Source organism: Anopheles ziemanni, chromosome 3 (assembly GCF_943734765.1).
Source record: "Anopheles ziemanni chromosome 3, idAnoZiCoDA_A2_x.2, whole genome shotgun sequence".
NCBI lineage: Eukaryota > Metazoa > Arthropoda > Insecta > Diptera > Culicidae > Anopheles > Anopheles ziemanni.
In genome coordinates this window covers 17,486,724-17,557,790 of record NC_080706.1, presented here as the reverse complement: position 1 = coordinate 17,557,790, position 71,067 = coordinate 17,486,724, and the positions used below count along the sequence as shown (strand labels likewise).

The following is a 71,067-nucleotide window of genomic DNA, read 5'->3' as shown; positions in this document are numbered from 1 at the left end:
TCTTATAGTTTATTTTTCAGAATGTTTTGTGGAATGAAGAATGAGGAATGTTTAAAAACTTAAGGACTTCACTTTTTTACATTTTCTTACATTTTTATTTTCTTGTGAAAAAGATAAGATGAGAAATGGTTGATTGAAAATGGAAAAGGTTTAGTATAAGTATGAGAAACAAACTATTGTATCGCGCTTTTCTCTTTCAAGCGCGTTACAAAATGCGATGTTCCAAAGTAGCAATTACTAGAGTAGTGCATGCCAGACAGGTTAAATAAATGACTTTACTCCATCCTTAAAGCAACATAAAATGGCTCAGCGTAAGCGAGCGATAACTCTTCAGACGATTTGTTTCCTCCTCTTCGGTGGGCTAATTTTCATTGCGAATTTCAGCGTGAAACTTGATTCGCCGTATTTCTTTACCAGGTTCCTTCCACCGAAGGTGATGCGTCATTTTGCCGTTCCATTTTGGACACGGGGTGGAAAGGGAAGGGCTACGCAGATGGCAATCTCACCGTGGCGTCGTAGATCAAGCCGAACGGCACATCTTACTAGCCTTTACGTCGCCCGTTGGCCACGGTTCAGAACCAGGTGGAAGCATTCTTCACCGGGACGCTCATTCCCGGCGCAACGGAGGTGAAATAAATCACAACCGTGCCGTACATAGTGTGGATGATGTGCCCGCTGGACAGGTAAATTACATCCTTCACCGATGGGAGTCGGAGCGTTCAGTAGAATCGATTGTGTTGAAATTATTGCTGGCGGGCCGCCACGGTAAAGCTCGAACGAACTTAAACGTTGGAAATGAATGGTAGCCTGCTTGCAAGTAGTTAGATTTCCTTCGTACCGAAAACGATTTCCTTGTCTTGGAGGGAAACATTCAAATTTCCCGCCACCTGCCGTAGCGTTTTACCTGTTGAAGCATAAGCAACCGAGCGCCTCCATCGACCAACGTGTTTCCAACACGCCAGGAGCTCAGACACGACTAAAAAACCGGGAGCAAAATCGCCTATAGTAACTCACTGGCGACACTCAGCCGACCAAACGACATCGCGAAGGGGAGCACACGATGGCGTTCGGGCATGAGATAAACACCGGTTCCAGTGTGGAGCGTGCGATTAGTTATCATTCGCTACGGCAACCGAACGGTTCGCTGACGGTTCAGTTCTACGTGCAGCTGGCGACTAATCTAAAGCGTTACGGTGCGTTACGTCTCGGGGCGATCGTTCTGATTAGAAATTAAACAATGTAGTGAAGAATAAAGTTGATTTTTGGTATACTTTGTGGGAAAAGTGATAGTTAACGGTAGGAGCTGCTTCGATGAGTTGTTGAAAACAAAATGATAGAATAAGCAGTGTAGCAAACGCTCCAGCATACAGTTTAAGATATTATATTGTTCGGTGCTGAAAAGTGGTAGAAGTGATGCATTAATTAAATCAACCACGATCCATAGAGATCCGCCAAACCGGTGATGTCTCTAACGTCACGGGTGTGTCCAAAGACGGGCGTGCTGGCGTGGGAAGCTGCACTTGTTGAATTCATCAGGCCAATTGAAGCAAGTGTGGCCATCGTCGTTTCCTTCGCGCGGGTGCGATATTTTTACTTTGATCCGAGTAACACGCAGAAGTGCCTGCTTTAGTGCCTTTAAATTTAATTTGTGATTGGAAAATTAAAATATTTGCGCCACGTGACACCCAACCTTGCAGTGAACCCTTTAAACGGAGAAACGTATCGTACATCGCAGACGTGTTTAAAGTTGTATCTGTTTGGGATCGTTCTGGCAAGTCGGCCGAGGTCGGGCGTACGAGCAGTCGATTCGATCAAGTGAAGTGCTGCGTAAAATTCGCAATCAAATGTCGGTTCAAAAATGCGATTATTGCTTTCGTCATCATCCAGATACGATGGACGCGGGAGGATGCTAAGAGCTTGCAAAGCATAATGCAAAGTGAACCACCAAAACGGAAAATAAATACACGTTCGATCGGAACTGCTCGCGATAGGGTGAAGTTGGTGACAGTATGACACGCCCGTACACTATCGGGTGCCCTGTGCTTGAAGTTTATCGACCATGAATTGGTGAGGGGAAAAAGGGTTTAAGAATCTCTAATTGAATCTTGCTGATGGATACATTCGGTCCTGGTCGGTGCATTGCGCTGATGGAATGTCACCATAAGTGAAGTTTTCATGATGTTCCATCAGCTAGTATTTGTGTACGTAGTGCCGAATGTCCCTCATATTTACCAGCCACATTTCCTTACCCCAAACGCATGATCAATTCAATTATGCCAAAATTTACCCGATTTACATTTGGGTCAATGATCGTGACATGGGCTGAACAAGCGTTAACCATTCAAACAAGATTAATGTAATGCCTGTAGTTGTTATTCAATATTTTATTATGACGATTAAGTTTGTTGTACACGATGTTTGGTTTTATTTGGGTGAAATAAGAAACATATATTTTTATTTTTTCACTCTTACATCCCCTAGGGTGTGCTAATTTTGCTGAGCATAATGCACAAATGATGAGATAAATAAGACACCGATTAATTAAACTACACACATCCCTGAATTTTAACACATAGTTAAAAAACGATATATTTCAATCTTAAAATAAATTGAATTTCATTGAATGCTGTTTTCGATAGAAGAAATTAAACCCAGTATGAACATATTACACTTTTTTCGGAATTACATTAATCCCTTGCCCGGGCCGTAGGTTTCGGCTAACAGACACTTTCTGGAACAGTTATTTGTATAAAAAAGCAGATGAAAAAGAATGTTTTACACACCTCCCAGGAGGGAATGATACGATCGCATCATTTGTGTTTTTATTTTTGTTTTCTCATCGGTAATTAAATAAATAAACGATGGAGGCGCCTGGTGCGAGCATCCGACTGGTGAAACGACAAACGGCACGTAAAATGGTATTCCGTATCGCCGGGAGTACATGCGACAGTAATAAAGATGGGTTCGTTCAACCCACTTGGGGCGGTGAGTAACACAAGTGGGGTCTGTACTTGCCGAGCGGGAATACCTTTGAGCAGGTGGAAAGCGCAACCCAACGGTATTGAGAAACTGAATAGGAAAGTGTGTTTAATTGATATTGGTGTAATAAATAATGGGCACTAATTAGGGTGTATCCAATTTACACGTCCGTTGCACACAATGCACAATCCGATGGTGGGTGGTTGGCTGTTTACTGATACTCGTTTAATTTGTTTATTGATGGCTTACCTATGGTACTTCAGAAGCTTACAAAGGGTCCATCAAAAAACTTTAAGGTGGCTCAATGGTTTTAGGGTAGGATGATCTACTTAAGTGGTATATTATCAAATTAAATTCTTCCTCTACCATTGGAAACAACAAAACGACCTGTGACTTGATTTTTTGCCAGCTACCGTCGTAAATATTCTATGCAGGTGCTCGATACCTTACGTTGTGTTCTCATCTCAGTTTCACTTAGGTTGAATCATGCCCGGAATTTCACACCATTTGTAAAAATGGCTGCGGAAAATAAAACATAAGCACCCAAACGCAACCCTTCCCCAAGCAGCGCTGCCACCTGCATCATGCATTCCGCTTATTTATGTAATAAACAAATCCCATTCGCACCGGTCACGGTCGGCTGGCGTGACGGAATGGAAGCAAAACACCACAAATTGGAAGTGAAAACAAAATCAAATCTTTAGCATGCTCTAGAAAAAAATATAAAAATCTTAAGCAAATATCGATAAAGCGTATAGCGTGGAAAAAATCTGATTTTAGTGTGAACATTACATACACAATATACGTGCGGAGTTATTTTTTCGTTTTTGATTATTTATGTTTTAATGTGTGAGATTTTATTTTGTTTGCTGAAATCTAAAACGTTGCTAGTTATTTGTTATAATCATTGTTTTATACATAACCAAAGAAAGTGCGACAGGGAAACTTTTCAATTATCATTTTCTTTCACCGAAATAACATGTTACAAACAAAGCTCTTTAAATTGTCATGTTGTGACCCCCTTACACAATGAAATGAATGTCAAAAACTTTTTCGCTCTTCTTCTTTGTTTTTGCCTACAGCGGGTCGAGGGTATAACCTCATCTCTCGAGTTTTGTTCGAAAACCACTGAGTGGAGTTTTCCATCGCTCGACGTGACTTTTGCAACTGGATTAGATTTTTTTTTCTCAACACATAGACCTCCCAACAGAGGTGTGCCAGAGAGAAACGCTGGGGAATTCCATTTTATTTGTCCCTACATTTTCGCTTCCAAAGTTTTCAGCCCCAAGATTTGTACCCTTAATCGGTGCTTTGGTGGATACTTTTCCGCTTCAACTACGGGTGTGTGTCCATTCCTGTCAAGTGGAAACAGTCATTGCGGTAAAGTTTCTCTATTGATCCCTCGGATCGCAAACTTCATGATCCAGCACGGGAAAGATGTGCCGTCTTAAGTGCGAACGGACTCACTGCATTGGTCGAGAGGTGGAAAACTAATGCCTTACCCTCCGGGGAACCACTAAGGAAAAGGGCAGGTTTTAGCAACAAAAACCCCAAACAGCGAACACTTAAATTGACTGTGAAATGAAACGTGCTGTTTTGGCGCTCGGTCGGATATGGAAAATATGCCTCTCAATATCTTTCCATCGGCTGGCTTTCCCTTCCCCACTGGTAACCCACCTGGCTGCACGGCGCCATAAAGAATTCGTAGGAGCGGGCAGACCGTTTTGAAATAAAACGAAAGTCACAGATCCTGCTCGGTTGCCTGAAAACATGCTTATCTGTAAGCGGATATAATTGCTTTTTTCACCTTATGATGACTCTTAACACCATCAAACCTCTCACCAAATAGGGGAGCTGGGAGTAAACTGAATCGTATGAAATTGAGACAAATTCAACCCTCTAAAAAAATAATTTAAAAAAATCGAATCAAATTAAAATTATTACTAAAGTCATCAAAACTATGTTCTGTAGATGGTGTTCAAGTTGTACTTTATCGAAGGTGCACATTTCCCCGGTGTCTCCTACTAGAGCTCCCAGCTTTAACCCCGAAAACTTGGCCTACATAGGAATACACAAACTTGCTTCTTGTTTTGTTTTTGAGCACCAGTGGAACCGCATTAAATCAGTTCATGTTGATGAATTTATCCAGAGCAGCTCGTGCGGAGCAGATTGTAAAGTATGAGGAATTTTAACGCTGATAACGATCTTCACACTAACCGTTTTCCGGTGCGTTTGTGAGTACAGCTCTTTTAAAATTGTTTGTTTGTTCATACAGTTGTTTATCTGTTTGCTTCCATACCCTGTTCTCAGTTTGTCGTTCTGTTTGCATTTCTTACTTCAGTTTTTGTCTCGTTGTCTATGAGGCAAACTGAATAGAGGCAACCTTCCATCTGTATATGAGCGTGCAGACAGAAAAGTTGTGTTTTTATAAACAGTAAACATCTTTCAAAAGCCAGGGAGACAGACTGAATGCTCATTAGACCAGAAAGCATTTGAGATAAGCAAGTAGAAGAAGGGCAATGAAAAGAAATAAAAGTAATGACTGACAGGCCAAAAAAGAAATTCCGCGGGGAATTTTGCCATTTTCGCAGCAATTGACAGTTCTAGCGAATTCCCTTGTATAAGTTGTTTTCAGATGGTGACCACAGTTCGGTAACAAATTGCTTAAAAGGAGGTTGAGACATTTCTGGCTTCTTTTGATTAATTTCAAGGCTAATTAAGCTCGATCGCTTTTCTATACACACCTTGACAGCCGAAATTGGCACCCGGCTGTATTGGGTGCCAATGTGACGGTCTTGTCCGCGGGAGGGACGTTCATTGAGGTAACTTTTGCTATTGCTTGTTGGATGATGCTAACAACCACAAGCCACCGGAGGGCGAGTGCCCAAAAGTTTTCCTATCGCCTGCCGGCAGCAAACTGACGCGTACAGTAGCAGCGAGTGCAAGAAGTCACCCTGCCAAATAAGCACCGACCAGAAAATGGGGGGAGGGGGGTGGGGGCAACATTGGATGGCCCGGAGGTGCGTTGATGATAAAGTTCTCCGTCATCTCGACTTCTCTGCTGTGTCCCAGCAAAAGCACTTTCATCGTCTACCGTCACGTTGAGACGTGCCGGCTAGAGAGCAAAGGAGGAAATCGTAAACTTGCCCCCCAAGTGACATCGATTATGGGTTAGGGTAAATTAATTATGCTTACCAGAGCTTGTGTTACGTTTAAATAACGTGTCATTCAGAACCATGCTGTCCGCTTGCTTCCACCAATAGATCAGGATCCCATGAAACGTTCCAAAGCGAAACGGTGAAACCAGAAAATGTCGGAATCCTGATTTATGTACGCCATGTTTACGTCATCGTTATGTTGATGTTGGAGTTGGAGTCTACTTTATTGCTTCGCCATCAAATCATCTACTCTTTGCGGTGCTTTTGCTCACAAATTGATTTTCACTTTCTCTCGGCGAATGTCTCATTTTCGAAGGGTTCGATAATGTTAGCATTATCGAGTTCAGAAAGATTGATAGCTTTAACACAAACTTGGGAATATTCCCTTTCGTCATTTTCCGACAGGAAAAGAACGTGTGGTATTTCTGGTTGAATAAGCCCTGAGCTTTCACGCGTTGGTGCTTCCAGAAAGCCGCTTACTAGCCATTCGATTCACATTCTTTCGCGGTAGTAAATTATTTTGATGCTTGCTGCATGCAGGCGAAAGAAGAGCGGTGGGTTAAGTACATATCAGATTAAGTTCTTCTTCTATGGGTTTTCCCAAGGTAGCGTCAAGAAATAGGCTTAAGAAGCTGTGTGGTACGTAGTAGATGTGCTAGGCAAGAAAATTGGCACAAAGGTAAATATTTCTACCCCAACACAGAACAATGCTATCACGAACAAAACATCTTCTCATTAGGAAGAGCAACTTTTCGGCATTCATTATTTCGTTCACGGAATAACTCACTCGACAACAACGTTTTTCTTGTACTCCAACAACTTTTCACCTGCCGAACATCTTTGTACAAGTTATAACAAATTCGTATGTTCTTAGTAAACGGTTCATAGAAAGGCGAGGATTATATTTCAAGAGGTTTTTTTTCCGACGTTGGTGGAGATCCCTACGCTTTAGGAAAACCTTTCATCCCTGGTCGAGCGCACCCGCTTTCATCGATTTGAATTGTTGATGAATCAGGGTATGCTACAAAAAGCGGCCGAGGGTCTAGTTTACTGTTTCTGCTGTCAGTTGCTGTCTCGAGCCCAACGTTTGGCTCTTTTATGCGCACCTCGACACCTTGTTTTTCTACGATACTGCTTTCGAGGGGATGCAAAATTTTGTAAAAAGGATCCATTTTTATGACACTCCTTTCACCCGACCCAGTTGTCATTTCTGGAGTTGTACTGTTTTAAAACGATGGTCTTTTTGGGGATTTTAACTCGGCAATGAATTATATCAACCGTTGCTAGTTTGCCGACAGCCAGTAGAAAGGGTTTTACTTTCGGTCATCATTTGACTGCCATTTTATGGTAATAAGTGAGCAAAGTTTCATCCAAGAAAGTGACCTAGCAGAGGGAAATAAAATTTCTGACAAAAGTTAAGATGTGTAAGAACGAGAAAAAAACTCTCCGATATTCGGTTTCGGAAGGAAAGGGCAACGGTCATACGAGTCTTTAAAGGGGCAAATGTGTTGGATATAAGTTCAGTTTTACTTTAATTGAACGTAGCATTAAGGCCCGTCTCTATTCTTTTCTTTTATTATTTTAAACATCACCGAGACCTTACATATCTAGAAAAAAAAGAACAAATAGGGACAATTTTGCTATGTTTGCGATACAAAAAAGGGTAGAAGGAAAAACAACTCCTACAAGTTGCCACATGCCACTTTTTTATCCTGAAATATGTGCTGTCGTTGGTGTGACATAAACATTTCATTTCAAAAGCACCAACCGGGCATACATTTTATGCCCGTCGCAGAAACGCGTAATGGATGCTGAAAACTTTGGAAATTGATACAAAAAAAAAAAGAAAAAAACGAGAGAAGCACCGTGACATTTTCCTCGTAGAAAAAGAAGCGAAGGAAATGTGTGATAAATGGATTTTATGTGACGCAACGTGACGTAAAGTCGTTTTCCCATTTTAATTGCACACATTTGTTTTAATTTCATTTAATGTCATGCTCAGTTTTGCTGCTTTGGGAAAAATGATTTATTAAATATTGCCTTGAGGAGAAATGGTGACACTTTGTGGAGGGATGGGAGATAAAATCGAGCGTATAATAAATCCAACCGTTTGTAGTCATTTTTCTTCATACATCTCAGTTGAAAAATTAGGTTTTTTCTTTTTGTCAAATGGATAGAATTATTTCGATTTCTATCACTTTATTTTCAACCATTCCATACTTGTTCATTGCAAGAAAGTCATTAATCACCTTTATCCATTTCAAATTGAATGATGCGTTTTGAATGCTAAAACATTTAGTTAGGGCGTTAACACGGTAAGCACGCGCAATTTGTTCGCCTGCACTTGAATCAGATAGAAATGGTGAAGTGGGTGTATACACCATGATAATGAAATGTTGCTTTTATCCTTCAAGCAACCCCACCTCAACATACTTCAGCGGCTTCGTTGTTTAACGGTCGATTCGGTCGCTGCAGCCCTAAGCCGCGAACAAGTTCTTGACCCGTTCCGGCAAACATTGGAACACCGGTTGCGCTTGGTGCAAGGTTGCGGTGCACTGCCCAGCCGACATACCGGTTGTGATCACGATTTGATGATGCTGACCCTGCCTGCTGACGCAGATCGGTAGCCCTTGGAATGTGGTCGGTTCTTGCGGAACTGAACGGCGTTTGACAACCGATAGACCACAAACCGTATACCATTGGTGGCGGTGAATGGGTGGAGTAATTCTTTGCCGCCCCAAGGACCGGTTCGGGATGGAGTTATCTGCACTAGTCAGCGCGTGATACGCTTGCGACAAGAATAAATTAGCCGGGAGGAATGCAAGTGACGCGTGGTCAATTTATGCATTTGTCTACGAAAATTACTGCAGCTTATCTCTTAATGATTTTTAACACTTTTGCTTTAATGGTTTAATTAGCATGAGCAGGTTCTCCCACCTTTTTAAATCGACAGCAATAAACGCTTATTTTCTAACATACTTGAACTTACTTGTTTACTTCTTATTTAATTGTATACTTGATCTAAGTTTTGAAATGTAGAAAAATAAAATCCAATTTTTATAATGAAATAAAGAACTCTACGTCACAATTACTAAACATTCCTAAGAAAACAAAAATCATTAGGAAAGATTTCTCAATAATGTAATGTTTTATTTAATGCAATTTTCATTATTTCTCCCCCGAATGTGATGGTTTGTCTCAAAAGAACAAAAAAATCAGTGCCTACCACAACTGAATACCTTCCGCGGAATGTTCCATGCCTCCCAATGTATGTTGCCGTACCAAAGAAAATGGCACAACGTTTCATTACTGGTGGCGAAGAAAGTTGCGTGTTTAGATTCACTTCGTTACGGTGAATTTAAAATTTATTGCTTTGAAGACACAATCTTTCAGCAGCTAATTGAATTAACAAGCCATTGTTGATGGGAACTTTTCCGTGGCAGTTAATCGTGTTTGGCTGCATTACATTCGCTTGCACTGATACCGTTAAAATTTACCAGACCATGCTAACACCATGGAAAGCATCCTTTCTGGCGGTTGAACGTGACTGAAGCAAAGCCTTGTTTTAACTCCTGCCCTATCGATGGATGAACGGCAAAGCGAAAGACAAACCTACAAAGCCAATCAGTCAACCCCAAAGCCGATGGTAGCTGGTAAAGCCACAGTCAACGTGAAGCATTCGAGATGAAAACCCCTGTCAGCACGTGGCAAAGTTGCGGTGCAAGAAAGGAAAATAAATGCTAAAACGATCTGTTAAAAGCTTCGCCGGCAGGTGTCCTGAAATCCTTTTTTGTTTGCAGTTGCTCCCTTGAATGATGGTTAATTTAATACAATGGTGGATGGAATTACGCTGGATTCGCAGTGGTAGGATCCGGATAGAACAAGGACTGTGAAGGCAAGGATGCGAATCGAACGGCAATTAATATGCAACGAGCGTGGTATGCACGTTCCGCTGCGCACTTTTCCTCTTTCGTTTCGGGTATTCGTCACGAGCTCGCGGGAAAAAATGAATGCTACAAATCACAGACACGTTCAGGTACCAGGTGGCCATACTAGCGATAGTTGGAAGAACATAAGCGAAGCATGAAAATAAAAAAAATAAAAATCCACCACCATAACGTTGTCGTTTGCGGACGGTGAAACTTTGTAGAAGTTGCACGATATCTCCCTTTGGCATGCCGTTTGTTCCTCCACTGGGTGGCTATAGTAGTGTGTAAACCGTACGTCCGATGCATCGACCGTGCGCTGGAATGTAAACGAAAGCACGAGGTGCAATACCGGAAATGCAACAGATGCTTCTGTATATTCGTCTGCGCTGATTGGATGATTGGTTCACACGAAACGCCCTTGAGAAGCATCGGGAAACTACAGCGCCTTTTTTGTGCCTGGACCCTTTACTTTTTCTCTTTTCGATCACTGTTGATGGACAAATTTTCCGCTTAAAAAAATGTTGAACTGCAGAGCTTGAGTGTAGAAGAGTTTTTCTATCGAGCAGAGTTTTTTTTTTTTAATAATTTTAGAGACTTTGACCTATTCGGTCATTCGTCTCTCTATTGAGCAGAGTTGTCAGTATGTTGTATTTAAATGCTATAAAAGCAACGTTGTTGAATTGGCGATCAATATACTGAATTCACACCGCACATAACACAAGAATTAGAGTGTTTAACCAATTACTTGCTGGTGCCAAGCTGAGCTTGTTAAAATATAGTTAAAAATATGGGAGTTTTCTATAATTGTCCCAAAATTAGGTTTGTTACTTTGAATTTCCGGTGGTTTTCTTTTTGACAAACTAGTAGAATGTTAAAAATTTGAGTGTAGTCGTTACAATACTACACATGCCAAACGGATCAATTATTTTATTAAAGTTTAGGAACACACTGAATCATATAAGTGAAAAACATAAACATAATGCTGAGCCTAGAAAATTTAACATAAAATATACGATTGTCTTGGTTATGTTTCTTAACGTTTAATCGCTGTGAAAGTCAACTCTTTTAAAAATATTTCATTGCATTCGTCTTCTCCTTTCTCAACATAAAACAACGGACGCACGAAGAATATTTATAGACTACTTATCAAAATTTACAATTACCAAGCGATGTCGTAAATCTCGTCCACGCTGAGGCGGATTATGACTGATTTGATTTTCACGATTGGCAAGCCACTTGCTGCCAGATGTTACACAACCCGGTACGGTCACCCGTACAGGGGAACCGAAAATTTTTATAGCCCCTCCACCATTTACCAAAGATTATTTGCACTTCCGATGCGGTCCACACTGCTCCGCGGAAAAGGTCCCGGCCCGTCCGATTCCCGTTCTTTTGCTCCTAGAGAAAATGTGTCCATAAATAGCTCGACCTCTATTACCGTTCCGGTGTGGAGCGAGGAGTCGGGAATCTTTTATTTTCCTCCGCAGGGCTCATTAACTTCCGGCGCTCTGCCCTTCCGGTACACCGACCGGTGGTATGAGTGGTTCCAGCAATAAACGCAAACGGCATCTCATGGCGCCAGGTTGGAGAGGAGGCGAAAGGAATGGAAGGATGGTGATATGCCCCCTGCCGCACAAAGTGCACGGTATCTTTTGGCAGCTTTATGGGCGTCATCGAGACCCGATTGATTGGATTGGGCTATCGGGGAAATTGGGTTTTCGCTGGTATCACCACTGAACGGACCGCGTTTTTCCGACTGACGCAAACACTGCTGACAGCCTCATCGAATTCCGTTCAGCTCCCGCTGGACGATGGGAAGTGGTGATCGCCGCTAGGGCAGGCAAAGATATAGGATTTGCTGCTCAAATGGGAAATCACAGAAGGGAAATGAATAACATTAGGTTGCTCACTGGCTTTCAGACATTCGCATGCGATTGTTCTACATTTTGGATAAAAGGCATGTGCAAATTAATCGGATGTACTCCGATGACATAAAGGCGGCAAGAAATTACGTCAGAAAACTACACAAAAACTGGTGGGAAAATCGCGCATGAAACCATTTTATTTTATTACCAGCGAAAAACAATGAAATTTTGGCTGTACAAAAAGTAATTAAATACATAGGATAGTATTATGAATGGATGGTAGCCTAGCCTAATGAATGGATGGTAAAAATGTTGTAGTAAAGACGGTGAGTTAGACAGCAACACTAATTATCTTAAAGCGATTCAATCATAATTCCATTAACTCTTAACGCTCCTAAGTACTCCCGTTCCGAGCAAGTGGCGATGGACTTTTCAAACATTTTTTAATTGCTTGCTCCACCATGGCCTGACCTTCCTAGAAAGCCGCCACCGCTAAGTAGCTGCAGGCCCTAATAAGCCCTCCGAGAATCGCCACCACACTTTACAGCGGCGTCCAGCCGGCGTAAGGATCGGGCTGGCCCTTGTGGCGACTACATGCAAATAGGACAAAAAATAATCCGACCGTTAAACAAACCTTCAATCCACTCATCTCGGTGGGTCGCGGGCCACAAGCTCGCCAACTGTGGACTACGCTGTCAGGCGAAGCTCGGCCAGCGCTATTTATCACACTGCGGTTGGATTAAATCATCAGACAAGGAAAGCAAGCCGGCACTGCTGTAATGCTCCGTATCACTGGCACGGTTCCATATTCACAGTGGACCATGTGCAGTGTTGGGTTCAGCGGATGTTTTGTGTGTTCATGCAGCATCAGCAAAGAAATTCATTTTCCAACGCATTCAAAATTCTTTAGAAGAATTTAGAATCAACAGGAAGCGATAGAAAATTACAAAATATAAAGTTTTTTCAAAGCTTCATTGTTAAATATTAAGGGTTTGTATTGGAACCGTTTATTTGCTCTTACGGAAGATGGAAGAAAAATGTTTCTATATCTATTTGTCGTTTCTTGTATTTGATTAATGTTTCTATTTCACCCAACTGTGCTCGTTTTTCGTTTTGCATTAGGCTATTCCTACTGTGAAAATAGACAAAAGATGCTTGTGAACAAATTCGATTTACATGAAAATGGAAAATGACTCTTAATTATAAGGTTATTCTGCAATTCAATACAAAAAGTATGCAAATATCATGAAAAAAGGTTGAATTTGTACAAATCGAGACAAGTTTCTGTACAACACTTTGTAAATTGATTCACTATAAGCATTTTCGAAATGAAATCTCTTAAATCTGAGCAATAAGTATATGCAGTAGATACATTTTAAGCAGGGAAAGCCTGAAGTAAATTTATTCCACTTGCATCCGCCACGACGTCCTACTGTGCGTTAATGCGGCGCTAGTGGTGATAGCAGGAAAAACAACCCCGGCGGAAACTAGCCGCACCCAGACCCGCCACCTTTCCGGAATCCCTTGTCAAATAGCCCCCGGGGAAGGTGGGGGTGGTTGTTGGTGGACATCAAAGGGGGAGAGGGGGGTAAGATAATAGACAACCACGCAGCTTCACACGTTGCCAAAGTAAACTTTACCGAGCGGACGCCAATGGCTGACACCTAAGCTTCGGCAGAGGCCGTGACGCGTTTCGCCCGGGCGGTGGACGGATTTGCTGAAGGGAAAACGAAGTGTATCTCCACCGAACGGGTGGATGATAAAAATGGGAGCATCCAAGAGCTAACGAGATGGTTCACTACTGCAATAGTATCTCGTTCCCGTCTTTTTTTTCCCTAGTCTTCGCGTTGGAGCTGGTTGGACAGCCTTTGTCTTATCTTGATGACGACCAAGCGCTTACGATGGAAGGGAGATGAATATTGAAGATTTTCTTATGATGGCGAGGCAACTCACCGTCATCCTTCACCGTCGATGGCGTCTGCAAGCTTCATTGGCATGAGACGTCTGCCTGCAGCTCGTGCAATGTGCTAAATGAGCGTAATGTAGCCGTTGATGTCGTGGTTTTATTTGATTCATTTCTTTCGTGACCTCTCTATGATCTCTTTCTCTCTCTATCTCTCTATCTCTCTCTGCCGCTCTATCAGGCCATTCGTAATGCAGCCCATCGTCCTTAGGATAGCCATCTTACCGAAGCAGGAAAATAGTGTGCAAATGTGTTTGCCTATCTTTCAGACGCAAATCTTCTTTTCCATCGCGTGGAGCTTCCTTCGAAGCTACTTACTTTGGGGCGTTCGAGTGTGAGAAAATAAAGCCACTTAGAAAAAAAAGGGGCGAAGTGAAGCAAGGGGTACATAAGGTGGAAGGTGTGAAAAAGTGCAGCAGTTTTTGGTGCAATGCCATATGCGACACAGTGTGACGAAATGCAATTGACACTTTATTAGGTGTCGACGGTGTGAGATAGCAAAAATGGTACGTGGCAGTCATTCGCGCAAGAGCACCTGCGTTCGGGTGGACTTTGAAGGTGTTGGGAGAAGTGTAGAAAAATAGAAAGAAATAAATGAAAAAATACGTGCCCAAACACTTCACGTAGATAAAAATATACCGTTGTGTGGGGGGATTCTATAAACTTTTGGGTGTGTTATTGCCCTCCAGTGCAGATGAAGAACTGAGGCGGAGTGTTAAATTACGTTCGCTAATTGAGGCGTGCAGCGATTCCCCCCAACTCCCCGCAGGTTGTGTTCGATGGTCCAGTTTTGTTTTCTTTATCCTGCTATTTGATATCACTGGATGCAGCCTAATTGCGTCCCCCGGGGAGAAGCTCCTGATGCGCGTTGATTGTTGCTTGCGAAGCGCCCTCACCAACGATGTCGACACTGATGAGGGCCGTGGTTCATCGTGCGTGACGCGCGTTAAGGTATCGTAAATTAGTGCTCCACGGAAAAGAAAAAAAAGAAAAGACCCCTCCGGAAAAGCAGATCGAGTGAGGAATCCCGCGGCCATGCGAAAGCGTCCACCGGGGCGGCGTTCTCGGTAAAGGCCGGGTGGAACCTAAGGTGCGGACCATCGGTCGACTCGTTGCCGCCATGGAGGGGCTGGAAAATGCGAGTTCCCTGGTGTGGCCCTCGGTGGCCACTGCCTCGTCCGTCCCTTCGATCGGGCTGCTCCCGGAGGGTCCGTACGAGACCGTTCCGACCGGGTCGACGATGTCGCTGGAGGTGCTGCTCGGCGTGACGGTGGGGCTGGTGGGCGCGGGCAATGGAAGCGGCGCACCGGAGAACGACTCGCTCACCGATCTCTTCCCCCCGCCCAACCCGTGCGATCCCTTCAATGTCAACTTCAACTGTTCCATCGCCGCGTTCCTGGAGTACGCGCGCGGACCGCAGCAGATGCCGCTTTTCACCGCGCTGTTGGTAAGTGTAGCGAGTTTCCTTTGAAATTTCCTCCACCCTCCTCATTAATAGCCAATTCCGATTAGTATCGCCTTAATTACGGTAAAAATACACGCGACCCAAGACGTCTGCCAGACGCCCGGGGAAAGGGACACAGTGGACGAGAAAAGAAAATACCAAAGTCCCTGCCATCTAGCCAGATCAGCTTACAATTTATCTCTCTGTATCACTTGCGGAACCAAAGCACGGCACGAGGCAAATACCAACCCAATTTTAGCCTGCGTGCGTCCGCGAGCAACTTCCGACCGGAACCACTTTTGCTGTTCCCTTCCGAGTTCGCCGCCTGCTTGGGTCTCTCGTGACAAAACGCTATGGAAATAATCTGATTACGAAAGAAATCTTCCTCCAACGGCGAAGTTTCGAGTGGAGAACGGAACGCCCCCAGCAGGCGTCCGTTTTCCTTTTGGGGTGGTAAAACCAAATTAAACAGGAAAAAGAATGGAGCAAAAAACCCAACAAAAAAAAACACGCGACATGGTATCGCTAAGACCGGAGCCTTGGTTGACAAAGTTTTTAATAGCTTTCCAAATGAGTTCGAATTAGTTTTGAACCAGTTTGGGATGAGCCGCATGTGGAACTGAGAGAAAAAAAAAAGGAAATTTAACCGGACAAACACAATCTCGAGAAGTGAAGTCTAGAAAAATTTACGCATGAAACTCTTCAGGTGTGCTTGTTGATGGCTGTTTTATAGAGAGTGGTTTCGCTTTCGACTTTTCTAGCGGCGGGTTGAAAGGAAAATGGATACTTCGTATGTACGTTTTCCCCACTTTCACTCGACCCAACAGGATTTTTATCGCGTAGAAAGGAAAACACCATCACCGACGGCGGGCCGGGCGGTGGCTTTTAGCATACGCCAACATACTTCCACCACCTGCTTGGATGATTGCCCTGCCGGGAGCACTAGAGGACACGACCTTTCACTGCGCATTGTTCACAAAAACGCATCGAACGGAACGTTCCAGTCGAATGGCGGTAATTTTAAATGACTTCCGAACACGATGCTCACTGGGAAGCTGTTTGTTTTCCAGCACATGTGCGAGAATCGCGCGTAGGGGGAGCTTTGGCCGGTGAACGCAAACAGCCAGCCACAGTCGAAGGTAATAAAATGATCGTTTGTGGTTTGCGAATTGCGAAAGTTTGATACAGGCCCGAAAGGGAAGGGATGGGTAGCTGGATGTGCGGCTGGACGGTAATGGTTTGGTTCGTATTTGCACTTAAGCGGATTTCGTCCGTTTGCCTCCCTTGGTTTCGGGCTTAATGTAGAAGTTATGAAAAGCTGGCTTGGCGGTGTTTTCCATCGCGAAGCGCAATGGTACAATGGTTTTCAGGTGAGTTTTTTGTTCCAGTTTTTTTGCATTATTAGAAGCTTATGCTGTTTGGATCTAACATTTGTTGAGAGGAGTATTTCAAATCTGAATAAAGTAATGAAATTTCACGTCGATGAGTGGGTGAAGAAATTACAATTTAAAAACGAGAAATAGATCTTATTTCATAATTTTTATGTCGCTTGAAGCTTATTGAAGAATGACAGATTGGCAAAGTACTGGAAATACCTAGTTAATTTAATGATCTGTTTTGATCTTCATTCATCACCTTATTTTGTTTTATGCAAAGAATTAAAATTACCTAAAAGCTGTACAGAAACTATTGAAGAACGAAACACATGTAGAATGAACGAAACACATGTGAACAATTGTAGAACGAAAAAAGAGTTGCAAATGGATTATTGGAATGGAAATTGATAAGAATTATGAAGGATATATGTTAAATCATTGAAAACTATTTCGCTTGTGAATTTTGCTTTATTTTCATTCAATTTAGTTCATCTAATATAGAATATATCGAAACTTGTGGATATCAGTTTCCGTTGGCGATTTAATGATTCGATTGTGATTGTGGTCGATTCTGCGGTGCAATCAAAATGGACGAGAAAATAGTCGCTGCAATGTTTTCCTTCCACCCTAGCGAAGGTGGAAAAACTTTTCCAACCCAACACCGGACTCAGCACAATTGCTGCATAATTGGCTTTGATTCCATTTTGTGCGAGTGTCCTGCGAACCGCACGGCGAAATCGTTGGGACATCTCCCTTCGAGGGGAAACTGTGTGCGCTGAAAACGGGAGAGTGTGGTTTCACAGTGAATGTTCTCGGAATTAACAAGCTCACGCAAAGGTGTGGTCAATGTGCGGTAAATACCGGAGTAAGGTATACATTCCCGGTAAAGCGTAAGGACCGGTTGAGAGTGCCAGTGCAATGCATCAATACACATAAATTATGAAACGGAAACAATTAAAGCTAACCGAAGCTGCGCATATGTTGGTCGCTAGTTAGTGTGAAGTTATTGATGCGAAACAGATCAACTAATGATGATCGACTGTAGTGGTGCAGGTGTTATGGAAACTGGAGCCTCAGTGGTATATTATCGCAGTGTATGGTCCTTACAACAATCGGGTAACGTTTGCTTGAAGCTCCCGGGTGGGATAGGTATGCCGACGCTTTGGTTTCCGTCTCTCTTGAAAATAGTGGCCATAACCCAACAATGTGCCGGTCAGATTTATTAGGGAGTTGTTGGTCCGTTATCGGATGAAGCTAGAACTTGTTGTTGACGATAGATAGTGTTATCGTACGACCTCCTACACAGCATCCAGTGGAGAAGAGTTGCCACTGATCTAACGCAATAATAAACGCTCTAGGTAGTAACATTGGTATACTAACTGACGATGTGAAACCAAACTTTTATAAAACTACTTAACAGCTTTAAGAAATAAATAAAAAACATTTTAAAAACGTTTTTGAAACCCCTCATTAAAATCGTAGTTTGTATACTGCATGTAAATTTTAATTTAAATGACGAAAATTTATTTCAAAATTCATCCTACGATATCTAAAAGTTAAAGGGGTGAGTAAGAGAAAACAATCATAGTTTTCAAACATCAATCATCGTGCGAGCATGAGCTTCCAAAATCTGGCACTTTTCCGTATATCATTGCATATCGCTCTTTTACTGCTGTTGGCCATGATTGCACGCTAGACTCACGGTCAACACTCTGTAACAAACCGATCCGGTTCGCATGTGTGTAAAAGTTTCTCCCATGCATCATAAGGGCGATCAGATTTCCGGGTTTTTCCTGCCGTAACTTTTTAATTGGTAAAGTTACGGCTTCTCGAATTCCTTTGGTCGTGAAGCGGAGCAGCTTGTGGTTTTCCTCCGAGACAACTTGCTCAGGTGTGGAAAAACAATTCATGGAACTCGTAACAACACTGCCTGTCAACTCAAACGTTTGTCACCATATGATCCTGATAAATAACTGTGGTGTTTGGGGTCGGCTTCATATTGTCGGGTTTCGAATTCTTTCAAAACCTATGTTGTGAATTTTGAATTGCAATTGTGTTTTATTATACTATTTTTAAGAAAACAATAAAACAACGGCAACCATTTTTCTACTTCAATATTCGTTTATTTTATTTAACCGGATAGCTTAAAGAAAATTATCTTTTGCAAAAGCCAGAAGTTCTTTTATAAATATCTTGCTTAAAGAAAACCGAGTAAAATTGACTTCAAACTTGAAGACCAGCTGTTTAGTTGAACTTCACAAAATTGATATAATTTATTTAACTCCTTTTATATTTGCCCTAGGAAATTATGCCATACTTTAATTTTATGATCTGTTTTAATGACGCAAACTTTCGACGAAAACCCTTTTGCTCCACGAAAAGCTCCACCATCGGGACGTCGGGCTATCGCTTGAAGTTTTATATTGCCCGGCGTTGCGAAAGCGCCCGACTGTAAGACATGCCACGGGTAAAAGTTTTGCACCAATTGGCACCAATCGTCGTAGCTGTGATTAATTCTCGATTCAATTACCACTCCGTGCGCATTTTTCCCTGGCCGTACCGGAGCGTTTCTTTGAAGACTGGCAGAAACTAATTTTCCCCCAGACGCCACAACCTGGTGGAGTGGCACTCGGAAGGAGTTTTGGTACTTCACGGTGTGCGTGATGGGCTGCGAGGAAGAAACGGCGAGCGCTTTTTCATCCGTTTGGGCGAGTTAGTGTTTTAGTTTCCTTTGCCCGGCACAAATGGCGTCGCGGGAATTGAGCAAAGTGTAATAAACAGGAAGTTTTGTCAACCCGTTCGCAGGTTTACTTTGCCGAGTTGGCAATAGTTTAACGGTTTCAATTTGTCTTTTGATTTCTTTAATAACTTCCTTCGTCTGCTAATTTCGTGGAAATTTTGATAGGATTCAACTTTGACTGTAAATTCGTCTTGAAAAACAAAACCATACTTTTAAAACATATTTCCAAAGGATTGGCCGTACTGACTCTGTTCTCTTTCTCTCCCTCTTTCTCACCAGGTGACGATCCTGTTCGTGGGCATCCTGGTAACCGGGGTGATAGGAAACTTGATCGTTTGCCTCGTAATCGTGCGTCATCCATCGATGCGTACCGCCACCAACTATTACCTGTTCAGCTTGGCCGTTTCGGATCTCATATTTCTCCTGCTAGGTAAGGCAAGACTGCTGGATCCGATCGACGCCATTTGCGATTACATGATTACTTCGTCGGAAGCATAAGAGCGAACCAATCAATTAACATAGAATCACCAATATTGCGCGGGACGGTGTTTTTCCGAGTAATTGAAATTTTTTTATAATTCAAACAAAGAAGGGATCCAAAGGCGATCCCTTTTCAATAAAGTCACCCACGCGAATGAACCTCCGTCCGATTTCATGCTCACTTTGCTTATTCAAGCGGCTAACAAATTGGATTTTTACGAGATTGGGATCGAAACGGGTTGCGCTTTCAGACGTATGAATAACTGAATTAATTTTTGCCTACACTGCATAATAAAAACGCTACGATACTGAGGGTTCGATAGCTAAGGACTAAGTACTTTATTCAACGTCCGATTGTTGATCTATTGCGGCGTGATTGACAGGGTTCATTATATTATTCATGAAGCACCGAAATAATCGAAAAATAATTAGAAATGAAATAAAGCGCAACGCACGGAATCATCGAACCAGTTGAATTCGAATGATTTTTCTGTTTTATCAATACGTCTATCAACTATACGACATTGGAAGAAAATTTATCGATACTTTATCGAAAATTGGCTTGACGTGGAACTGAGTGTTCGTGATAAAAAGTCCTTTGACGTTTCTTTATAATGGTGAATTAAAATAGAACACACATTGAGGTGTGCTTGAATTTTAAAAGCAGTATAAACTGGTTGTTAATCTTGCTTGTGCACATTTTCACATTGTACATAACTCGCGATCATCAGGGAATAAAAACTAACAGACCCTCGTCAACGTGAGTTATGCTTCACCAGCCGTGATCTCTGCCCGAACCATAACATTCCCTCACCGGTTGGCATGGTTTACTTTTCCGGGTCTTTCGTATGACCCTATACAGCTACACCGGAACGGCAGCTTTAAAACAGCAACAGACATCAACAAGGACAAATTGAAGGCCGACGCTAGTAACACCGTCGGGAAAGTTACAACCATCCGGATTTGGCGAAAAACATGTGCCCAAAATCCTTGGGGTGCCGGAAAAAAACCATTCCTTTCTGGTCCGGTTTCAACGAAAGCATAAAACCGTGCCACTAAGCCATAAAGGCGAGCAAAAGCCGGACAGACCGGGATCGAGTGCAAATATTTTTATTTTTCCGGGCTTTCACCGTTGGCCCTTGATGTCCTTGAATATGACGAGCGGTTTGTTGTAGGGGGCCGATAATAAAGAGCGTTTTTTCTCGCAAATATGTCAACAGATTGGTGGAAGAGATTGTACTGTTATTCAATACATGTTTGCGACTTCCATCTTCGCCTATTGGACACAAGAATAATTTTCGAAACATTTACACAGAAGATAAAGCCGCACTGAACGGTCCGAACCAAGTCGTTGTCAAAATTGATTCTTTTCTGCTTTGCCAGACCTAAGGCAGACTCGAGAAAAGGATCAAGCTTAAATAAGAAAAGCAGATGTTTTTTTAGCGATTCTTTTGATAGGAGAAAAATATGCTTCTTTCCAGGTCTCAAAAACATCTTTGTTTACCACCACACTTTGCGTCCTTGTTGGCGCTAGACATTAGGTTTCAATCATTCATCAGTCAGCAAAAAGGAAAGCAAAGCACAATTCAATGGCAGAGGTAGTATTTAGAAGCCACAACCCCGGTCGCCAATTGAAGCTGTATGTAACTTGGAGAGAAAGAAGTTAGACTCCGTTCCGGTGAAAGTAATTCTGTTTTATTTCCCATGAAATTTCCTGCAGCGGAGACAATGAGAAAACTTGTTTTTCGTTCGCACTTGCTCTATTATTTTTGGGTTTCGTTTCATTGAAGTTCACCACAATGTTGAGATTCAACTTATAGTTGTTAGTGGAATGTTATGAGGCAAACCACTTTCACTAATTAAACATTAAATGTCGAAAGGTAGACGTTCGCGATTTTTTGGTCTAAATTATGCCACAAAATTAATTAACCGAAACCACAATTGAAACGACAATGGTCAGATGTTTACCTGGAATCCAGGATACGTGACACTACCAAGAGTTCATTGTACTGGGGATGGTCTACCAAAACCTTACATTCACCAAGGATCTTCTTGTATTTTTAATCCGCAAAATCTCTTCTGCTTTTTCAAACTAAATTTTTGTGAAGCAATAACAAATTGAAAAATGGGTTCTTAAACAGCAAAGTCGAAAAATGACTGTAAGCTATTCGCTAAGAATTGTTTGTATTCTAATAGCACAAGATCAAACAATGTGCAAAACCTAACGCTTAGCTGGAAAACCCATTTCAGTTTCATTTGGCTTCGTTAAAACAGGATTGAAATTACTTGCACCAGCTGGAGCCTAAATCCTTAATCGGGTTTTCGTAACCCTGCTAATAGTCCGGACTGCTTAGGACGAAAACTTTTGCTATAATTAATTTGTTTCCTAACTTAACACTGCTCGGGAGGGCCTAAAGCTGCAAAGTTAGCGTAGCTGTTACAGAGACACCGTCCTAGACGAGCACCTGGGATCTTAGAGAGCACAGCTGGTCTCTTTGAAAGCCTTACCGGACGACCCCCAAGTCTGTCATCGAAACATTGATGATACCGATAATGAGATTGCTCACTTTGCTGAGTAAAAAGGGTTCCTTCAAAGTGGGCGTCGTTCGCGTAGGGATCGACGAGCGTCCTTTCTGAACGGCACATTCTCTTCATCGGATGACCATAATTGATCACGTTCGTTCGTTCGTTTGTACGTTCGTTCGTTCGTGCCGAACCCGAACCAAGCTGGAAAAGACCGAGAAATTCGTACAGATGGCTCGCAAAGGAACCACCTAGCCCGTAGTCTATCTCGAGTTCATTAGTGTCACATCGTAGGCCGTTGGGCTTCCGTAGCCTATTTGTGTATACTTCCATGCGTGTGGACGTTTCGGTTCGGTCAATAAAATTATCTTTTCGACTGAGCAACACGCCGCATCGTCTCGAAGAACCGAAAAGAGCGTCCCAAATGTTTGTCCAAGAAAAAGCGTGCAGTCAGATTGACCGAAGGATGTGCGTTTCTGTCGTGAACCACGTACGTCCGGTCGTCAAACGTTCTCTGAATATGTAAGCGGAAATTGTACTGTGATTACTGATCGACAAGGACGATTGGTGGAAGGCAAATCACTGCCCAAAGGTATCTTAAGTAATGTAGGTCTGGCCGTGTTTTGTGTGCAAGTGGATTCTACGAGCTTGAAGGCTACGTTAAAAACTAAATAATACGACGGACGGAGCACGTGTAGTTGCCCCTTTCGTGGATAGGACGAGTGAAAATAATTTGGGTAGCTTTTCCATGTTGATTGATGCTTCTAATGAGTACTGGCACGCTATAAGAAACTAAAACTGGGTTTCGAATAACATTGAGGAGCTATCACCTTGAAGTGACATAGTTTAACCCTGCCACCTTTGTACGAAATGCTGCCAACCAAAGATTCCAACCAAACAACACCTCACCGTATGGACTAGATTCATCAAATTCAACGTATTTTCATTTGATCTTTACGATAAAATCGTGTTAATAGCTAAGCGAAATACATTTTCTTTGAAATCTCAACTTCACACACCATTTTGCGGGATTATCACACAAAACTTCGGGGAAATGACGACTTAAACCGAGTCTGTACGGCTCTCGTTTCCAAAGAATGATCTTTTTAAATGAAAGACTTTCAATCAATGTTGAGAAGGCATCTTGAGATCTTCTCCTCGTTCGAATTTTTCATTTCCCTTTTTATGTATTAACGGATTTTTAGTCAAGCGTCAATTCTGAATTGAATCCTTGAAAGTAATCCAGGCAACAATACGCCATACAGGAGCGTAGCGTGAACGCGCACTCAACAGGTCTTACTTTTCCCTAGTATTTCCCCGTTAATACTTCACACATTTCAATTATAGCACTCCAATGACAGCGTTAGGCAGTTCCTTAAACGAACCAGCTGAAAGAGAATAATCTTTAAATTGAGTAGAATTCCGCTTTTCATCGATGCTCTTGGGCGTAGCGACTCGTGCGCCGCTTCTGTTGTACCGTGTTTCGGGGTTTGAAGATTTCAATTTCATCCTTCCACTTATACCACAAGGGCCGGAAAATTACGTATCGGTAGCGTTTGTCTAGGCACGGGAGTGTGTGCAAAATCTTGGCACAAACGTATACACACACATACACACAAACACCCTCTCTCTCAACCTCGTGCCGCCAACAACACTTTGTCCCGTGGCACTGAAAGTAAGATTTCTTGCACAGCGTCGTACCACTTTCAATTTTAATTGGAAGAAAATGGAGAAGCGCACCCTAAGGAGCGGAAAATATACGGGAAGCGGTGTGCGTCTTGAGCAGATCCCGACCGTGGACCTCAACGTGGGCATCGGATCCTTCGGCGAACGTTCCTTTGGTGACCGAATGAGATTTCTTTCCCTTTCGCTTTCGGTTTCGTAAGGCTCGAGAATGGAGGAAACGGGCTCACAAAAAGGAAAGCAAAAAAAGACAAAAAACATGAGAAAATTGTGGTTGAATGCGTAAGGGTTGGAATGGATTTTTGACAGGATTCCTCCACTTGACTTCTGGATTCGCTGTTGTTCTCAGGCGCCTCGAGGATGTACTGTGAGCAGGACAACTGACATGAACTCGGTACGTGGTTCAGATTTTACCAACCCGAGCTTTCTTCTCCATTCCCCTGGGAGACTCTCAGGTCCAGCACTTGGAGTTACTCTCGGCCACCGACATTCAGCTTGCGTGGAAACGCTACAGAAACCCAACGGTTTCTGTACGGGCACGGGCAAAGACAAACTTTACTTGGACATTAAGACTTTGATGCACTTACGAAGTGAACGACACTTGGTACACACACGTGCGCTGAAAGAAGTGCTGCGGAACGGGGCACATAACGATGCGAAAGTCTATCTAGTTCACAACTCTCTTTTACCACAGGCTGCCAGAAGCGACCCTCGTGCTGCTGTTAACTCAGGCATAGCATAAGGTCAGGCGATGGCAAAGCAAAAGTTTTCACCGGACCGGATGAAGAGAATAAATCCACCGGTAATTGGCGCTCACGATGCTGCGGTGGCAACGGTTCACAGGATGGAACCTAATTGTGTAAATTGTTGGATGGAGTGCAAAATAACTAACCGGAGGAAAAGTGAGCATCGAGCTTGAGTAATGTCACTTTGTAGGTAATAAATTGTTTGGAATTGTTTGATTCTTTGTTCACCTGGTGTTCATTGGGATAGATTTAAAAAGATGCCAATCTAGATATTTCCCCGAATGAAAACAATTTTAGAACCAAAAATTGACTTAAGTCTTTGCATGTTGTGGGGCTTGTTCATTCAAACAATATTAAATTCACAATACTCTACCTTAATTTTCTTCGACTCACTAGAATGAATAATAATATCAAGCAATATGTCCATAAAAATAAGTATCGCATGAAGTCGCATGTCCTGAACACAAAAATCCATTTTTTGTGAAACAATGAAAAAGTTTGTCATTTAACCAAACTTTAGTTAATTAGAAGCCCACTGGGAGTGGACGGACGAAGGCAAACAAGTTGCTACAAGAGTAACCACCGTACACACAATGCCGGAACTTGGAAAAACTTTCCCTTTTTTCCAAAGCACGAGGCATCGGTTTCAAACCAACGTGAAACGTATGGTGAAAGGGAGATTTATGGTTGATGCTTTTACACAAGCGGATGCAAAAATAAAAATAAAACATGAAGAAGGAAACACGATCCGCGAGCGTACCTTTTTCATACGAAGCACGCACACTTGCAGACACGCGTCCTATTAACGAAGTACCGGGCGCCTCCATCGGAAGCGGTGGGCGTACAGTTTCATGTTTTGCCTGTTGTTTGCTTATTTTTCGGCGCAAAACGAAATTCAGTTTTACTTTCCTAAGAAATAAGTTTATGTTTGAACAAAGCTCCCTCGGCTTCGAACATTGTTCAACATTTTTTCCGGTTAAACCTAAAGTTTGTTCATCAAAATTGATTAGTTTATATTAGCGGATCGTTTAAATGTTTCATGTTTGTTGTTGATATTATTACAAAACTCTTTAGTGTCTCAAAAAGTAATAAATTTGTTTATCATAATAAAAGCAGTTCCTTTAAAAACAAAAATGTCGCCCGCACAAATCTGGCCTCTTCCTTTGGCAAGCATCTTGACATGTTTTTTCATAGGCTAGAACAATGAATTTTCTTGCGCGTGGGTTCTATGGTAAATGAAACGTAACAAAGAATACCAGTCGCTGTCGGCATACTGATTTTGTGGCCCAAAAACATCGGCCAGTCGGTACATATGTATTGGAACATCCCCATTTCTCCGGTGTTTACTGTCTTTACAGACACGAGTTTCTATCTCGGCCGGATTATATGGAGTAAGTATTCGTGCGGGCGCCAGTAGAATTTAATGTTGATAACTTGATCCTTCTGATTGAATACGCTTACTGCATGATACCCACTGGCTTACACGGGTGGCTTTAATAAGCAATGGCGACGAAAAATATCCCATGGTTGCAGGACATCCAATGTCTCTAAATGTGTACAATATAACATAGGGTTCACAGAAAAGTTGAATAAAATTAGTGTCTTTAACCGTGTCCTGCACGGATGCCCGTTAATAAATTCAAACATATCGTCAGGCACGTGTTCGGTATGGATGGTATTCCATTACGATTCGAATGAAAATAACAAATAAACCATATGCCAAAAAACAAGCATCCTGCGAAAGTTCATCATCACAAACCTCGACATTGTCAAGGCGGTTGAGCACAGTCATGCATATTTCAATAACAAACACCCCACTACAGCATCCCCGGGCAGCATCGTTTCCAGTGCCGTGCATGTATAAATAATCATCCCGCCAGGAGATGATGGTTGTCGTATAAGAGCTTTATGTTATTGAATATCTGTCGCCGGATATTGGAAACAGTTGTCAGGCGCTTCTCCGAAGCGTGATGTTTCAACTCTGGAACCCCCAAATCTTCTTGCTCGTGGGCACAGGATGCTTTCACTTCCTGATGAAAGTATGAATGGAAGAAGCTGCGTTTTATTGGTGCCAGCGAAAGGCTTAGTGCAGAACAAATGTAGTTAGCGAATGGAGTTCCTTCCGGCGGAAGATGGGTTTTACCTGCGATCCAAAATAATATCAAGAAAATTGGTTAAACGTCATTTCCCAATCACTCTTGTGAAAAAAGGAGGCCATTTTCTGCAATCTTTAATCTCACACAAAATAAACACAACTTTCATTTCGAATATTGTCAACTGTTTCGTCACCATTTTAATAAATATAGATATTTGGAGTAATCCAAACATTTGCACACCAAATGAAACTAGTGAAGTGCAGAGTAAACTGTTTGAGTAAAGGATAAAGAACCTGATGTTTTGTTCTCAACCAGCCGTACAGTACGAGAAATAAAAATAGATGTAACCGTTGGTGCAAAGCGACATTCTAGTTGAGAAATAAATATTTAACTTAGTATTTTGCTCAGTTGTATTTTTTTTTATTAAAAATTCAAAATAAGAGAATAAATACTTTCCAAAATTAATTTGCTATGCCAATGTTTTAACTGCACTTGTTTTTCCTTCTATTTTGTGCAGGGTAAATAGTAAGCGATGACAATTCTCTGCATGTATTTTATTTTCTTTCCCTGCTCATCTCTCCTTGTAAATAGGCCTACCGTACGAGATTAGCCTCTACTGGCATCAGTACCCGTACAATCTCGGTCTGCCGTTTTGCAAGATGCGGGCGCTCTTCTCGGAGGCGTCGACGTACGTCTCGGTGCTGACCATCGTCGCCTTCTCGATGGAGCGCTTCCTGGCGATCTGTCACCCGCTGCACCTCTACACGATGTCGGGCCTGCAGCGGCCTGTGCGCATCATCGCCGGCCTCTGGATCGTGAGCCTGCTGAGTGCCGTGCCTTTCGCCGTGTTTACCGAAATCGATTACATCGCCTATCCCCCGAGTAGGTACCGCATACAACACATCGCACCGGATTCCGTTGGGTCGGAGTTCACTTTCTCAGTGCCGCGTTCTATTTGTTTCGTCGTCTTTATTTTCCATAGCGAACGAGAAAATCCTCGACTCAGCGTTCTGCGCCATGCTCAGCATCCCCGAAGGGTTCCCGCTGTGGGAGCTATCGTTCTGCCTGTTCTTCGCCTTTCCGATGCTCATCATGGTCGTGCTGTACGGGCGCATGGGAATGCAGATTCGATCCCGGACCCAGCGAACGGCGGAACTCGGTAAGCGACCACGGGGCGCAGTTCCGCGCTTTCCCCCGCAAAAGAGCCAACAAGGGTTACGAACAAATCGTAAACGGACTTGCATATTTTCACTCATCACGCCGTTGCTTTCCGTTCCCACAGGCGTTCGCAACGGCTCGGTTAATGGACCGTCGAGGGTGTCGCAGTCGCGGAAAGCCATCATCCGGATGCTCGGTAAGCGGTGGTTTCAAATAAGGGTTTTCGTATGCGAATGACTTTCCCATTCCTAGAAAAGGTTGAGCGTCTTGACAGTGACACAAGACTGTCTGCTCAGCAGAACGGTTTGATGTGTGAGGGAAGCTTTTAAGCACGGATCCATCAATGGGAAGGATTCTATTTGAATTTCCTTTCTTAGAAATACTTATAAACGGTCGGTACAAAGTGTCGTTCGTCTCGAACAACTTCTTATATGTTGCTTTCTAGTATTCTTATATCATTCATTTTAAAGTACATTTTATCGACTAGCAAAAACAAACTAAAAATCTTAATTTATTAGTCTTGTGTTAAGTGTTAAATTTGATTCGACAGTTTTGAATGTACAATTCCAATAAATAGGTAACTCGAGTGCATAACAATAAGAGATGAATCTGTGAAATGAACTCTGGGAAGTAAACCCTATGATCATTGATATCCTACCTAAAATATTCGGTGTATCATGATTTTTTCACCGGTTCGGTGTATCATGATTTTTTAACGATGCTGCATCGTTCTTATCGTTGTCGCTCAACTACCCAAATGGTGCGCCATTAACCTCCATCAAGAGGTTAATGGTGTGGATGGTCAGTTGCGATACCGTCGTTCATTTGCAGTGAGTTTCGCCTTCGTGGCGCTGGTGACTGACGTCGTTAACCTTCGGTTGGCACTTGATGGACATTAATGTCCAGCAGGACGAGATCGTTCCGTTTGGCGGATACTAAAGGTGAGCAAAAACAGCCAAAGTGTCCTATTTGCTGGTTGGCGATGGTCGAATGTTGCACCGCTACGTAATTGGCAACGGACGATCAAATCAAGATTAACGACGTTGATTACTATTTTTTGTGAAATGATCGGCAATCACGAGCTTATAAGGAATCAATGTGCAACATTTGGAAAGAGAAGTCTTAGTAATTGTTGAAGCTTAGTTTCAGACACTTAATGGAAGACCGTTTGTTCATACGACTATAAAACTGTTGGGTCATTTGGAAGAAACTTGGGAACTGAGCACACTCATAACCGAAATGGAGCCATCTGGGTCCAATCCAATCACCAAATTCTGGAAAATATTACACAACCATCTGCTCGACGTCCTGTGCTAGATTTTGTTCCCTTGATCATATTTCGAATTCAATCATAGATTACGTTCAAGTTTGGCTACACGTTCCTCAAATGCCCGGGGCCATCGCTTGCGATTCGATTTAGAGCGCACGTGTTGTGGAAGGGGTTCAGCGATGTGGCACAAAATCGGAGAACAGAAAGTGAACAGAGACAAACACGCAGGGCGGCAACTACTCGCACCGAGAAGACATCTTGAGCATGTCATGGAGCAGCTGCTTTCTTTTCGGCTTCCATTTACGACCTTCCCCCACTATCAGACATATTGTCAAAGGTTCTGTGTTGAACATAAACACACACACACACACACACACACACACACACACACACACACACACACACACCCATACGCACATCAACACCACACCGCGGTTCAGGAATGCTAGGAAGTGGAAAAACGCGTCCATCAAAATGCCACCGGGCGAACCCGGAAGACCGGCTGATCCGAGCCGATAAAAAAAAGGCCCACGAAGGATCGTCCAGGAAATATGAATCATAAATCCACGCGCGTCCTCGCTCTTCCGAAGGATGAACCCGAAGTGGGGTTTCATGTCGTTCGCACCAACCGTGCGATGATGGGCCCGGGTACGGAAAGAAAACACGGCACTCGAAGTGGAAAAATTGAATAGACAGCATAAATCAGACCGGCTATCGAGACATCCTGACGGGTGCGGCCAGCGATGACAAACGACCGTAATTCGAACAAAGTTGCTTTCCTTCCGTGTAGCACGTGGAGGTGGCACTCCAAAATTACCTGCCCTCAAAACCTGCGTCCCTTCGTCTGTTTACTACCGACCGGACGGTCCGATCCCAAAATAGTGATTCATTTTGGGAGCTCTAGTCAATGAAGGCGCCCGCTGTGGGGAATAAATCTCGCTCTATCGTGGAGTGTTCAGGAGAAATGGTTAGGAAATTATTACGAAAGAGCATCTTCATTACTATCGCATCCGGGAAGTGCTTCGTACGGAATCAACTGAAAACTGACCAGATCGAACTTACACCCAAAACCGAGGGGAACGTGATTTCAAAAGTTTAACCGAATCGAAGGGGAGCAACGGCACAAGTGAGCCACGGCCTGCTGAGCTGGTGACCTCGGGGGAAATCAGCACCATTCGCACATGTTCGCTTCTTGGAAGTGCACGTACAAGTACATGGCAAGTTCACCAACAGAGGTTGTTCACGTGAAAACTTTAAACCTTGAAAATGAGATATTAAACCGACAGATTGAGGTTTATTCGGAAGTGTATACTTGCTTTTCAAGCCTGATTTCCCCTGGTGGTGAAGTTGATGCAGTTCCGTGATGCTGGGTCGTTTTTTGTAAGATCTTGCGAGTGCGCTAGTTCCCGTCTAAAACGAACACCGTTGGGCCAATCACTGCATAAAACTCCTCCGTGGCAGCCGTCACTAAACGTTTCTACACTCTCGTGCTCCTTCTCCTTTCCAGCGGCGGTCGTGATCACGTTCTTCGTCTGCTGGGCGCCCTTCCACGCACAGCGCCTTCTCTTCCTCTACGCACGCGACTGGCAGCACTACAACACGGTCAACACGTGGCTGTTCTCGGTGGCCGGCTGGCTGTACTACGTGTCCTGGTAAGTGCCATCCCGGCGAGTCACTGCCATCTGGCACCCATTTATCTTCCACAAAAGCTCGGTCCTGCTTGCAGATGTTAATTGTTACCGCGTGTTTACTTATCATTACCCCCGACTGAATGGGGACTGAATTCTGTTGACTTCACCGTGGGTAGTTGGTGCTTCTTAGAGAGCTTTAAAATGTAGCAAACCTTTAGTTTGTTTTCATCTCGCTTGATTGTCCCCAACTGAATTGTTATTAATTTATTTTTAGAATCAGAATTCACTCACCTCTGGGCCGTCTTCTGCAACGCGTGAGGGTGCCGTGCGTCACTCGTTTGGAAAAGTCCTTGTCCCATAGTCGGGGGACCACTGTGCGTTGACTCCGTTTTGGAGGACGAAGGGAAGGCAACAAAAGGTCAGAATTTGTAGCACCTTTCCCGGGATTCTATTTATTCCCCACACGGGATGGCCAGCATGCCCTTCCGGTGTGGCATGATGAATATTAACGACTGTATATAATGCCCAGCGAGATACTAGCCCACCCTCCATGTGGAATGTTACAATCGAAGAAATTTCGGGTGTCACGCATCGGGAACTTTGCGTCCCTTTTACGACCTTTTCTTCTCGTTCGATGCGCTCGAAGAAAGGGATGAGAGGAAGTCTGTCCTATCTTTTGGCGGGGATGGTCTTGATTTGTTTCCGACCAGCAAGGGATGGAAATCGAATGCCTTAATCATGAACCGATTGACCATTTTATTTTTTAGCCTTCGAGCAAACACGGGAAACGCTTAAACAAATACAACCACTTGACAGCCAATTGGGGATGTTTTGTTTGACGCGGGGACGCGAATGTTTGACTTACTTTGTTACAGGAAAAAATCCCTCAGGGAATGCATGTGCTGTGCAAAACTCGTAATGTAAACCTCATCATTCCTATTGAAAAAGAAACAATCTGCACAAAGATGTAAATAAATTCTCAGGAAAATGCAGCAACGGAATGTGTTACCTCCGAAGAAACCTATCTCGCAACAAATCTGCTGATCTGTTTTGACTCTCGAGAGTTTCGAGTCGAGACACATAAAAACCAGTTCCAGTTCCTTACCATAATCCGTTACCCATTCCAGCAGACTTCTTTAATGATCCACTTCACGTTCCTTCTTTCGCCCGCTAACGTTCTCGCCGCAACATTTGAAGCAAACAAATAAATCTCATTTTTCCATTTCAATGGGAAAACTTTTCCTCGCGCTCACCTGCCTACAAGCCTGCGAAGGAAGAAACAATTTTCTCCTTCGTTATCTCTCCGTTGTCACTCTCGCGAAGGGTAAACAGCTCGGAGTTCGTGGAACAATTATGAATCAATTCGCTTTTCTTTATCACTTTTTCATTCTGTGACCGAAATTGTAGCGTGAATCGGTGTTTTGTTATGCTGTTTTCCTACCGGAACTGTTCCGGATCTCTCGGTTTCTAAGGGCCTCTAGTAAAGTTCTAACGAAGTGATTTTCACTCATCGAATCTAGATGACTTGTCGGATTGAGACGAAAAATGTCGACAAACAATGTGATTCTTTAAGACTATCATTGCAAATCGCAAAATGCGTCTTGTTAACTACATTTACAAAAAAAAACTATAACTATAACCCATGAACTAGGCATCGAGTTCCCGTGAAGATAGTTAAATCAATCCAAATGAAAGGAAGAATAAACAACGGAACATGTACCAGTATTAAAGCATATACGAACCATTTCCTGGTTTTGATGGTTATAAAAAAAGCATAAAAATAATGTTTCTACTTAGTAAAATCCCCAACAATCGTTAGACCCAGGTAATTGCGTTCCACGAGATGGTGATAACGATCTACATGATTAAATGGCTCAAAAACTTTACTTGACAATCACTTCACACTTGCCTATGCTCAGCCCAGCATTACACTTTATCACCAGCTACGACCAGAGTGAAAAGTTTCACTTTTTTTTTTAACACAACAGTTGGATTTAGGGACGGCCGTAACAAAAGTAATACGGCCGAGCGGCGTTAATATGAAAAGTTGTTATGTTGCGCTGGACGAAAATTGGTTTATGCAAAACAGTCACTCCATCACAGGAGAGAGTGTCGCGAGAGTGTGAGATGGTTTGAGTCAAAACAGGCTATAAGTAAAACAAGAACTCTATTCACCAATTGAAGGTAGTGTTGAATTCCGTAGGGGAAAAAGGCCTAGAAAGAATAAAAACGAAGCAGCAGGTATTACTACAAAGGAACAATGCGTTGGAATTCTTCCTGCTAAAATTGGAGATTTTTTCCCTGAGAAGCTTTGCGATTTATTCACAACAATCCCGACAGGCTGTTACCATTCCCAGGAACACCTCAAACATAACCGAACGCAGAAAAATATCGTCCATCGAACGTCCATTATTTCGACACGCGACATATTGCGAATGATAATCGCCGACCGCATGGAACGCCTTAAATATTCTGTCAGCGTAAATTGGCGTATAAAACCACCACCCTTCGTCATACCGAATCATTATAGCATTTAGTAGAGCTACAGCTAGCACAATATACCAAGAGATTTGATAGACAAACCCTTGAAAAATATTAGAGAATGAGATGGCAAAAAATGTACATGTTAGAATGAATGTAGATGTAATAGCATGGTTCAAGCATTTTGATCTTCCATGAAAATTTCTACGAGGGAAAATAATAAAATATCGATATTTCCATCAAAAGGGCAAACTGTCATCAATAGGAAGTTCGTAAGAAGTTGCACAAAAATAGAACCCGACATTGACAAAAGATGAACACTGTAGGTTTTCTCTTACGATAAACAAGAACTATTTTTGTTCCTTCTGAAGAACAACATGGTTTCAATGATTGTTTTTATGATTGGGAAAATGAAAAAAGAAATTATTTTTTCCTAAATGCAGCATCAAGGCACCTAGCTGAGGAACGATGTTTTCTTTTAGACTTTCCTTCACTATTTGAAGATGCTGCACGGTTTCGCTCGCGGTGAAGTAATTTTCTTTACATTTTCCACACAGATTGATCTCGAACGATAGACCGGGAGTGCACCATCGGTAGACAAACACATTTTACTGCTAAAAAGGATACCATTTGGAGAAAGAAGATTGAACGGCCTTGGGGCGTGTTGCGACTGTTCCTACGCTGGGAAGATATTTTATCTCAGATTGCAGTTTCGTTCTCCATCCGCCCCGCTCTAGCTTTCACGTTTGGTTGGGGGCAATTTTGCGGAAATTGAAATGACTTTCGATTATTACCTTCTTTACAAGCAAACGACGCTCGGCTCGGGAGGGGCGCCCTAACCGATCGTTTTCCTGCCAAGTTCTCGTTATTCTCCTCGCGCGTTCTCCGGAAGCGGTTGCAGCGGATCGGTGGGTGTTGTTCGGAAATTTATCTCTGAAAGTTCGATAAGAAATCGAAAGGATAATGCAGAACGTGATAGGCTCGTTTTGGTGTCGATAAAATCACAATTTTCTGTATCTTCCGGACAGTCCATTTTCAATCATTTACAAAAGACAGGAAAGCGTAAAAGAATGTCTATCGTATCCTGTTTGTTTATAATTTGGTTCTGGTTGTTCCAAACAAGAATCATCGCTGGCAGCCCCAAGTGGAGCTGTTTATGGGCCAAAATTATGCAAAAGGGGTTGTAGCTGAAACAAAAACACAACAAAGGCGACACACGTGGTGGAAAAAGCCGCCAAAATCTGAAACAAGCGAAAAGGAAAAAAGATGATACGAGTTTATTTTAAAAATCATGACTTTTTTCCCTTTTTTTGTGGCAGTATCCGTGGGAACGAAAGAAAAATGTCTACACGTATAGTCGAACGCTGTTGCGGCTTGCGCTCTGGCACGATGTGTAGCATCGGCATCCACCGGAATTTGCGTCCATTTTACCTTTGCCCAATCGTTCACGTACAAGCATGTGCAGGTGGTTCACGCACGTCACGTTTTTCTTTTGTGCTTTCTATCTGCTTGGTAGAGCAAAACGAAATGCACAGAAAACCACGGTAAACTTTTCCTTTGCTAAACGAAAACCAATTTCTTGCCTACCGTCTCCTACAACATATGGCCGGTGAAGCATCCTTTGTGCCTGGCGCTCCTCCGGGAAGAAACCCGGCTGGGGCTGATGCAAATTTCATTCGCTGAGAGGAGGAAAGTTTTTCAAGCAATGTGTTCTGCCGACGCCGTAAACGTTAAGCGATGCTGCTCGGTGTCGACCCCCGCGTTCCGTATGCTAGCTTTCTTCCCTCGAGGGGTGAAACGTGATAAAATCGCATCCTTTTGTACACATTCCATTCTTTCCTCATAAACCGGAACCATCCACCATTGCGATGGAAAAATGGGGTTACCGGTACGGTTGAATGGGACGTAGAAGTAGTTGGGAAATACTTCCCCAAGGACGCGTGGCACTATGTTGTTAAGCAAGTTCGGAGGGTAGTGAATTTTCAACCCGTAGACAAATTTCTTCAAATGTACCACCACCGGCTCGTATAAAAATGTACACTGTTTAAGTACATCTTAAGGAAGTTAGAGAAGGAAAAGAGGTGTTTCGGAAATTGAACGACTTCGCTCCATTCGATCGACTTTCAATATGGATATTTTGAGCGTAAATGTTACCGAATGCAAATAGATATTACTCGACATCTTGGATCGACATCTTGGTTACGAAACGTTACGTTCAATAGGAGAAGGGAAATGGAAAATTAACTCGTTCGGCGTAACTTAAGGGTCTTTTATTGATATAGTTGTAAGTTCTACCATGTTTCCATGTTTGTGTAATTTAATACTGTTTTTGTAAACTTTCAATTAACATATTTTATGTTAATGTTTATAATTTCGATTAGCTCTTTTATTGTATTAACAAAATAAGTCAAATGGGTTTTTCATATTTACTTTCAATAGATAGTTCTTGTCACTTTTGCAAATGGTAACATTTGTGGTGTTAAAAAAAACTTTCACCATGTACAATCACTGAACAAATATGAAAACAACTACTAAGAAAGGTTCTAGTTCCATGTCACCGAAGCTTTTGAGAAAAAAATCCAATTTGGCTTAAAGAATGTTGTAAAACGAGAAAAAGAAATGAACATTGTAGCGTATCCTATGAAGCCGATATCTGGTACAGGCAAGAAATGATTTTCAATGCAACTGCCCGTGGCAAAAGCCACTTGTAGGGTAACCTAAGCCACCGCCATAAGTCGTGATACAATTTCATTGAATCTTCAGACGGCAAAACGGACAGTAGACGTCGAAGTGTGGGCTGAAAAATGATCATCAATATGATCGCACAGCATTAGAACTGATATGGAAATTGAAAAGAAGTCCCAGAATAACGGCACGCATTTTCATCCCCAGAAGAGAGATGTTCCGACCCGGTTTCATGTTTCTTCGTTCTCCGGTGTGTCCGAATTCCGCAAAACGACGTCCCTGAGGTCGTAAAAAGAAGAAAAGAGTGCTATATAAACTGTTTTTAAGCTACAACCAAACGTATTATGTTTTTCTGTTCATTTTTGTATGGATTTTTATTATCATTCCGTCTATTTTCCACTGCTTTCCACTCCCACGCCGCAGCACCATCAATCCGATCCTGTACAACGTGATGTCGCACCGATACCGGGTCGCGTTCCGGGAGACGCTCTGCGGGCGGCGGCGCGGTTTCGGGTCCGGATTTGCCCGCGACCAATCGAGCTTCCGGGAAACGACGATTGATGTCACCATGGGCGGCGGTGGCAACGGGTACGGGGGCTACGAAAGTTCACGACTGGTAAGTGTTTCCAACGGGCAGACTGTTCCCGCCGATTGACAGCTCTCGAGTCTGCGGGAGGTAGAAAAGGAGGTTTCCTCCATTTTTGTTCCCCAGAGAACCAGCATTCTGTCGGAAGGTTGGTTGATTGAACTTCAAACACTTCCAGAAAAATATTTGCAGACAAAAACGGGGTGGGTGGATCCCACCAAATCGGTTGTAACGGAACCAACGAATTTAACACTTTATAGGTTCCATTGCGGGAAGAGATAATCGTTGCTAGGACAACATATTTTTGATGGAATTAGTTTCCCACTTATAGAAAAAGCACTATATTTATCAATATCGCTATCAACATCAATCGAGTAAAGTCTTCTTGTCATAGAGTTTAATATCTTCATTTTATAAATTTCATGTGGAATAACGTTTAGTCCATTAAATTACAAACATTTTATTTAACAACAACAAAATGTTATTTGAAATATTTCACGTACTTTATGTATGCTTAACTCTGTAAATTTTTTTAATTGATATTACATAGTACAGGAAAAACTCATAATCGGTTTACAACATAAAATTTATTCAAAAAGCAAAATCAATTGAATACCAAGCTGTCATAAATGATTCTATCGCATTAAAATGACGGAATATGAAATTGTGCAGTTTTGCAGAAACATATTAAGCACTTTTCTTGTTTGATTTTCATTCTCATTACATATTTAAAATCAAAACCATGCATAGAATTTACACTCCTCATCAAAATTGAATGGTCATCGAACACTTAATTATTCAAGCTTCTTTCAAGCACTATTTCAATCAACGGTAGGTACTTTTAATTTCATTATACTTTCACCCATGAATCTATTCCCGAGAATTAGTTTAAATATCCTTTAATAGAACTGCGGTGTACTTTCATTTCACTTTCACTCATAAATCTATTTCCGAGCATTAGTTTAAAAGTTTCCTTTAATATCTGCTCGAGAACTTCAGTTCACCACTCCAGTCATTTAGTATGCCATGATACTGACGTCATTATCCAACATTTTTGATCGCACACGTGCCTTTTTCAGTTAACCTACCCGGCGCACCATTGCAGGAGCGGGAGCTGACGTCGATTATTACGTCCTAAAATCAGATTAACACATCGCCATGACGAGGCCTAATTGAGGGCTCAAGGGCGTTTAACTTCCCAAGCCGACGGTTTAAAGTGATTCATCGAATATTGGATGGGAAGCGCCTAAATGAGCATGCACAAGGAAATGGTGCTGGAAAATTTTCCAACGCCCTTTCTCAGCAACAGCTTCCACCGACCTGCACCCCAGCCAGCCATCACAACCCGAAACCCTCCCGTGGGGAGGCTCACTTTGTTTCCCATTTCTTCGAACACCGTAATGTTGCGGTTCGCCTACGTAACACTTGAGATTTTCTACTAAACCAACGCGCGTGTGAATCACCATCCCGATAGAAGGATGGACGAGGGGTTGGGTGGGATAAGCCTGCAAAAAGGAGGATAAGCCATGCCATCAGCCACCAACGGCGAAGAGCGATGGGAGCTGCGAAGCAATACTCATCCTTTTTTTTATCTGGGAAGGTTCGCATCCGACGACTCTGGAGGGCCATGAATCAAGCACATCCGAGTTGCTTCCTTGTAAATCCATCGGCACGCGCCTTCGGTATCGCCTCGTTTGGTGGTCGATTTGTGGTGCCGTAGCCTGACCGGGACCTGAGATTGAATGCTCCGGGTCAACCGGGTTTGAATGTCGATTGATGGAAATTGGTGAAATTTGAGCTTTCCTTCCATTTTTTTACGGTTTCCCGGGCGCAGATGCCTTTCACTCGGGAAAGATCGTTTTTCCACCCTGTGCCTCGCCAAAGAGGGTGGTACGGTGATTTTTCCTGATTTTCCACCATCTTGGTGGTGTGCTCTTTTATTTCACACCATAAACTTTGAAAGTAAGCCGCACCCAGCGATGCCGACCGTGTTTGTCGTTAGGAATTTCTTCAATTTTCCAGCTAGTACCACTTCCCAAAGGGAAACGAATTTCGCGAGAATTCAACGGTTGTGCACGTTTGTCACGGCGAGTGATGGGACGGAAAATCGAATTCAACATTCCTCGACGTTTTTATCGGCGTGTCTCAACTCGGAACGAAAACTCGGTCCTCAGTAACCGTTCCGTGTTTTGCCGCTCAAATTTGAATTGTTTGTATATTAGGCTTGTATTTTTTCTAAATTTTCGCCGCAACCAAATATGCGCTACATTGCGGTGCAATGATGCAAACATGTTCCGTTCACCTTGTGCCACGTTATTCTCTTTCTCCAAAGTATTTTACCGTGTTTTTGCCCCACCCTTCCTTCGCACTGGTGAAATAAATCGTCTACTCGAGTTGCCACTACTTTATCTCTTAATTTCCCCAGTACAAACTGTGGAATGTTTTGGGCAAAACCCTTTTCAACGACCGCCTGCTGCTGAGGGTGACAAATTCTTGCTGTTGGCAAATATGATAACATCATTTTATACTGTTTTCATTCCAAACCCTTGGTTTGTGCTGGAGGTGGACAATTTTCAAAGGGCCCCAAAAATAATCCTTTTTCCAAACTTACCCAATGTCGAAGCCCTTTTCGAACGAAACCAGGGGCAGAGCAATATCTTAAAAATAGATGGAAACCATATCGGACCCACCTAAACCGACTGTAATCCTATCGTTTTTCTTATGTTTTTCGACCGGATGTGCTGTGGAAATGATGGCAATTCGGGTTTAGTGGTCCTTGCAGCGCACTAAGCTTTCAATTTCTGTGAAATCTTGATGTTACGAGGATAACCTCATTTCTTTTCTGTCCTTAGTCTTATAACAGCAAACGATATTGAGCAAATGACAAAATCGACCATATTTATTCCGAACAGTCAAAGCTTTAGCAGTCCTGGTAATCTTTTCAATCAACTCCGAGACAAAAGGATATCAGCTCGGAACCTTGGGGAAATCAGGACGATTTAAAAAGCGAATATATTTCCAATCAATCCGGCTTTTCAGTTAATCGATCTAGTAATTTCCTATAGTATGGGATGAAACACTTATGCGAGTCTTAACGGCTTCTGATAGATTAAGGAATATATCCTGCAGTCCGATACCATGTCGTGTCGATTATTTACAAAGCAAATACAAATCGACCCACCATAGAATCAGGTCTATGTCGTCCATGTTCTCAAAAAAGCCTCATTACCCTCCTGTAAATCCTTTATGTTTTTCTCTGTTTTATCAATCTATGAATATGATTCAAAATATTACAAACAACCATCCATTTATTGTTGAACAATTCATCATCGCCTCTTTTTTCTGGACATATTCATAACATAGACAAAGCTTTTAAATCTTTTTCTCACAAAAACAATATGGCATTGATTGATTGGTGATTGATGGCTATAAAGGATTATTTTTGATAAGGGAAAAATAAAACAGTGTTCATTTTCCATAATAACAACAAGTAGGTTTTAATCACATTAGTACAACCAATAATCGGATGGAATAGTGAAGGTTTAATTTCAAAATGTTTTGTTATGGGAATGTTGTTTTTTTTGGTTTTTTTTAATGCCAAATTCGATTTGTTATCCGCAGAGCTATTAGACTAAAAAAGAAAGACGATCCGTTCAAACTCTAACTTCACAACAGGGTAAAAGGGGTCCTTTATTTATATGCAAAATACATTGCAATTCGTAAGTGAACTAATGTAGATCTTCTATATTATTATGTTCTTCTCAGCTGCGTGCTCGATCCATGATGCAATCGAAACGTTCCCGGTTCCGGGGCAACCTGCATGCCAACAACAGCATTCGGTACAATGAAAACTGCATACGACGGAACTCCTTGCAGGTGAGAGTTGAAAGGTCCTCCAGTTCCGATCATTGGAGACCAACCGGACCAATCAAATGCTACCACAGTTTTCCTTCTCAGCTCATTTCCCACAGTGGCTATCGTTTTCAGCATGAGTTCGTCCACAATAAGCGAGTCCAGTGAATGACATGGCTGAGGTCATGCAATTCATACTCCGCCCTTCTCCGATGTGCCATTTCATTAGTTGCTAGAAAACGTCAAGGAACGTTAATTTATGCTGAAGCACCAGACCATCGCAAGACTGCTGTGTAGCTTCTAGTAATTTTTCGCTCCATGAACCTCTTCAAGATCCTTTTCCCCCGAAGTCATGAAGATTCGAACAGGAAATGAATGCTTATTTTCCCGTTGACCTAAATCGGTGGAGAGTCAGCAAACGTTCGTTGCCATTTCATGCTGCCACTTATCTACAAAAAACAAACCTTCACTTTGATATCTGTAGTTGGGCTCCCGCTAGCCATTCCTGTGAAGAAACAAGCCATTCGTATGGATGACATTGCTCGAGAGCGACGAGACAACATTTGTTTGGAGCTTTAATGTTTCCGCACATTAAGAATGTTATCCTTTCACAAAGAATGCTTTCGCGAGCTCTTTGTGATGATAGTTTATTAGTTATCGCTTATCAGGGGTTCTTAACCATGTATTCATTGGAGCAGGTTTTCAATAAAATATTAACAAAATAATAACTTTTTATTCATTTTAACCAAATTACAATTTAGATTTTTTGCTTAGATTTTGGTTGTGATGGTTTTACAATTAATTTATTACAATTGTTAAAAAATTCATTTCTTTTGTCATATGAAATATAATATTGAAAAATTTTATATTACAATATTAGAATATTTAAAACATTTGATGAAATATTTCCTTCGTTTATGGAATAATAATATATTGTTCTAAATAATTTTATCAATAATTCATGGCCATTTCTTTGCACGTTCAAACTAAAATCTACCGAATGATAAAGCCCCCCACCACAAGAGTAAACAAGAACTGTTGTTAGATTTTACGGAAACAGAGAATGTATCGGAAACTCTGTAGACGTCGTAAGGCTCGTGCCAGCTTTAACAGAAAACATATTTCAATTTATCTTTTGCCAGCGACTGAACGTGAGCACCGTATCCTAGTGAAACCACGATCGATCATTGGACACACACAGTAAGAATAGACGTCCCTCCGCGTACCACTTCCGTCCGTAATCGTACATTCTCTGTGCGAGGATTTTTCTGGCTTGAATCTTTCGTTCGATGTATGTTGGAATGTAACCCATAATCTGAACCGATGTAGACCGACAGCATCCATCGAAGCGTGTTGTCAGCAAAGAAACCTAGATTCTCGTGTCCTGAATGTTGTGTTACATTTGTACCGAGACATTCCTTTTCCTCTGTGTATCAAGGCTTAGCATTGGACACAATTCGATACCTACATATATAGTTTTCCTTCAATGCAATCACTTGGCTGGCCGGTGTTCCTATTTCCGCAGCATTCCACCAAGTTCTTGTGGGTGTTTTCCTCGCCTTGTCTCGTTCCGATCCTGTGTCAGGATAATCGATGTGTTTACAAAAGGGGGAATAGATCTGTAACCGACAATTGATTGTTTCCTCATAAGTTTTAAATCGGTAGCTCGTGCCACACAAACCAATCCCATCTGCGCCCTAACTGATATGTTTGTGCTCCACTGGCAAAGAGTTATGATAACGATAATAAGGCTCTCCCTTCTTGACTGTTCCTGTACGTGTGTCCCCAACTTCGTTCTACGTTTCCTGATGTCAACGACGACAGCTTGGAACCGATAGTACATAATGTATCCGAATCACAATGCCTACAATTCTACCCAACAACGATGCCTTCCAACCGTTCGATAATTAATATTAGTTTCCGATTGTTCTCTTTTTTCGGGTGCTTTATCTCGCCGAATCAGATTGGCAACATGCCCGGCAGCCGGAACTCGCTGTCGCCCAACCTGACCACCGATGTCGTCGTGATGTTGGAGAGCAATCTCAACGGGCGGCCCCGCTGCTATACGACCTCCGCCACGACGCTGGTGACCAATGTCGTGTCAAGCACCTCAACGGTGACGGAGCATAGTCTCAAGATACCGCTGATAAGCATCGACAGGCCGCTCGGGCCCGATGCGGTAGTTCCGGCCAGCGAGCCGGCGAGTCACAGTGACAGCTGCAACGATATTGCTTCCGGCAGCCTTCACCACACAAATAACAACAGCAACGGGTGTAATAATAGAAATTACGATACTGAATCTCCCCCGGTACGACCGGAAAACGGTACGGTTGATCCTCCACGAACGCTCGATGGTGAGAAGGATCAAGTGGACCACTCGAGTATGCCATCACCCACCGTTACCGTAATGCTGGCAGATGATTCGATGGATAGTCCCGTACGAGCGGACCTCGATGTGGCTGGAGAAGAAGTGAATTCATCCCCGGAACCCCCACTGAGCAACCCCGTCGTGCAGTTTGGTGACAGCAGCTGTCACAGTCTGGCATCCACTAAGTTTCACTATCTCCACCACCACCCGCAACTGGCGGCCACCGGGCAGCGGTGTGGCGAACCGGACGCCGATGTCGTGTTGCTCAGCGATCCCAAACGGGAAACGTGCATTTAACGGTACGGTGAGCGACAATTATTACTGTTGATTTCCCAACAACACCAGACGAGCAACACGTGGCCGGTGGAGGTTCTGCACGGCGGAGGGAGGATACTCAGACTGCGCGTCCCGGATACTCTCCAAAGGGTCCCGGCACCGGTACGGAATCGAATTTCCGAGCAAACTTTCAAAAAACCAAACGAAACAATAGACATTGCGGTGTGCGCTCGTGTGAGCGATAAGATAGTTTTTTAAGCGAGAAAAATGATCTGTACAGTGCGACAATGTGATGTTGAGCTTAGCGCAATCCCGTTTCACTACCAAAACCTAAGTATATAATCATAACGGATCTAACCGTTTGGATGGCGATTTTACATACCAGGCTACAAGTGTGTACCAAACAAGTATATTCCAAGTGATGTTTTTGCAGGTAGATGATCTTAAAGAGGTATGTTAAAGATGATGATGACGTAAAGGATTTATAAATTCGAAAAGGATTTATATTTATAGCTGTAGGGACACTAACATGTTTAACCCAAATATCTACGACCTGGGGAAGGAATGTAAAAACATTCCAATCTGTTAATAATGTTAAATCTTTTATACTTACTGTCAAAGAAATGAACTATGTTTGGGTTTTTTGAAACCAAAAAAATGATTTTTTAATTTAAATACGCCCATGAAACAAATAGTACAACAAGAATAACCAACTTGGAGGAATTCATGTTAAATAGTTAAGACTAATGATGATGAATGTTTTGTCATAAAACCTGTATTTTCAATGTATTTTTACTTGTATGATATTTTAACACGGATTAGTTATGAGTTTTTCAACTTGTTTTGAACAAAACTTCCATTACCGGGCGCCAAATTGTTTTCAAACTGCTGAGCCTTGCAGAACCGATAACAGTAAACAAATTGAATTAAAAGTTGAACAATTTTCCCCGAAAACAGGTCGTAGGCATTAGAGTTATGTGAAGATAGGAACGGAAGTGAGCATGTAAAATGGTAACTAAACGTACAAACACAGTAAATCCCCATAAAAAAAAGAACTGAATGCAGTGGATTGTTAGAAAATGGTTGCAGGAATAACATATAAAAGAAAACTTAAAAGAACGCTAGAGATTGAATAAACACAAGATAGGCAGGATACTATAATACGCTTGTTTCATTGATTTTTGTAAGCAAACACATTTCACTCCCACCGCTTCTCGCCCTACTAAACGTTTGCGAGCTACAATTTGTATGGCAAACATTAAAAAAAAAGCCTCATACAATCCAAATAACGAACCGGAGGGAACCCCAACCGATCGAGCGGCCAGTTCACATCTGCACAGAGCATCGCAAACGTTAAAAATGCTAAGCGTAATCACTTCCGGCTACGAGACCACGTGACCACCGACCAAACGACGTTGTAGTCGATCAATTACCGAATGAGGGGAGGAGACCGTCGAGGATTAGTTTTTTATGCTTTTATCGATACGGAACCGGAAGCTGGGCGGTTTGCAAATTTCGACCCCCGAGCAAATCACGGATCGCTGACGTTCAAACGGCTACGTGAGCTGCGGTCGAGACTTCCGGTAGATTTGATGTGCCAGAAAAACAAATCCGAAGGATATGTTTGCTGTATACAGAAGATAAATAAAACGTTCAAGATTATTGTATATCGGTGGGCTGTTTGTTTTTCTACTTTCTTTTTTCTCTTGTAAGGTTAGTATTTGTTCTGATGACCGGAGGGGTCGATGTGGGGATGAGTTTTGAACTCACTTGAAAGCATGGGTAAAGTTTATCGAAAGTTTCATGGCTTAGCATAAAACTTCGGCCGAAGTTTCATGCGTGCTTCCCGGCGCGCTTGGAGGAGTATACGCCAATCGGGATGAAAAGCAGTTTGAACGGACACGAAGGTGAATGTGAGGGTAGCTTTAGCTTATTTATTGATTTCCGGGTAGTTAGTGGTAATGTTGTCATAACTTTTTCCCCCTAACAGGGCACTTAATTTTGTGGCAGTGGCGTACGAGCTCGCTTGGGGCATACCTTTCAGATGAGAAGCTTGTCGCGGATCCGCTGAGATTCATTTAGTTTTCTTTCTTTTCGCTCCGCTGCATTTGTTTAACCTAAACATAAAATTGTTGTTCAACTGAAACCTTAATAACACTCTTCAGCTTTTTCATTGGATGCTTTTTTATTAACATTTATTTCGTTTGACCTTGGCCATACAAAAATCACAACGCGAAATCAAAAACAATTTAAACAAACGACACACAGGTTAGTTTTGGTTATGTTTATTAACTTTCATTCAATGATCTCTGATCCAGCAATAGCACAATAATGATGATAAAACCCGAACACCACAATAAACGGATTGTTAGCTACCATGAAAACCATAAAACAAATCTAACGTTTCGTAGACAAAGCAAAACCTGACAAAACATGTCTCGTCTACATGCGAATGGCATTTCATTTACGTTAGAAACGATATCAAGCATTAAATGGTAGCTAAAGAAGGGATTTGGGAAACCAACACACTCATTAAATGGCAAAAGGATACTGATTCTACTAGCCGGGATTGCATGCATTGCATTGGGATTCCTAGCACCAGATGGCTAGTCTATGCTCTAGCGGAGGTAAGCTGAAGCTGCACATTCGATCGTTCTCCGGTGTATTTTTGCGCATGAAACTGATCCACGTTGTAGAGCGAAAAATAGGCCGAGGGCAAAATCTCTGTACCCGACTGGTGCTCGTGGATTTCGTTGGATGCAAAGGATTCCTTCCGGCTCGGTCGGTACTTTGGTCCGAGGGCAGCAATTGCTTCCTCTAGGCCAAGCTCGGCCGCCGCTACAAAGTACTTTTTCGCCGTTGAACGACTCGGACGTAGACCGGCGAGTCCTTGGGCATAGAATACGCCCAAATTGTACATTGCCTGCGGGTGACCCTGGTCGGCGGCAAGCTGGTAGCATTCCAGTGCCTGAAACAAGGAGAGCAACGATACAACGTAATTCATCGTACAAACAGTTGAGCTGCTGAAAAACACCGGCTTACCATACGCATATCCTTCGGCATGCCATATCCCTGCTCGTAGCATATACCCAGATTGAACGCTGCCCCGGCATGCTGATGACTGGCGCCAAGCTTCAGGTGAGACACGGCCGCAGAATATTCGCCCAGTTCTAAATTGCGGCGCCCCAATTGAAATTCAATCTCTCCCAGAACGGAGAGCAAATTTTTGAATGCACCATCGACAGTTTCCGATTCTTTGGGAACTTCGGGGGAAGAAGGTTCGTTGACCAGGTGCAACTCAGTCGCAACGGAGGACGACGATTCGGTTGGCCGGGGAACTATGGTGGGTTTTCGATCATTGTTGATGTGGAACACGAAGTTCCTCACATCGACTCGGTTGCGGTCGGTGTAGTCCACAAAATCCTGCTCACGGAAGGGCACGAATGGGACCAATGACGATAAGAGGGCGTTGCTCTTCGGATTCTCGTCGACGTATAGTGTATCCGCGTCGTTGGACGGTGCGTGACGTATGGATGGAAAGTTACCAGCAGGTCTTAGCCCGAAGTACTGTGAAAGTGCCTCACAGTGAATCGCCGAAAGCCTACCACGCTCGGATGCGGCTCGAAGAAGCTGCGTGGGAACGCAGCGACCGGAGGGCTGATCCAACTGCTGGGTCCGACGATAAAGGCATAACAACTGGCTTGTATACCATCCACAGATAATGGCACTGGTCTGCAAGAATGATAATAAAGCAGGACAGATAAGTATCTTATCTCTGTGAATAAAGGGGTTGTTTCGCAATTTTGTTTACGTTCGATTTAGGAGCTTTTTTTGTCCCCTCTTCCGGAATCGTTTCTATCAACGTGAGTCGGCAAAAGCTTACCCATGTTATTGCCCCGAGCCACGAATGCTCGAAATGCGGATGGTGGTAATCCTTCCGCTTGAAGCCTTCCCGCTCGCTGCTATTCGACCCGGTACCGTACTCCTTTTGCGACCCGCTGCCCAGCTGATTAGGCCGGGCAACCTGCAACAAACAGTAGCGCCTTCCATTCGCTCCGTTGTCCTCACCGGCGCCAACATCCTCCTCCGAGAGTTTGTCGGCGCAGAATCGCTCCCCTTGGCCGCAGTTCCAGGTGCGGCGTACCTCTAGTACATTTGCGGTCTTGTCGTACACATCGCGTATACGACGGGAAACATATTTCCACATCGCTTTTCGCACTCACTGCTGCATCGACGGGTAGGGGCCAACTTTACCGCCCGGCCTGGGTCACTGCAAGACCAATGCACTGGTTGCACTAGCGCTCGGATGCAGGAGGATTTTAATCCTCCCAGAGAATTCACTGTTTGATGAGCCAAGCTACAACAAGTTGCTGCGAAGTTTTGCAGCGAATGTTACAATCAAAACAAACTCGTATTTTCGAAGGCCTCGTGTTTTGACAATTCATGCCGTGCGTGAAAGTAGCCCGGCATTGTTACGGCTTTGTCGGAAGGAATTGAATTATTCAAAAAGTATTACCTAAACGATTATGATGTAAAATCAAAGCTTATATTTTTGACTGATAAGGAAAATAAATATTAAATTTTTACTTCAATAATTGAAGCCAACAAAACATTCAAAACCAACGCTAATGACGTAAGTAAAACGTCAGTTTTGGCAGTTCCTATTTGACATAACGAATGTGATTGAAAACAAAACGAGTCGTTTGATGCGGAAAAGTGAAGCGCAGTTCATAACATACATTTTCTTGTGATAAATCTAAATAAAACCATCTAATGGGCCGAAGAACTGAAACAGATGGTTCAGGTTAGTATATTCCGCAGTGTTCTTTAACAGGCGGCATTTAACGTGGTGTACATTCTGTAAGCAGGTTCTGAATCGGGCTCGGGAAGCCGGAGTCGGAGCCACAGCAGAAGCCGAAGCGGTAGTCGTAGCCGTAGCGGAACACCGCAGCTCGCGCCAACACCTGGATTCTCTCTAGAGCATCACGATTCACGGTAATAAGCTTTGACGATACATCTTTTGTCACTTAAAGGGACCTAAACAATCTATTCTGTATTGGTTTTGTAGATCAAATTCACCAAATCAACGCTCACGATCGGGCACACCGGCACCTAACCGAAGTCGATCAAATTCAGCCGGATCGCAAAGGTCCCGGTCCGGATCAAGAGGCTCCGGTGGTCGTTCGCGTTCAGGCAGTCGCTCTCCATCACCGAATGGGCAACAGAAACGAAAAAGTCGTTCTCGAAGCGGTTCTGGTTCACCAGCCGCTTCTCACCGTTCCGGATCCGGTTCGAGGCATTCCCGGTCGCGTTCTGGTTCTCGCTCCGGAAGCGGTCGTTCTCGAAGTGGCACACCTCAAAATCGCTCCCGAAGTGGCACTCCACAGAACCGGTCCGGTAGTGGCACACCGGTAAATCGTTCCCGCAGCGGATCGGCTGCGTCGGGTTCGCCTGCGTCCAACCGGAAATCTCGTTCACGTTCTCGTTCGGCACGGTCTGCATCGGCACGTAGTAGGTCGGGGTCAGCTCAGTCGGACGTGAACGAGAAAAGGAAGCGTGCTGTTTTGAGTGATTCCGAATCCGACGATGGTACCAAGAAGGAAACGAAAAAGAAGAACAAACTTATCGACACCGATTCGGAGGAAGAGGCTGTGCCTGGAAAGGACAAAGGAAAAGACGTGACAGCTGACGCACTGTTTGGTGACGCGGACGATATTAGTTCCGATGAAGCGGGAGGTGGCGGTGATGAATCCGGTCGCGAACGGGATGAACTGGACGACCTGGAGGACGAACAGCGCAAGCAAGAACAGGAAAGAGGTGGTTCCAGGGATCGTTCCAGGAGTCGTAGTCGCAGTCGAAGCCGAAGCCGCGATAGTCGACGTTCGTCGGACGAAGAAGGAAACCGAGATCGCCTTGCACGCTGGGAGGAACCGAAGGAACCGGAACCGGAACCTGAGCCCATTCCAGAGACACGCATCGATGTGGAGATTCCGCGTATCGTGACGGACCTCGGACGGGATATACATTTCGTGAAACTACCGAATTTCTTGTCCGTAGAGACGCGCCCATTCGATGCGGAAACGTACGAGGACGAAATTGACGAAGAAGAAACGCTCGATGAAGAAGGTCGCCAGCGATTGAAGCTGAAGGTGGAAAACACAATCCGCTGGAGGAATAATATTGACAATAAGGGTAATGCACAACGTGAAACAAACGCCCGTTTCGTCAAGTGGTCCGACGGAAGTATGAGCCTACACCTCGGCTCGGAAATCTTCGACGTGTACAAGCAACCACTGCAGGGCGACCATAACCATCTGTTCATCCGCCAGGGAACCGGTCTCCAAGGTCAGTCGGTGTTCCGCACCAAGCTCACCTTCCGGCCACACTCGACCGAATCGTTCACCCATCAAAAGATGCTTATCTCGTTGGCCGATCGATCGCAGAAAACGTCCGGCATTAAGATTCTTACACAGGTCGGATTCGATCCGGATGCGGACCGTAAGCAGAACCTCAAGAAGGAGGAAGAGAAGCTCCGCATGGCAATGCGTGCCAAGCAAACGTCGACCAAACCCAAACGAGGGCGTGACTCGGGGGCGAACACCAGCAATCCGTATCACCACGATGAAGGTTCGGAGGACGAAGGTGGCATCTCGATTGCGGCGATCAAGAACAAGTTCAAGGGCGACAAGGCGAAGGGTGGTGGTAGACAGAACACGGCCATTTATTCCTCGGATGAGGAGGGGTCCGATGTGGAGATGGGACGGCGCAAAAAGAACATCGACAAAAAGAAGGCCCTCAAATCGTTGGCCGATTCGGACGATAGCGATGCTGGGTCGGGTTCGGAACAGTCGCGTGGTACACGTTCCCCGACGCATTCCGGCTCCGGTTCCGGGTCGGAGGGCGAAGCATCGGGCAGTGGAAAGAGTGGTAAGGGTGGCAACCAATCCGACGGTGACAGTGACGAGTAGGATTTTACACATTAGATTGGTGCACCTTGTATAGTTTTACATAATTATCCTTTACATAAATCTAACTCAATAAAGAGACAAAAACAACGTACAACATATAGGGTCCCGGTTTGATAAATACTGTCTTATCACAAGTACAGGATAGTTCATACAATCCTACCAACCATCCAAATGGATCGAATGCCGAACACTCACCAACTCACGATGCGGGGCCTGTGTTACCGTTAACGTCCGGAAATTGTGCTAATGATGGTTTATCGCCATAGTAATCTGTTGATGCACGATAAACATTCTTCACGCGCCAGAAATACGGAATGCGATCGCCAGTTGTTGTTCGCCTTCGCACGAAGAAGCCACACGTTGTCATTCGTGCCGTATCGTTTGAAGTCCAACGAGATGAATCCACGCTCTTTAGAGCATGTGCTTTAGTTACCAAAACCCTTTCAACGGGGGATGCAAATAGTTTAAAGTGTTGAATGTTTGGATGCATTATAATATATTCTTATAGTTTAGCAAGTGTTTCACGGAGAAGACATGTTATTCTCATCGATTCCTTCGTTGCCTGCGCTGTTCGAGAATGCGGCGTCCGATCGGGTGCTGTTTCGGCGGACCAGAATGTGAGTAGTTGCATGCTATTAATTTCACTAGTTAGATAGTTGCTCGTTTCCTTGGAAATACTAGTCATAAAAATTGCGGAAGTAAATCACTAAAATTGATAAACCGTTTCCTAACCTACCCCGATGTCAATGTCGTCCTAATTCCGAATAGGTTAATGGACTACGAAAGTGGGTCAAGTATACGATAGAGACAACCAACGCAACGATGAGCATTAATGCTAATGATTGATTCGCGTTCGGGCAGGTTTAACCCACGGGTTGTGGTAGGATTGTATCCAATTTGGAGGATTGTTTTTTTTGTGAATAGAAGAAACCCATTCTAAAATTGTAACTCAATTTCAAGGGTGTTTTGGGGAGAATATTTTACTGTTTGAATTAAACGATCAAATAAGCATACTCTAACGTTAACATAACCAGCATACCAACGAAAGGATGCGTCAAAGGTGCATAACAACTTTGAAAAATGCAACAGACTACGGTCGAAGAATGCTTCCACGTAAACGGTTAGCATGGCTTCCGGTGTAGCACATGCTCGCTTCCTGTACATAAACTACCTGGCCACATAAACCGAACGACCCGAAGGAAATGAATGCAACGTTTGGTATGCAATCTACCCATCGGTGCATCGAATACCTTACATATGGCTCACGGTGTGTGCATCGAAACGTCCACTGACCCTCGCTGTGGCCATCCTTCAGTCAGTCGGTTCCTGGTGTTGGGAATCTGCGCATGTCCTTGCATGTTCTCGCAAGTGTCAACGTGCTTCGCCGCCTTGCGAAGTCTGGCATCTGTGGCGACGGCGTGTGACGTATCCCTCAAAAGGGATGTGATGTTCCTGGTTTTCCGGCTCCATCGTCTGTCTGTCTGCCTTCGGGGTGGAGGCTGTCTCGACCATCTTTTCCGTCTTTTATCGTCCGTCAAACGTCAAAGTGGCCGTGTCGGTGTTTTATCCGGACTTTGTTTATCAGCACACAGCATCCGGAAAGAGCTCTACCACCGTGGTTTGAGAGAAGTTTCACGAGGCCGAACTATTGGCCAGATTGCGGGCAGCAATTTAGTCGAATCACAAGTGACCGCTGTGTAAATATCGTTGGGGGCGTCATTGTCGTCTTTTGCGTTGCCTTTCGTTTCGTGTCTGTTGCTTCGTCCATGCCGTAACGTAGTATCTGGTGCTAGGAGTTTTATTTCCATTGCTTTAATTGGAAATAATGCAAATGAGGCTGTGCGACTTGGTGAACAAAGTGCGCTCCGTTTTGGAGTTTGGAAAGATCTTCTTTGTTGTACAACTATTGCACTGATACCCGCTCTTGCATCTGCGTAGCTAAACGTCTATTAGATTGGCAAGTGCATCTTATATCTGTGGCTTACAAATTACGGAAATCCTCACACTTACCGTTAGAAGTGTTTGATATAAAACATATTGCTCAGCTTTAACGCCTTTGTACAACAAGCTGATTTTCAACCATAAACCATAAGGAAGGGGAAAAAGGTCCTCAGTGCCAAAGGAAAACGGACCATCTTTTAGTCTCGCCATTCCTCTGCCACGCGCCGTCGGGCTAGCTTGTTTTGGTCCATGTATTGAACGGTTTTCTTATCGATCGGCCAAGGAAGAGCAACAGACAATCACCACAAGCGGCCTACACTCAAAGCAGGAAGCGGGATGCGACGGGACGAGACATACCGGCGGATCACGCGCGAAAAGGTGGTGGTAAGGGGCAACACCACCATCCGGACGCTGGATTCAACAGTTTCCTTTCTGCCCATCGTCGAATCGTGAGTATCTGAGGACTCGGATGTCTAACGCCGGGATCAACTCTCATCTGGGAAATGTAGGCAAGTGGAAATAGAATTATTTATCACTTTGCGATGTAACGGAACGCAACACTCTTGGGATTGGCCAGCCGAACTGAGTTCCGAGTTCCGAGCGCTATGGCTATGAATGTTGTATTTTACTGGTCGATTGAATGGTCATTTTGAAGAGGGCATCAAGGTATAAGGGAAAGCATGATACAGCAAGATAACATTTCACAAACTGAGATAAACCAGTTTTATTTAAGGCATAATTCCTAATTAATTTTAGTTTAAAAAAAAGTCATACTGCATTTTGAATTCCTATTTAACATTTGAAAGTTCATTGAGGACAGCAGTAAATTTTTCGAAAAAGCTTAACAACATCTCTTAAATTGATTATTGCTTTTTTTCTAACAATTGATTGAAATGATTATCAAAACATGAAATGCATGAAGAAATAAAGAGACAAAAAACAAATTTCCTTTCTTGTAATGGTGCTGAAAGTTTTGAGTTACCTTTCATCAGTTTTAGATAATAAAAAGTTTTTGCAAACAACTTCATAATAATAACTATTAAAACAACTTCACTTCAATAAAACATAAATAACACAGTAGTTAATATGTTTAAAACTGGTTTCAATTCCGTAAATGTATAAGATTATACATCCACCCTTAAGATATTTTGACTTAGTCTCAAAATAACTCATTTTTGAGAATAGTCAAGTATCGAACATAATTGGCGCTGGGATGACCTCTTTTCCTCGAAAAAAAAGGCGCAATAAGGACAGCATGACCGAAATTGTAACCGTGTACCGTGTCGATGGTTAGCGTTAACCGTATTAACTCATCAAAACTCATAAATCCAAAGTCACTAGGGAAATACTCGCCACGCTCTACATTCTTCCGAGGTGTTCCAGTTCTCCATTCGAGCCATTCCGTTGCAAAAGGTCCGAGCTAGTAATCGATACGGTTGGTCCGGTTTAGGGCACTGCTTTAGATTTCTTTCTTCGCTCCCCCCAGGTGCTTTCTTTAAGGATACTAATAAGCGGCTACCATGAAGGTGGATTTGTAGACCTCATGGGGACGTCTAAAATGTACGCACTATGGCGAGTTAAGCCACCAGCCAGAAAGAAGGGGCCACTGTATCGACAGCACCAGAAACGAACCCTTAAAGGACCCTAACACCCCTCCGTCTATATACACACACAATGGAGTTCATTAGGTTTTTCAATGTTGGTGTATCTAAATGCGCCACCCAAAAGGTCCGTTAATTCGTTGGTAACTTCTTGTGCCGGCTCGGTGTAGTCGTGACCAAAGTATTCGTCTGAAAACACCATTCTATCGCTTCTTTTTTTCCCTCCCCCCACTTCTGGGCTTTATTTTTTCCAACCCCCTAACACGTTCGAGGTGGCGTTTGCACGCGACTCTGGAGGAGTTGGTCAGTTGAAGACGGAGGCGAGTGTATTTGTAAGAAAGCCCGAACCCCTCCCCAAGTCACTCGCGAAGGAAACGAAAGGGTCCTTCCAATACCCGTGGGTCCAATTCGGGGTTCTACTGAAACGCTTACTCCTTCGGTGTCTGCTGGACTTCCATGTGGTAAATAATGTCGCACATATCGTTCTCTGCCTTTACCCTCGCGCTCTCCCCAGAAAAGGACCTCTATGCCGCGTGAGGGGTGGGTTGCGTGTGGTTCAACTCAGTTAGCGGGTGGATGGGTGGTTCGGTGTGACTCCTCCACCTCCTCCTTCCACCTGCCTTTTGGTATCGGAAGTCATTTCCTCGCTTGGATTCTTTTTTTCTTGCCTCGTGCCGACTGGTCAGCGAACGTTTGCGGTCAAGTCGAGTTTTTCCAGCTCAGTCGGTGTTGGGACGTGCTCGGGTTTAGTTCGCGATGTTCGCGTTGCCATACCGGTCGGCAGCGGTCGTTCGTGTCCACCGTTGGCGTTCAGTGGCCTCTGGTGATTGATTTTTACCGTCAGTGTGTCAGTCCAGTGAACTTAGTTGGTGGTTTTTTCCATTTTCTTTCTGACAAGAAACCATCGCTATAGCGTGTTGGTCCAGGAAAAAAGTTAAGTGTTAGAGGAAACAAACTTTCCTACCGGGTATCGTTCGATCGCACCTTCCGGGGGGAAAACCCTATCGGGATTGCAATTGTCCACTCGCTGGTGGAAGTTTCTTGTCGCGGAACCCATCGCCGGATGCTGGTACAGTACGGGGCCGCCGGACCGCGCAACGGTGGAAGCAACGTGATGAGCGAGTACCATCACGGTTACCACCATCACCCCCACCAGCCGTCGCACCACCACGGCTACGCCCCGCCGCAGCCGTACGAGGCGGCTGGCCACGGCGCCACCGGTAATAATCTGCGCGACCCGTACGGTCCCCGGGTGGCCCCGATCGGTGGCCAGGGTGGCGGCACAAACCACAATCCTTCTAACGCAAGCACGTACAAAATGTCTCGTAACGTTTCCAACTCGCACCCGGCCCTGGAACGGTCCGACGTCCACGTGGAATACGAAGTCGCCGTCCCGATCCACAGCATCGAGTCGATCCGCCACACGCCGTACCATTCGCTATGGAATCTACACGAGTGGTAAGCGAGGCTGCAAGAGGGTGGAACCCGGTTAAAGGGTTGAGAGTCCTCAATTTAGTCCTCATAGAATCAATTCAGTAGTCTGTATATTTTTAGCTAGGAGTTCAAAGGCATGATCTCGTCTATAAGTTACTGACTTAACATGTCAAAACTTGGTTCGAACAAAACAAACGGTTTGTTTAAAAGCAAACTTCTTAAGACACTTTTGTAGATTGGTTGTAATCCACTCTCTATCAGTATGTTTAATTTAATTTCTTGTATGTTTAATTTAACTAATGATTTGTTTAAAGTATTAAACCAACTTTTTATAATTAAAGTTGATTAAAACTTGTCAGAAAATTGGATTTTTCGGTAGTGAATATTCATTGGACCATTGCAATCCAATCGATAAAAACTAACGACCAAAACTCGGCACCCGTCGTCGCGTACATTTTTCGTTAATCGTCCTCGTGCTGCCACTATGTTAAGGCCAGTGTGGGAATTTGTATATAATCTGTCAGCACTTTTACAGCGTCAGGGCTTCCCTCGCCGCCAGGGAAAAACCAACCACTGCACGGTGGGGAATGGGGTTGTTTTTTAGTTCCAACATTTAGGGTCCTTGCCGAAAGGAGCCGGACCCAATCCGACGATGATCGCCATGATTGTGCCACCGGATTTGACATGTTGTTTGTGTATGTGTGCTAGTGGACAGGCAGTTCGGTGTGCGTGTTACCCGGTGGTCAAGGTACATAGGCCATCAGCCGACCAAAACCGTCCGCGAAGTCACTGTCCGGCAGGGGAAACTCCCGTGCGCGGTCGATGGTAAAGGTACGATGAACCCTTCGTGTGGTCGCGGGAAACTTTCCTTGTTGTTGCCGGTGGGAAATTGAATTTTTCCAAGCACGGAAAAGGTTCGCACCGGCGTTTTGGCGGATGTACCGAGCGATGTAATCTTTGTCCGATGGAATCGGGCGGTAGAGAACGTCAAACAACGCACTGCAACAGGGTCGTGGGGCAATTAACGATGTTGGAGGTATCACAACAACCGGTGGGGAAAATGGTCGGTAATCGAAAGTCGCCATTGTGCCGGTCTCTGCTATGTACCGGCCTGAAATGAAACATTCTATTTTTGCTGCAATCTGGTGCCGCTGAGCAAACGGATTTGGGCGGGGTCATTGTTTGTCCATCATCCATTTTATGGTGTTTTTATTTAATCTTTCTAAAATTGAGTGTTTGTAGAAAATGTAAAACACACGAGATTAAATTAATATTTTGGAAAAAGGAGGGCGTTTTCCCTTGTTAAATGACTAACAGTTCTGGTTAGAGAACGCTTTTTATTTGACAAAAATTCGGTCCCAATTTGTGGCAATATTTGTGCTTCGGTTCCACCTGACGGCGTTTGTGACTCAATTTTTTAAACGGATCATTCGATTCCATTCATGTAAGCAAATAGAAGATTCGCCAACGAACGATGTTTGAAATGGTTGACCTAATTTTTTCACCCATGCTTCAAAACGAAGAAGTTTAATGTACTTCCACCATGGTTGAAAACTTTTCCAAAGGTATTCTGGTTCGCTGAAGAGCCCAAAGTAATTGCCTTCCTGGTGTAGTAAATTGTATTCCATCATTCCCCCAGTGTTCATGGAATAATAAAAAAAATCCTCCCTTAGCGCGTTGGAAAGAAATTTGTCTTCCAACCAGTTCCGCGATTTCCGGCAGGAAGTCGTTGTCCCAGTTGAGCTCGGGACTACTCCCGCAGGGTTTCAACGGACTCCAACATACACACACACACATGCTCTTGATAGAAACGTGGGTTTACCGCCACAAGTCAGGCCACGTGGCGGAGGCCTACAGACGTGGTAAATAATTGATCAGCGGAAAGGGGAGGGAAAAATTAAACTTCCCTTGCGATGGGCCGAACACCAACACAAACACACTCCCCTGTTGGTCCTTAGGGGATGTGGGTTCGTTGAACTTTTCGCACCACACTACTGTGATAGACCGTTCAGCAGGTGGAAAACGTTACACATGCACTTGTCTCTCTTGTTGATCGAAAAGGGGTGGAAAAAGGGGAGAAAATGGTAGCACGGGTGGGAGTAGATTGAGCGAATTCTGTTGCTGCACATTCCTTGCAGTCGTGTGCATTCCATCGAACACAGGCTGTTGTACGAATGGACGACAGCAGTAAAGGATCACCGGTATCGGGATGGTCGTAAATCAATCCTGTAAATCGAAACGTTACACGGTGGAAACCGACCTGCAATGTAAACGTTGCCTTAATTGATATAAATTGCTTTTTCTTTGCTGGCTGAAATTGTCCACGTCTGGTCATCTCTCATGTTTTGCTTGGGATCACTGAACTTTGATGGTAAATAACCAGTAAAATATATTGTTTTGCGTCCCTCAGGCAATCTAGCTTCAGATTATTTTCTTCTGCTTATGGAATAGGTTTTGAATGTATTTTTTATCAAAATTTCGCCTTTACTATGTTTTCCATCACTCTGTTTCTGCATGGTTTTTCGAAAGATGAATTAAATATCTTATTTTGAAAATCCGTACGTTGATTCCTAATAAGTATAATTAAAAGTGTCACCATGAAATAACATCCTCAATGTCGAAAATGTAATTTGGACTACATGACCGTTTCGATAAACATTCATAACAAAAATTACCCTGAGGCCCTTGGCCAAATTATAACCAACCCTCTGCCTTCGAATTGTTGAAGCCAGGAAACCGGAAATGAGTTCACCACGAAAGGACATGATTTGCTTAAAAGAATGTGCTTCATAAGAAAAGGTCACCCAATGCTGACCTTGTAAGTTTTATTTTAGTTTCATTACACACACTTTTCACACTTTACAAAACTCCAATTCCATTCCAAAGTTCAGAAACCTCCGGCAAAGCCAAAGTTGTATCGTTAACACGCAAAGTGCTTTGTAACTCAAATGCTTAGAAATATAAATCTGATTATCATCGATCATTTTCCCGCTGATTATCAGGCTAGCTATCGCCATCATGTCGGTGCCCTTGAAACAACTACAAGTGGTAGAAGGTACCCAAAAAGTGGGTAGATTACACCATTTTTGTTTTTAACGATACTGCGTGCCCAAGGTCTCTTTATCAGTTAAACAGCAGGAGCAACACCAGCGTTTCGGGCCGTGGGTTCTTTCGGAAGAACCACTACCTTGACATCGTTGAAGCGCTGGGAAGTGTTTCGGTAGGGGTTGGTCCGTTGTTCCGGTGTGCTCCAAAGGACGGTAATTATATTTCCACACACATCCTGCTGCCGTCAGAGGCGGTATTCTTAGTTCAACGGAGGTTCAAAATAGGCGCTGCACGCAAACGACTACCGAGTCGGGATGGTTCAGCGAGTTCCCGCTGGTAAACCTTAGTACACTTTTGGTACCTTTTTTTCTGGTCCATTATGAGCAGCTGAAGGTCTTTGGAAGCTCGTGATATGACGAGGGTACGGACTTGGCTATCGTTGGAAGTTGAACTCCGGCCAAGCGATTAATCATAGGAAACAATCTTGGAACAGTCGAGGTGGACAAGGAACGGAGAAAAATTTCCAATATGATGGGAAAACTTCCCGTAACGTAGTTCTTTCTTCTCACGAAATGCACACTGGACGTGCAAACTACATGAAGTACTCAAAGCAATCGTGTGAGAAATTCCTGCCGGAATGGCGTGAAATGGTTTATTTTGTAGTAATCGTGGGACCTCAAAATGACCAGCAAGGCATTCGTATGCACCTTCGGGCAACACCACCAGTGCATATGAGGTCCTGTAGAGATCTCTATCGGGCATTCGCTGACCCGGACCTCGCCAAGGTCTTTGAACTGCGGGCAACATTAGTCAACCGCAGGACCTCCACCAGGTGGCCAATGGCGTATGTCAAGTGTGTGCAAGTGTTCCCTAGTTCCACCGACCTCTGAGTTACACCTTTGTGTAAGTAGGTCACCGTCGGACGCAGTGCATTTTAGTTTAATATCGCGGCCAAGAAGACGAAAGTAATTGATGGCGGAACGGATTAGTCACATTTTCTACACGGGTTTTCCACCCTCTGCAGGGAGTATGAGAGGCAAAAGGAATGTTTGTGCCACAGTGCGATATTAAATGTTTTCTTTCTTCACCACAATAAACCGCACGGCCGCTATGTTTGAGGAAATGCAGATTAATATCCTTGCCGATGGAGCCTTGCAAACACATTATGGAAAGGACAAATTGTAAAGCAGAACGACTTATTCATACTATTGGTACTTGAATTCTTTTTCTTTCTTATTTAGTTGATAACGGTATGGGGTTTGTTGGCATGTTTTAGATTAAGTTTCGTGCGATCTATTCAATGGGTTATTTTGTTACACTTAAGTATGAACTCAAATTTTACTTGAATCAATTGAAGATTAACTTTGAATTGAATCGACGATTATAGTGTGAACATATCTTTTGAATGGGTTTTATATTGTTTTTGACTTATGGTTAATTAGCTGATTTTGAGTAACAGATTGAAGTGGATTGACATCAAAATTAAGGTGAAATTTATTTCTATCCCGTAAATTGTATTGACTTTAGTTTCATCCTTATTTCTCTTATTTATCACCCTTATCGATTCTAGTAGTACAATCAATACTCTAAAACTTATTACCATCGCTATCGCCATTAAATAACATTAGTTATCAGATGCCTTAATAATCAACAAAATCTACATCAATCCTTTTTATATGTTAGCAAACTTTTCTTGGGTGCTGAATAAAAGTAAAATTTAAAAAAAAAACCCCACGCGAAATACTAAACGTAATCTGACAGATTTTAAATTAAGAAATAGGAAAAAACAGTAAAGCGCGTACCACTCCTTTGGGAGGTAATAATCCTGGATGAAACAGACACGAGAGAAAACACGATCATATTCAAATATTATTGGGTACTTCGACCGCAAATTGAAAGGAAACAATAGTTAGATATAAATGCTTTGTGCCTTGAAGATTGGGCCACCACCAATCTTAGATTACACCCGTTCTATTCTTCAGTTTCTGAGAAGTAGCACGACATGCTGCTTGCATTGGACGATTTTATGATGGTAGTTCTCTTAATCCGGTCCGAGCAGTAACAAGCTGACCCCGTTTTAGGCGACTCACCACTCTCCATTCTACTAACCTACATTTTATTCCACCGAACGCAAAAGTTTCGCGTTCCGAGCTGATTAGATGGTCTCAATTTGAACACTAATATTGTCCTTTTCATCGTTGTGTTTTTGTTCTATTTTCTGCTCGCTTCTATTTTTTCCCTTCCCACAGCTCTGCCCCGTCCACGTCCGGCTTCCAGCATATGGCCCGCATGATGGACACATTGATCCTGGATAATTTGGCACCGTTCGCGTTCACGAAAATCACAACCACGCACCGCCCGACCCGGATCAGTGGTGGGGCGGGCAGCGGAGGAGGTAGCGGCAGCGGTAGTGGTAGCGGTGGTGGAGGCGGAGGGAATGGGAGTGGCGGCGGAGTGGGAAGTGGTGGCAGCGGCGGTGGACTCATTGACGCCCGGGTGGGTCCCCTCGGGGGGCTGGGCCAGGACGGGATACTGCGGGCGGGACCGGGAGGAGGGCACGGCGGAGTGAAGAAGGCAACGAGCACGAGCAACGTGAGCAATCTGGTCGGGGCCGGCACGGTCAGCACCTCGACGATCCGCGTCAACCTGCAGAAGAACAAAATACCGACACAAGGTCAGTGCGGACCGCTACACGGTATGAGGTTCCTCATTTTCCTTGACGAGGGCGGGGGTGCCACACGGGGGTGAAAGTGGAACACTACTTCGCTGCTGGTGTGGTCCGTGGAACACAAATGTGGCACAACCGTGGCTAGACTAGGCAAGGGATTGAGGATTTAATGAGACGGTGACATACTTGCGTGCGATTGTAAGAAGCTGGATCGGTCTAGGTCCGGTCTACTTTCGGAAGGGTCCAATCGCGGATGCCAATCATTAACCTCAATCGCTCGCGGTTTACCGGAATGCCGCTGCGTGCCGCGTCCTGCCGTATCGGAACTTGATTGAGCTATCAAAGAGGCACACTAACTTGGCCTGTATTTTCCATCCTGACACATTGCAGAGGTTCACCCCAACCCACGGCATGCGAACCTGGCCGCGAACGCATCCTCACCCCCGACGGCGACGGATTCTCGCTGGATCTCCTCACTCCGACGGCGCGATCCGGAGCTTCAACCGACACTGCCCTCGATCAATCACTCCAATCACCATAGTACCTCATCGCTGACGCAACAGAACAGCATCGGCTACACGAGCTCCTCCAACACACCCAACACGGACCGGCGAAGCAGCCGCACCAGCGGCCAAAAGTCGTCCCTCCGCAAGAGCCGCTCGGTCGAGCGTATCCGGGCGCGCAAGTTGGCCACCTCGAAGATCAAGGAGCGCCCGAAGAAGTCTTCCTCGGAGGAAGGTGGCGGCTCGGACGACCAAGAGGTGACCTCGGTCGAGGAGAACTCGCCGCAGCAGCAACATTCGCCGGTGAAGCGGGTGGACAAGTCGAAGTCGATGTTCAACGGAATCGGCTACGAGCCGCACCTGATCGATACGCTCGAGAAGGACATGCTGCAGAAGAACCCGAACGTTCAGTGGAACGATGTGGCCGGGTTGAACGAAGCGAAGGCGATACTGCAGGAAGCGGTCGTACTGCCGGTGATCCTGCCGGACTTTTTCCGTGGCATCCGACGCCCGTGGAAGGGCGTGCTTATGGTGGGCCCACCAGGTACCGGGAAGACGATGCTGGCGAAGGCAGTAGCGACCGAGTGTGGTACGACTTTCTTCAACGTTTCGTCCAGCACGCTCACCTCGAAGTACCGGGGCGAGAGTGAGAAGCTGGTGAGGCTGTTGTTCGAGATGGCCCGCTTCTATGCGCCCAGTACGATCTTTATCGATGAGATCGACTCACTGTGTGCCTGTCGGGGCAGCGACTCCGAGCACGAGGCCAGCCGACGCTTCAAGGCAGAGCTGTTGATACAAATGGATGGTCTTAATGCGGCCAAGTAAGTTGGCTAGTAAACTAACCGTGATCAAATATCACTTCTAACAATATTCAATTTTGTCTTGGTTTTTAGTGATGATAAAGTCATCATGGTGCTGGCGGCCACCAACCATCCCTGGGACATTGACGAAGCCTTCCGGAGGCGGTTCGAAAAGCGCGTCTACATTGGTCTTCCGAACGACAACACGCGCAAGGCGCTGCTAGAACTCTGCCTGAAGGGGGTAAACATATCGCCCGATCTCAACACGGACACCATTACGGAGCAACTCAGCGGCTACACCGGCTCGGACATAGCCAACGTTTGTCGGTGAGTTGCGTGGCTCAAAAATGATGTATCCAACGAATGCCTTCATCACATGTTTCTTTCTCACCACAGCGACGCAGCAATGATGGCCATGCGGCGACACATCAACGGTCTTACCCCGTCGGAGATTAAGATGATACGCCGGGAGGAGGTCGATCTACCCGTTACTGCTCAGGACTTCCAGGACGCGATGGTGAAGACGCGCAAATCGGTTTCGGCGAACGATGTTGCTCGCTACGAAACGTGGATGGACGAGTACGGTTCGTGCTAATGAGCCTACGATCCTACGATCCCGAAAAAACAAGCACGGTGTATGCTCAAAGTTCTCAGCCGCATGCCAGCAGCATTGAGCAGCATTAGATAAGCAATTCCCGATACACTATTAATCAATAGAATATGGCAGATATTTTGTACGATAAAATGGAACCGCATCGAACGGTTTGGTTCTTGGCTTTTTCAGGACGAAAGAAGGATTTTTCATCCAATCCAATCAGAATGTTTTTTTCTTGTGTTAAATAGAATTTCGTTGCTTTATCCCAACGTTCGATGTTATTCGAAGTGAGTTTTGACCTTTTCATATAATTATAGACCAATAAAGATGTATGTTAATCACCATTCGGAGTTTTAAATTATTTTATCATACCATATTAACAGCTTCAGCGGTTCAACAGTTCCGTTGAAGCAGTAAAAAATGTACTTTTTTATCTCTTGAAAGATCAGTCATTTTCACGTCAATCATTGTAGAAAAGTTCTACATATGGATCATTATTTATACTTCCTTTTCTCGGGTTTCTAACATTCCAAGTCAAGTTTTTACCACAACATCGTGCTTGAATTTCTACTAATAATAAACAACAGTTTAAATAAACCATTTTATTTAAATCTCTTAAGCACAGTTCATTCGTCTCTACAAACGTCATAAGAACAGTTTTCAGTAAATTTTCTCGATTTTCCATTTACTATAAATAAGTCATCTTAACAGTTTCAAAACCCTGTGTACTTCTCTCACCACTCCTTATTTTCTTCTCTCTGTTCACGCTACTGTTAATCGATTAACATTTTTTCGTTTTCTATCACGCATTAATAAAGAAAGAAAAACCTAAACATAAAACAAGGTAACGAAAAGCTAAGACTATTCGTCTCCTTTGTCGCCCGACCGGAAATTATCGTAGTCATTTTTAGTGTAACACTACCGCAACGATAGCTACCGAAAAAAAGTGAAGAGGAACAGGACGATCTTGGTTGTATACACGGATCATATCGGTCACTTCCACTTCTTCGTTCGCGTAATTCACAGGAGATGATGCTGGTATCTTCCTTGGGGTAGGTATCAGGCTGGGAGGTTGATGATGTTCTAAATTTTCCCATCATGGCAGTATTGTAACACGAATGTAACTGATGGTTGAACATAACTGAAATGAACCCAATCTTGCTTTGTTCGACATTGCGTTCTTCCTTATTCCGTTAAAGGACGACTCCATCTCAAAGTGGTTCCATGGGTAGAAATTTAGGTTCATCTTTTGAACAACGATAAGGGTTTCCTATTAACCCGGGTATTGATAAGTTTACGCAGAAAAACGTTGCACACCAATAAGTTTCTCAATTCTGCACTAAAAAGCGTGTTTTTGTGTCCTGTATGTTTGTTGTTAAATATCACTGTATGCTGTCTTTTGACTACTTTTAGTAACAAGAGTATGTGTGTGGGTGGGTGGCAAGTTAAGTGTTAATATTGTCCAACTATAATATACCCAAGTACATCCGCTATGTTTACAATCGACCTTAGAGGCAGTAAAAAGCGAAGCAAATAAGAAACCAAATAAGGCAGCGTTTACCTGCATTTCCTACTTAAACTCCTACTAAACATCTCAATAATCGTTCGATAGCCATTACGCGTACATTTTTAGCTTTGCAAATATCGTTTAGGCATGGGTGAATTGGGCGAGGATGGAACCGTTTCTACGTCGTCAAGGTAAACATACAATCGGATCGGCAATAGTGCACGTACGGTCGCTTCATGCATGGTTTTCGTCGCAACAGAAATGGTTTCTAGCCAGCAGCATGCTAAGGGTTTCTAGTCATGGTGAGGGATAATATTAAAGAAAAAGGTCGTTTCAACAAGGAACAAAAAACACGTCTAAAATTTACATCGACTGTTCAACAACTCGTTCCATTGCATACTAAGTATATTGTCTTTGTCGAAAAAAGGGTTTCAGTGGAGCGTTTCGTTACCCAGCGCAACACGTCCTTGTTGCGTTGAGCAGCACCTTTTTGTTGAGCGTAGTGTGCCGTGTAGAATGATGTTTGTTGGATGAATTATTTTCTGTTCGTATGTGTTGCGTACGGTAGACGTTCGGCTGGTTCTGTGGTTCGTTACATTGTGCACCCGGTTCCGTGTGCATCTTTGAGCAGATTTGCTGTAGCTCCGTTCTGGCACCCACATCTTTCCATCTTATTGGCCTTTCTTGAGCGCGCCACGCGCTCTCCAGGCTTTGATCAGATTCCAGGCAAAGAACAGCGAGAAAAAGTGCACCTGGAAGGCCATCAGCACGAAACCGTACCACAGCAGTCCATACGGATAGCCCTACGGAAAAGAAAGTCACAAAACAAACGATCGTCACGTGAGGGTGAGTGAGTATGGTGCATGGAAAATCCACCCCAAGTGTACGGTAAGTAACCAAAGGCAAATTAAAATGTGTACGGTTAAGTTGGAGGGAAGTGAAACATGCGTGCGATTATTAGTTAACCAAACGGGTGTCCGATGCACCGGAAAGGCACAAACGCACACGCAAAACGGTGATAGAGAAGAAAGAAATGGAAAGAAGGAAAAAGGGAAAATAAGTTGAGATTTGCTCCACCAGGGGGGTGTAGATTGATGCCAATCGGTACTAACAATTACCTGCCAGACGAAAATATCAGTATCATCTAGTTCGGTACCTTCTTCCAGGCTGAGATACTCGAGGACGTCGTTCAAGTAGTAAAAGATGCAGTACAGCAGCGGGACGAACGCAACCGTACTGATACCCACCATGTACTTTTTCATATCGTTGATCCGGTTGCCGCGGGCGGCGGCCAGCCCAATGAAGGACAAAAACACGGACAGGCACCAGAAGTACTCCCACCAGAGCGGCGGGGGTATCTGGAGTTCCTCAATTTCCAGGATGAAAATGTCCAGTTTGTCCAGGATGTCTGCGGACAGTTTGACTAGCATCACGAAGAACAGCAAGTAGTGGAAGAAAATGCAGTATTTTAACCGGGATTTGTTCAGTGCGCTAAAATGAAAAGTAAAAACAATTATCGGTTAGTGTCGGTTAGCCAGGGATTACCGCACACGAAAACGTGGTGCACCGAGTTCCGGTTCTCCAGAATACCCGCTCTTCGCGCCTGATCTTTCAAACCAAAGTGACGTTTGGGGAATCACAACAAACAACACCACGTCACTGAGGCACGGAAAGCACCGCCAGCTTTTCCTCAAACGCTCGATCACTTCCGCGTACTCCATGCCGGCCCGTGCCCGATTGCACGTCTATTTTTAACAATGAAGCAAAATTCTATCACACCACTAGAGGCAAAAATAATTGGTTGCTTTAAACTGCCAACGCAACACAGTGAGTCAAACCGTCCGAATGTGATGTCCGGTCGCTCTTCGTACTCGATGCCTAGGGAAACGTTTTTCCATGGGGTTTCATGCGTTTTCCACAGGTCACTTTAAATAACCCTAACCCCTGCGGACATAATTAGCACCTGATTTGGTAGTGAGCTGCCACGCGTTGTCTATGCTCGAAGTCGGCACCGTCGGTGCCAAGGATCATTGGACCGCCACGGGAAGCCATCGTGTGCGGAGGATGTTATGTCGTCGGTCTAGCAGTGTCCTGAAACGGGTCGGATTGTAGCGGCGCTCGGAGAAAGCAAGGGAAATTTCCTTGCCTCAGTACTTTCACTATCCCGTGCGGATTCACAACATAGACTACACAGATTTTTCTGATCCTTGCATTTTGACAAACAGGTAAATAGAAAAATGCGAGAAAATTTTGACAGAAAAGTCAGTTTTGTTTACGTTTCAAACGTAGCGTTTCTGTTTCGGGGAATTTCGCAGAATAAAAGATTTAAGGCGAAACTCGAAAGGATAACATAATATCTAATAGCTTGAATTGTACTAGAATGGTTATTAGCTCTCTATCCATAAAGAGACACAACTCTGCCGGGAAACGGAAATCGATCTTCGATTTGCAGTGTACAGTGCGAACTTGTTAGCCTCTGAAGTGATTTTTTAAGTTAATCACTCAAATTAATAGTTTTTTTTTATAGCAAATATCTTTGTTTGTCGAAACAGATTTCCATCTTTTCTAGTTTTTGAAAAATTTGGAAAAAAATTTACCGGTTCGCCAGCTAACGTAATGGTGGGTCCTACGATCCGGATTTGTCAGGTGAATCGCTCCCAGTTCGGAGCTATTTGGATTTGGTCACATGTGCGGGAATCGTCGTTCTGGATTGTTTCGAATGGAAAATATTCAAAAAAGAATAGCTAGGTGTGTTTTACAGTGCAGAACGCATCATATGTGTATATCAAATCAAATACAAAAAGGCTTTCGGCTATTTATTTTACATTTGGATAGACAATTTTCCAATCAGTTTGGTCGGTAAACTTCAACTTTCATCGGGAAGCACTTCTCATCCGGCACCTTTTGTCCTACTTGAATCGAAACGTCGCCTTGTGGACAAGCGCTCAGAGCTGCGAGTAAATTCATGTCCGCAATAAACTCAATAAAGTCTCCTTTCCGAGCTGGACTAGGCTTGCAGAAGTATTGTTGCGTATCCTAGAACCGAGTGGAAGTAAATGATTTAAAAAATGTTTTAAAACACGGTTCGCTTCGTACTTACTCTTGTGAAACCGGTACACATAAAAATATTCCACGTGTCATGAACGTCCTCCTCCGAGAGTCCGTACTCTCGGACAGCGGCCGTTAGGTAGCTGTGACAACTGCCTACGCGATCCTCTCCGGTGATCAGCTTGTAGATGTAATCATCACACCTCGTCCCGGCGACATCGTGCAACGATCCTCCATCGCGATCGATACCGTAATCCTCGAGCGAATCCTTCACGAAGGTGGCCATCGGACGCAGGTACGGAAAGCAACTCCACAGACGATCGTACGTTTTCAGATGCGTAGAATGGATCTGGCGAGTCTTGCCCGAGAAGAATCGTTCCTTCCGCGGGTTCTCCAGGTTCCACAAGTTAACGTCGCCAACCTGCGATCCCTCCGGAAGCGAAATGCGGCACAGATCGCCCTTCTGCATGGACCAAACTTTGGCCGATTTTTTCGGTACGATCAACTCCAACACTAGTGTACCTCGAAGGGCTTGGGACCTTCGAGCGTCACATTCTTCCTTCGACACTACGGCGGCGGCGGGTTTGTCGTAGCAAATGGTGGGCGCAAAGTACTCGAATGTACGTTTCATTATTGATCGATGTCTTTCAAGTGATGTTAAACTCACCAGGCCCAAAATGAAACTGTTCACTTGAGCTGTTTGTTGCCCTCTTCCGTCCGTGTTAGGTTACATCCTTATTGCGATTGTGAAGTATAAACATTGATAACTCATTATCTCATTGAGAATATGCTTTTTATGAACTTCTACCATCGCTCCTTTAATACAAAGCCTCTCTTATGTAATTTAAGAGATAAGGGAGTCGCCACCAATGAGCAAGTGTGCCAGTAGGATTTACATTCCGTTGCAAATAAATGTCCTTATTTCGCAATTGGCGCGTGGGATGGACGCACAAACGACTAAACGAGCAACGATCAACGCCATCAAGCGACGACCAGGAGGGCACATGATAAATTATGTAATCCATCTTCTATTCTTATCCACCGCCCCCAAAACGGCACAACGTGTGCGGGTGGAGCTCGTACGGGAGGGAGAGGAAAACCGTCAATCCCGGCACGAGAAAGCCCAACCACGATTGCTACTTCCGATGTTGTTCCAGCTTGTGTGCCGCAGGTTTCACGTAACCATCGTGCGGATGCACTCTAATGGTGCTACTTTCGGCAACACTTATCATCTTATTGAGATGGAAATTGCTGGATGTACCGTAGTCGGGGCGCGACACTCGGTCGTGATTTTTCACAATTGCCCACCCTCCCGCCCGTCGTCCTTCACGCGGTGGTGTCATCGTGCAGCCGGGATTCTCGGGCAGCCGATACGCCACCAATCGGTTGCCCACTAAACGGTGCAAATTGGACGATAATAAGGCCCCATTACAGTGGCCGGAGCACGAAGGGATAGCGTCTAATAGAAGCTGGTTTCTTGATCGGTTGCATCAAGCAATCGCTGCTGGTTTAAACCGTCAGGCGATCATGCGACTGCGATCTTCTGCTCCGGATCTTTGCACAGTTGTAGGTAAACAGTCCTAATTCGCAGCTGATTAGGATCGTCAGACGACGAGTGTTGTTGGTGCTTGCTTGGGGGAGGTGATTACGGTGTTGGTGGTGATAGTAGTGGCGCAATGCTGCTCATCCCCTCGGTAGGATGATCTTCGCATCTTGTTGACGAAGCTGTTTGCACTTCGCAAATCTAGCACCTTTCATTCTAGACACAATGAAAATTCACGTGCGCGAATAACTAATTACGCAATCGGAAGCTGTTGTCATGGACATTTTTATGATCGGTGTTCTTCTTTTTTATTCGATCTAGTTTTATTAATACTAGATATTTGCATTGTTGGATAATTTAAACATAAGCTACCATTGCGAAGCTCCGGTTTTGGACAAGAATCCATCCTGCTGGAGAAATGTTTAAATAAAAAAAATACAACTTCAATATTTGGAAAGAACAAATGTTAGTCCAGAAAAAAAGAACAGTTTGGCATAAAAAACTAACATACAACTCAAAAAAGTGTCTCAATTTAACGATGAAAAATGAAGCTACGTTCTCTAATGTAAGCTGCTATAACTATTTTCCTTCTAAAATAAATCCTTATAAACTATTAAAATCATCATTATTTACATTCATTATAGAACTGCTCCTTTCTCAGCATAAATGTTATGCGAACAGAAAAAAGAAAATGATTGCTGATTATTCTGAGCAACATTTAACGAGCATGCTGCTTCGGTTGAAATTGGGTAGAATTTAATTTAAACAATTCATTCGTTGCTTCGCACCGCTGAGGAAATGTGAGTAGAGTTCTTATTTCAGCTCCACTCCTGGCAGACTCTTGGCGTTTCCCCAGTCCAATACACTTTCGTTTGATCTTTTTTTTTTGCCACTCGCTGGTTGATCAATAGAGTTGTGCACCCGAAATAAACCCAAAAACCAAGCGGGGAACAATGTTTCCTTTTGGTCGGGCGACACAAACAGCACGTAGAAGCCACTCGCCCGACCCCTTCGTGTGGGGGAGACTTTCTCGTTTTCCCGGCAGCACCGTGCCCTGGAAACCTGGTGGCACGCCCCAAGGGGGTATAGGAGGTTGCGCAGAGCCATTAGACAAACAAACAAGCGAACAGAGCGAACCAACCAACAAAAACGAATGTACGAACGCATATGAAGACGGCGCTCGTGGAACATACGAACCACACTCATCCCGAAAAGTGTCTGGGAGGCATTAATTCGTCCCAGGAGATTTTCATCGCAAGCTAATGGAGTTTCTTAGAGGCAAAGAAGTATTTTTTCTTCAGAATGGAAACGTTTCAGATTTTTTGAAGCACCTTACAGTAAAACAAGTGTAAAGTGTGTTGTATTTTTGCACATTTCAAAATCACTGTTTAAAACCAAAGCAGTGGAAAATAAGGAAATACTAATATAACGTCTCATATAAAACGTTGAAATAGTTTCGCCCCCGATCACAACACCTTTTCACAGTCGGAAAAATGAAACACATAAGAATAGAAAATTATGTCACAGCAGCTTCAGTTCCGACACTCCCACTACCGTTGCCTGTTCCTACCATCCCCGTTGCATCGGACTCGGAGCGCATTCGTTATGCGTTTTAAAATCCGACAAAATGGGAAGGGAGTAAAATCGGACGGCCCAGGAGGAGATCAAGACAAAATGTATTTTTACTAGATGAGAGAATTTTCTTCCCATTCGTTTTTTTCCCTCGGAAAGCGGCAGATGACGGTTCATCCGCAACTGTGGTCATTAAAACAAAAAAATCACAGTCGAACCCTTCGTTGCGATCGAGTATGTGTGTGTGTGTGTGTAGTGGATGGCAAACGTTCTATGCTTATTATATATTTTTTGAAACTTTTTTAAACTCAAAAAAATATCGTTCATGGCATTTGAAAAGCACTCTAGGCTAGAGGCTTCAAAAACAAGATCCATTAATTTTACAATAATAAAATACATGAAAAAGTTCGAGTAATAAGAGCAAACAATTCAAACCATACATAGTGAGAAACTTTTTCGTCGTTTTCTTTGCTACTGAATGGAAATGAGAAATTAGGTCCAGCTGGTAAAACAATTACACACATTTTAGAATTGGATCGCGCACCATACC

General features: G+C 43.8%; 6 protein-coding genes across 7 annotated transcripts; 3 read left to right on the top strand and 3 right to left on the bottom strand.

Moving 5' to 3' along the window:
• Nucleotides 1-15,014: 15,014 nt before the first annotated feature.
• Nucleotides 15,015-43,310, top strand: LOC131284245 (neuropeptides capa receptor). Its single transcript, XM_058313099.1, has 9 exons — nt 15,015-15,341; nt 19,734-19,884; nt 27,574-27,864; nt 27,965-28,141; nt 28,265-28,336; nt 30,918-31,062; nt 36,631-36,823; nt 40,559-40,669; nt 42,609-43,310. The coding sequence occupies exons 1-9, from the start codon at nt 15,015-15,017 to the stop codon at nt 43,308-43,310; spliced, it is 2,169 nt and encodes a 722-aa protein (XP_058169082.1).
• Nucleotides 43,311-45,900: 2,590 nt separating this feature from the next.
• LOC131284244 (uncharacterized) lies at nt 45,901-46,811 on the bottom strand (the record flags this gene model as incomplete). Its single annotated transcript, XM_058313098.1, has 2 exons — nt 45,901-46,224; nt 46,299-46,811. Coding segments are annotated over 2 exons (837 nt in total), but the record flags the coding sequence as incomplete, so codon positions are not given.
• Nucleotides 46,812-46,903: 92 nt separating this feature from the next.
• On the top strand, nt 46,904-62,847 carry LOC131288468 (katanin p60 ATPase-containing subunit A1). Its single transcript, XM_058317603.1, is given in 7 exon segments — nt 46,904-46,921; nt 52,550-52,647; nt 58,437-58,445; nt 60,531-60,757; nt 61,286-62,273; nt 62,346-62,579; nt 62,649-62,847. Coding segments are annotated over 7 exon segments (1,773 nt in total).
• Nucleotides 48,063-50,342, top strand: LOC131288467 (another transcription unit protein). The gene is made up of 3 exons (XM_058317602.1): nt 48,063-48,093; nt 48,158-48,284; nt 48,358-50,342. The coding sequence occupies exons 1-3, from the start codon at nt 48,063-48,065 to the stop codon at nt 50,255-50,257; spliced, it is 2,058 nt and encodes a 685-aa protein (XP_058173585.1). The 3' UTR covers nt 50,258-50,342.
• Nucleotides 62,848-64,659: 1,812 nt separating the features above from the next.
• Nucleotides 64,660-66,495, bottom strand: LOC131287344 (protein jagunal). 2 transcript variants are annotated; one of them, XM_058316385.1, is made up of 3 exons: nt 66,318-66,495; nt 65,467-65,845; nt 64,660-65,157 (listed from the first exon to the last, which is right to left on the bottom strand). In XM_058316385.1, the coding sequence occupies exons 1-3, from the start codon at nt 66,404-66,406 to the stop codon at nt 65,026-65,028; spliced, it is 600 nt and encodes a 199-aa protein (XP_058172368.1). In that variant the 5' UTR covers nt 66,407-66,495; the 3' UTR covers nt 64,660-65,025. The 2 variants fall into 2 exon arrangements, with proteins under 2 accessions (XP_058172368.1, XP_058172369.1); XM_058316386.1 differs by having other exon boundaries at nt 65,473-65,845.
• Nucleotides 66,496-67,201: 706 nt separating this feature from the next.
• Nucleotides 67,202-68,033, bottom strand: LOC131284242 (uncharacterized). The gene is made up of 2 exons (XM_058313096.1): nt 67,455-68,033; nt 67,202-67,390 (listed from the first exon to the last, which is right to left on the bottom strand). The coding sequence occupies exons 1-2, from the start codon at nt 68,031-68,033 to the stop codon at nt 67,202-67,204; spliced, it is 768 nt and encodes a 255-aa protein (XP_058169079.1).
• Between the last annotated feature and the right edge of the window lie 3,034 nt (nt 68,034-71,067).

Bases quoted from the DNA above. Each gene is read 5' to 3' on its own strand.
- LOC131284245 (XM_058313099.1), top strand. From the start codon at position 15,015: ATGGAGGGGCTGGAAAATGCGAGTTCCCTGGTGTGGCCCTCGGTGGCC. The intron at 27,865-27,964 runs GTAGGTACCGCA...TATTTTCCATAG, and splicing joins TTACATCGCCTATCCCCCGA to CGAACGAGAAAATCCTCGAC. The intron at 28,142-28,264 runs GTAAGCGACCAC...CCGTTCCCACAG, and splicing joins CCAGCGAACGGCGGAACTCG to GCGTTCGCAACGGCTCGGTT.
- LOC131288467 (XM_058317602.1), top strand. From the start codon at position 48,063: ATGGGCCGAAGAACTGAAACAGATGGTTCAG. The intron at 48,094-48,157 runs GTTAGTATATTC...TTCTGTAAGCAG, and splicing joins AACTGAAACAGATGGTTCAG to GTTCTGAATCGGGCTCGGGA. The intron at 48,285-48,357 runs GTAATAAGCTTT...TTGGTTTTGTAG, and splicing joins CTAGAGCATCACGATTCACG to ATCAAATTCACCAAATCAAC.
- LOC131287344 (XM_058316385.1), bottom strand. From the start codon at position 66,406: ATGGCTTCCCGTGGCGGTCCAATGATCCTTGGCACCGACGGTGCCGAC. The intron at 65,846-66,317 runs GTGCTAATTATG...TTTTCATTTTAG, and splicing joins GCAGCTCACTACCAAATCAG to CGCACTGAACAAATCCCGGT. The intron at 65,158-65,466 runs GTTAGTACCGAT...TCTTTTCCGTAG, and splicing joins TTTTCGTCTGGCAGGTAATT to GGCTATCCGTATGGACTGCT.
- LOC131284242 (XM_058313096.1), bottom strand. From the start codon at position 68,033: ATGAAACGTACATTCGAGTACTTTGCGCCCACCATTTGCTACGACAAA. The intron at 67,391-67,454 runs GTAAGTACGAAG...ACTCGGTTCTAG, and splicing joins TGTGTACCGGTTTCACAAGA to GATACGCAACAATACTTCTG.